A 72,089-nucleotide genomic window follows, 5' to 3' on the forward strand; every position below is an offset into this window, starting at 1 on the left:
CCCCGTTGGGCAGACGGCAGACTCTGGCCGTCTGAGGCGCACCGCAGGCCTGGTGCGTGGTGCCGGAACTGGAGGTACCGGGCTGAGGACACGCATCTCAGGGCTAGTGCGGGGAGAAGCAACAGGGCATGCTTGGCCCTGGGGACGCACCGTAGGCCTGATGCGTGGTGCCGGAACTGGAGGTACCGGGCTGAGGACACGCATCTCAGGACTAGTGCGGGGAGAAGCAACAGGGCATGCTTGGCCCTGGGGACGCACATAAGGCCTAGTGCGGAGAGCAGCAACAGGGCATGCTGGACCCTGGGGACGCACATAAGGCCTAGTGCGGAGAGCAGGAACAGGCCGGGCTGGGCTGGCGAAGCGCACCGTATCCCTGGTGCGTGGAGTAGGAACAGGCCGGGCTGAGCTGGCGACGCGCACCGTATCCCTGGTGCGAGTGGCCGGAACAGGCCGGGCCGGGCTGGCGAAGCGCACCCTATCCCTGGTGCGTGGAGCAGGAACAGGCCGGGCTGGGCTGGCGACGCGCACCGCATCCCTGGTGCGAGTGGCCGGAACAGGCCGGGCCGGGCTGGCGAAGCGCACCCTATCCCTGGTGCGTGGAGCAGGAACAGGCCGGGCTGGGCTGGCGACGCACACCGCATCCCTGGTGCGAGTGGCCGGAACAGGCCGGGCCGGGCTGGCGTAGCACACCGTGGACCTGGTGCTTGGAGTAGGAACAGGCCGGTCCGTACCGGGAACACACACCACTGGCCTCAACCGAGGATCAGGAACGGGCCGGACCGGACTGGCAACACACATCAGTCTTTCACGCCGTGCCACACACACTTCCCTCCCTCTACTCGCCAATGGCTCCCGTACTCCGTTAGCCTTCTCTCCTTTTCTCCCTGTGGCAGCCTCCTGCTGCCCAGCCGCCCAAGCCATGTGCCCCCCCCCCAAAAATTTTTTTGGGGTTGCCTCCCGTCCTTCCGACGATGGCCCTGCCGATGCCGTTGCTCCTCTCGCCGTCGCCTCTCCACCGTCTCGTTCCATGGTCGGCGATCCATACCATCCAGGATCTCCTCCCAAGTCCAGGACCCTTTACCGTCCAACAGTTCCTCCCATGTCCAGACCCTTTGCTCCTGGACGCGCTGCTTGGTCCTTTTATGGTGGGTTTTTCTGTCACGATCGTCTGAGGAAACGGACCAATACGCAGCGCGTGGAGTGAACATGATGACTTTATTATAAAGAAACCACGATCAAAACAACAAACCAAATATGACGAAAGTGAAGTTCAATACTGATAAAGACTAACAGCAAAACAAAAACCCACAAAACCAAGGTGAAACCACACAGTATAAATATGGCTCCCAATCAGAGATAACGAGCCGACAGCTGACACTCGTTACCTCCGATTGGGAGTCATATGACTAAATCAACATCAAAACCAAACATAGAAATGAAACAACTAGATCCCACATAGAACTACACCCAAATGAAAATGACAACCCTGGCTCACTACTAAGAGTCCCGGAGCCAGAACGTCACACACACCCTGATCTGTTTCACCTGTCTTTGTGATTGTCTCCACCCCCCTCCAGGTGTCGCCCATCTTCCCCATTATCCCCAGTGTATTTATACCGATGTTCTCTGTTTGTCTGTTGCCAGTTCGTTTTGTTTCGTCAAGCCTACCAGGGGTTTTTCACTTGCGCCTGTCTTTCTCAAGTTCCTGTTTTCCCGGTTTTGACCATTCTGCCTGCCCTGACCCTGAGCCTGCCTGCCGTTCTGTACCTTGTCACACCACCCTAGATTATTGACCTCTGCTTGCCCTGACCCTGAGACTGCCTGCCATTCTGTACCTTTTGGACTCTGATCTGGATTACTGCCCTCTGCCTGCCCTTGACCTGTCGTTTGCCTGCCCCCTGTTTTTGTAATAAACGTTTGTTACTTTGACACTGTCTGCATCTGGGTCTTCTCCTGAAACTTGATAAGATCACGCATCCACATGTCTTTAGTCATACCCTGTCATCAGATCACGCATCCAAACTACATCTCCTTTTTGGGGGGTTTGCATTGTTTTTGGAGGGGTTTGTTGTGTATGAGATGCATACAGTATTTTACATTGATATTCTACTGATGTTGTGATCTTCTGTTTTAATGGTCAATAAGGGTTTACCTGAGATTTCTGTCGTCATCACTGAAAACCAAGAAACCATGGTAACACGGTCAAACATAAACATGATTTACAGAGCAATAGGTTTTGAAAACCCCTCCCTGTACATGTTCACAAGTAAAAGCTAAACCCATATACCTAATGGTAATAAGACATTCCTAGGCTTGATGTGTTTCCATGGTTTCAAAGACCATGTTGACAATCAACATACATTGTGTAGGAGACTGTTTGTTTGATTCTTTATCTTGAGCTCTCTACAGATGTTTCTTGTTTCATTGCTTTTCATTTAGTGTGGGTTCCAGATTTTAAACAAGTCGGGTGCTCTCTCTCTCTGTGGCAATCAAACTCTAAAGCAACAGCATGAAAATAGGAATTCATTTGTGTGGCTGATTGAACTTGAATTCAATTCCTCCAAAGACAGCACAGCCGAAGCCTGCCTCCCTCTCTCATCAAGCCAGTTTGATCAACTTTTTCATGTGATGTTGTGAGCATTTCAATATTTGCCCAATAGCTGTTCTTCTTTCTTCTCCAGCTCTACGGCACAGTTCCACATTCTCTCCAAAATGTAATTGGTTCAGAAATCAAAGAAAGCACGTGTGAAGACGGAAAAAAAGAGATTCACACAGTAGTTGAGAACCTTCTAAGAATTTAGACTATGATCCTACACTTGTAATTGTATTCGACTTTTAGCTGAGAATCTGAGGAGGTGCCCTTAGTTCAATTACGCTTGTCAGAGTGTGAGAGGGGGCGGCAGTTCTGCACTTTTCAAGGCAGTCTTTCAGTCTCTCTCCATCGCTCTCTCTTTCTCTCTCCCTCTCTCTATCTCTCAAACCCTCTCCTCTCTCTCCTCTCTCTCCTCTCTCACTCTCTTTCACTCCTCTGTCTCTCTCTCCCTCTTTATCTCTCTCTCTCTCTTTCTCAATCATTCTCTCTCTCTCTCTTTCTCTCACGCACACACTTTTAATTTGATTCTGCATATTATTCTGACTCCTGGGGCTGTTGTTGTGCTTCATTTGAGGTGAGGATATACAAACATCTCCCCCTCTCTCCCTCTCTCCCCTCCTTCCTCTCCCTCTCTCTCCCCCTCCCTCTCTCTCTCCTTCAATTTCTCCACATCGCTGTCTCTCTTTCACTCTCTCCTTCCCCTCTCTTTTTCAGTAATTATCAATGGAATGTAAGTCCACTCGCAGTACTGTAGTCTGTGATCTACCTCTCAGAAATAATGAAAAATACCATCATCGATCTCTCCACTCATAGTATGTACAGAACAGTAAGTTGTCCACCTGTCCCATTATAGGAAGAGCTGCTACGATCACACACATACATCACAGGACAGACATGAAGGGTGATTAGTGGTGTTTGTTAAATCATTCCCATGAGTCTTTAGGGGAGGTTGATGAGGCTGTGAGAGGAAAGGGAAGGTGATGCTTCACTGTGTCTCTGGCTCCCCCAGGGCAACAAAACAACTGAACCCAGTGTCATCACTCTTAAAAAATGCTTTATAAATGCTAAGTGTATCTATGAAATGTATATTTAGGCAGAATTCATACATAGAAACAGAAAGGAATATTAGACGGTTTTAAACTTTTAAACGGTTTCTTTCTTGCGTTGATACAGTATATTGTACACTGGCCTGGCCGTCTTCCTTCCCTCTCTGTAAGGTGCTTTTCAGCAGCGTAACCGGTGGTGTGGGAGGTATTTGGGCCACTCACAGGCAGCTTTGGAATGATCCCGACCGGAGGAGCAGGATTCAGAGGATCATCCTGGATGTGGAAGGTGACTATCCGAGATGAGCCCTTACAAACTCCCGGCCTCAGCTCAGAAATACTCACACAAACAAGCACTGATACACACACACACAAACACACACACACACAGATGCACACACACACCCCTACAGTACCCTACACCAGGCACGTGCACAGATGGGTCTCTACAGGTGCTGGAGCACCTGTCCTTTTGTCCCCTTGTGAAAAAGAACCCTTCTGATTGGTGGTATTTTCTTTAATAACTTTTTATTTTCAGACTCGTTTCTCTATTGTAGCTTTAAATGTAAATACGGTAAATTACTTTGGAGTTGCTAGCATGTGTCAGGGACAGGATAGGGGCATGTGTAGTTCAACTGTTTTTCTGCAGCAGAACGAATTCAAATAAATTAAAGACTAGTAATCTAGCTGTTTCATGTAGCTAGCTAGGTACATTCACGATTATCAGTTTATAGCTACCACTGTAGTGGTAACATTAGCTTGCTTAGCCTACAATGTGTGATCAGTGAGTGTGACTTTGCAGAAAATAAATTAAGGCCTATGCCCCCAAAAAAATTATAATGGGGAATTTTGCTACAGGAGGAGCAGACAACCATGAGCACCTGCCCCATAAAGGCCTTTGCACAGCCCTGACCTACACAGCACACCACAAACCTAATCACACGCATAGCTACATCAGCCAGTTCACTGAAGGTCACAGAAGTTCAGTGAATTTCAGCACAGGCATCCTTGACATTCCCCCTTTCAAGGCAGTAAAGGTGTAAACCTTAGTGACTGTAGTGGGGGTAAAACATATTTCTCTATGAAAGCCTTTATCTCTGTCTGCTCCACAAGAGAAAGCTGTTATTCTGGGTGATACATGTATGCAGAGCACCAGACTCCTGTGACAAGGCCTGCGATATGGTAAGGCTTTTACACTGTCTCAGTGTTAGTGTGTGTTTGTGAGAGAGATAGTGGAAGAGAAAGAGAGGGGACATAGATAGAAAGAGAGAGAGAAAGAAAGAAAGAAAGAAAGAAAGAGAGGCAGAGATAAAGAGAAATTTTGAATGTCCATGAACATGTTTCCAGTTTTGTCTCTTCACTCCAACCTCTACCCAACACTACAGAGATTGACTGGACTGGTGACTCCTGTTCGCTTTAATAAGACTCAAACTCAGTCCAACAATGGCCATTAAGATGTCAGACACACAACAGGCCGCTCTCACAAGGGACCAACACAAAGACGTCTAGGGGGGCAGTGAAGCTACAGTAATGCTACAGGACAGAACAGGGGACAGAAAACACAGCTTGACCACCAGAGAGGGAGATGGAGGGGGTGGGTAGAGATGTTTTCTGTGTCTACATCTGTGTGTGTGTGTGTGTTTGTGTGTGTGTGCATGTGTGCGTGTGCGTGTGCGTGTGTGTGTATGTGTGTGTGTGTGTGCTCCTGAGGACCCAGCTACAATAACATACACCTGTATATCCAGAATGGAATCAATGCAAACAAATCACCTATGGGTGTAGGGGCGGTCTGAACCCGGTCGGACCGTGGCCAGTGGGGAGCTGAGCCAATAGATCACAACGCCAAGAGAGAGTAGCCAGGGGAGAATGTGGAACCAATAACCCCAACAACCCCAATTACCCCAACAACCCCAATAACTCCAATAACCCCAATAACCTCAACTACCCCAATAAACTCATACATTCCAATAACCCCAATAACCCCAATAACCCCAACAACCCAATAACCCCAATAACCCCAACAACCCCAATAACCCAACAATCCCAACAACCCCAACAACCACAGCAACTCCAGCAACCCCAATAACCCAAACAACCCCAATATCCCCCTTTAACCCCATTAACCCCAACAACTCCAACAACCTCAATAACACCAACAACCCCTATAACCCAACAACACCAACAACCCCAATAATCAAAACAACCCCAATAACCCCAATAAACCCAACAACACCAACAACCCCAACAACCCCAATGAACCCATCAACCCTAATAACCCCAACAACCCCATTAACCCCAACAACCCCAATAAACCCAACAACCCCAACCACCCCAACAACCCCAAATATCCCAACAACCCCCATTAACCCCAACAACCCCCATTAACCCCATTAAACCCAACAACCCAAACAACCTGAACAACCCCAATAAGCCCAACAACCCCAACCATCCCAGCAACCTCAATAAACCCAACAACCCCAACAACCCCAACAACCCCAATAACCCCAATAATCCCAACAACACCAACAACCTTGATAACCCCAAAAAGCCCAACAACCCCCATTAACCCCATTAATCCCAACAACTCCAACAGCCCCAATAACACCAACAACCAAAATAACCCCAATAACCCCAATTACCCAACAACCGCAACAACCCCAATAAACCCAACAACCCTAACAACCCCAACAACCCCCAACAACCCCAATAATCCCAAAAACCACAATACCCCCAATAATCCCAACAACCCCAACAACCCCAATAATCCCAACAACACTAACAACCCCAATAACCCAACAACCCCAACAACCCCAACAACCCCAACAACCCCAATAACCCCAACAACCCCATTTACCCCAACAACCCCAATAACCCCAATAACCACAACAACCCCAACAAACCCAACAACCCCAATAATCCCAACAACCCCCATTAACCCCAATAACCCCAATAAACCCAACAACCCCAATAATCCCAACAACCCCAATAACACCAATAACACTAACAACTCCAATAATCCCGACAACACCGACAACCCCGATAAACCCAGCAACCCCAAAAACCCCAGCAACCCCAAAAACCCCAATAACCCCAGTAACCCCAACAACCCCAATAATCCCAACAACCCCAACAACCCCAACAACCCCAACAGCCCCAATAGCCCCAATAACTCCAAACATCCCAAAAACCCCAACAACCCCAATACCCCAATACTTAGTATCTCTACCACCAGGAGACCAACACGGAGGAGGGAGCACACACACACACACACACACACACACACACACACACACACACACACACACACACACACACACACACACACACACACACACACACACACACACATACATACACACACACACATAAATACAGATACAGGTAGCGGCAGGTGGCTTAGTGGTTAAGAGCGTTGTGCCAGTAACCGAAAGGTCGCTGGTTCTAATCCACGAGCCGTCTAGGTGAAAAATCTGTCGATGTGCCCTTGAGCAAGGCACTTAACCCTAATTGCTCCTGTAAGTCGCTCTGGATAAGAGCATCTGCTAAATGACAAAACATTGTTTAAAGTAAAATAAAAAGGTATCCCCTACACACATACAGAAAAGCCCACATACACACTTACAGTTCAAGTCGGAAGTTAACATACACTTATGTTGGAGTCATTAAAACTCGTTTTTCAAACACTCCACAAATTTTTTGTTAACAAACTATAGTTTTGGCAAGTAAAAACTATAGTTTGTGCATGACACAAGTAGTTTTTCCAACAATTGTTTACAGACAGATTATTTCACTTATAATTCACTGTATCACAATTCCAGTGGGTCAGAAGTTTACATACACTAAGTTGACTGTGCCTTTAAACAGCTTGGAAAATTCCAGAAAATGATGTCATGGCTTTAGAAGCTTCTGATAGGCTAATTGACATCATTTGAGTCAATTGGAGGTGTACCTGTGGATGTATTTCAAGGCCTACCTTCAAACTCAGTGCCTCTTTCCTTGACATCATGGGAAAATCAAAAGAAATCAGCCAAGACCTCAGAAAATAAATTGTAGACCTCCACAAGTCTGGTTCATCATTGGGAGCAATTTCCAGATGCCTGAAGGTACCACGTTCATCTGTACAAACAATAGTCTGCAAGTATAAACACCATGGGACCACGCAGCCGTCATACCGCTCAGGAAGGAGATGCTTTCTGTCTCCTAGAGATTAACGTACTTTGGTGTGATCAATCCCAGAACAACAACAAAGGACCTTGTGAAGATGCTGGAGGAAACAGGTACAAAAGTATCTATATCCACAGTAAAACGAGACCTATATCAACATAACCTGAAAGGCCGCTCAGCAAGGAAGAAGCCACTGCTCCAAAACCGCCATAAAAAAGCCAGACTACGGTTTGCAACTGCACATGGGGACAAAATCGTACTTTTTGGAGAAATGTCCTCTGGTCTGATGAAACAAAAATAGAACTGTTTGGCCATAATAACCATCGTTATGTTTGGAGGAAAAAGGGGGTTGCTTGCAAGCCGAAGAACACCATCCCAACCGTGAAGCACGGGGGTGGCAGCTACAGGAGGGACTGGTGCACTTCACAAAATAGATGGCATCATGAGGAAGGAAAATTATGTTTATATATTGAAGCAACATCTCAAGACATCAGTCAAGAAGTTAAAGCTTGGTCGCAAATGGGTCTTCCAAATGGACAATGACCACAAGCATACTTCCAAAGTTGTGGCAAAATGGCTTAAGGACAACAAAGTCAAGGTATTGGAGTGGCCATCACAAAGCCCAGACCTCAATCCTATAGAACATTTGTGGGCAGAACTGAAAAAGTGTGTGCGAGCAAGGAGGCCTACAAACCTGATTCAGTTACACCAGCTCTGTCAGGAGGAATGGGCCAAAATTCACCCAACTTATTGTGGGAAGCTTGTGAAAGGCTACCCGAAACATTTGACCCAAGTTAAACAATTTAAAGGCAATGCTACCAAATACTAATTGAGTGTATGTAAACTTCTGAGGCACTGGGAATGTGATGAAAGAAATAAAAGCTGAAATAAATCAATCTCTCTACTATTATTCTTACATATCACATTCTTAAAATAAAGTGGTGATCCTAAGACAGGGCATTTTTACTAGGATTAAATGTCAGGAATTGTGAAAAACTGATTTTAAATGTATTTGGCTAAGGTGTATGTAAACTTCCGACTTCAACTGTAAATAATCACACTATATAGCAGCAGAGTGAATATCCACCATATGCCACACTTCATCATTTAGAGGCCATCCTCATTCCCATTTTCCCTTTATTATTGTGTTACACAGGACAGATGCTGGCATCACAAATCAATGGTGAGAATGAGCTTTCTATATAGCATGTCAGGAAGTTCTCTAAGAACTTTAAATACAATTACCCCCGAGATCAATTTCACATTGCCTCTGTTTTAGTCTTCAGAAAAACTCTGTGTGGGTTTCAATGTGCGCGCGTGTGTGTGTGCATGCGTGCAGATTTTTTTGCAGAAAATATACTTTTAGCACAACTTCTCATACGGCGGTTTTTAATTCACACATTGACTGCCAATGCGTGCAGTATCCACTGGGATTGTATTGGCTTTCATGTTTAAAACTCCCACTTATTATTGGCTCATGCTTTCATCAAGTTGCCTTGATGGTTGCAAGGAGTTGATGGGTTCTATGGCAACAGTTGCTGTCTGTGATGTCATGGTGAGACACAATGAAGACAAACCGTAACTTTGAATGATCCCGATCCTAGTTGATCATATTGGAATGGTGTACAGAAGTGCACTGTTTTCTATGGCTTTCTATGGACTGGAATAACCCAGGTCTAAAATGGCCTTTATAAAAACAGCAAGCACCCTTTAAAGAGAGTGGGAAGCCTGGGAGTGAACAGGCGCACGCACACACATACACACACATTCAAGCACACACACATTCAAGCACGCACTCACACACACACACACAATGGGGAACACACTCTGGCCTGTAATAGAAGGTAGCCTGAGCCTAAACCACGCTGACATGTCAAAACAGGCCAAGTCTGTAGGTCAGTGTGTGTGTGTGTGTGTGTGTGTGCGTGTGTGTGTGTGTGTGTGTGTGTGTGTGTGTGTGTGTGTGTGTGTGTGTGTGTGTGTGTGTGTGTGTGTGTGTGTGTGTGTGTGTGTGTGTGTGTGTGTGTGTGTGTGTGTGTGTGTGTGTGTGTGTGTGCGTGTGTGTATGTGTGTGTGTTCCTGCTTGTGTCCATGTGTGCACGTTCAGTCATGTTTTCGTGGAGGTCGTTCAGATCCTAGTTAAGTCATTGCATGTGCCTTTTATTTTATTTTTAGTGTTTAGTCATTGAAAACAGAATGATTTCACTATAGCATTACCAGTCTGCCAGTCTTTGCCAGATGAGCTGGACTGTGGAACCTGCCTGCATTGTATGTCGTGCTTCTGAATCAGATCCTCTCCTCTCATCTCTTCTCTTCTCCTCTCCTCTCTTCTCTTCTCCTCTGTTCTCTCCTCTACTCCTCTCTTCTCCTCTCTTCTCCTCTCTTCTCCTCTCTTGTCCTCTCTTCTCTTCTCTTCTCTGCTCCTCTCCTCTTCTCCTCTCTTCTCCTCTCTTGTCCTCTCCTCTCTTCTCTTCTCTTCTCTTCTCTTCTCTGCTCCTCTCCTCTCCTCTTCTCTCCTCTTCTCCTCTCTTCTCCTCTCTTGTCCTCTCTTCTACTCTCTTCTCTTCTCTGCTCCTCTCATCTTCTCCTCTCTTCTCTTCTCTTCTCTTCTCTCCTTTCCTATCTCCTCTCTTTCAAAAAAATTAAATAAAATTGTATTTGTCACATGCTTCGTAAACAACAGGTGTATACTAACAGTGAAATGCTTACTCACGGGCCCTTCCCAACAATGCAGAAATAATAGAATAGTTCAACAGGTAATAATAAAAGTAATAATAAATACACAATGAGTAATGATAATAACTTGGCTATATACACGGGGTACCAGTACCGAGTCGATGTGCAGGGGTACGAGTTAATTGAGGTAGATATGTACATATAACTAGTAATAAAGTGACAGATAATAAACAGTAGCAGCAGCGTGTGTGATGAGTCAAAAAAGTTTGTGTAAAAAGGGTCAATGCAGATAGTCTGGGTAGCTATTTGGTTAACTATTTAACTAACTATTTAGCAGTCTTATGGCTTGGGGGTAGAAACTGTTCAGGGTCCTGTTGGTTCCAGACTTGCTGTGCGGTAGCAGAGAGAACAGTCTATGACTTGGGCTGGAGTCTTTGACCATTTTTAGGGCCTTCCTCTGGCACCGCCTGGTATAGAGGTGCTGGATGGCAGGGAGCTCGGCCCTAGTGATGTACTAGGCAGTACGCACTACCCTCTGTTGCGCCTAGCAGTCGGATGCCAAGCAGTTGCCATACCAGGCGGTGATGCAGCCAGTCAAGATGCTCTCAATGGTGCAGCTGTAGAACTTTTTGAGGATCTGAGGGCCCATGCCAAATCTTTTCAGCCTCCTGAGGGGGAAGAGGCGTTGTCGTGCCCTCTTCATGACTGTGTTGGTGTGTGTGCACCATGATAGATCCTTAGTGATGTGGACACCGAGGAACTTGAAGCTCTCGACCTGCTCCACTACAGCCCCGTCAATGTGAGTCCCGTCGATGACACAGTGTACAAGGATAGAATGGCCCACATCCACCCTGCTTGACAGATCCTCTAATTATAATATTATCTCCTCTCCTCATCTCCTTTCCTCTCTCCTTTCCTCTCTCTCCTGTCCCTTCCTCCCCTCTCCCCTCTCCTCTCTTCTCCTCTCCTCTCCTCTCCTTCCGTCAAAGGAGCAACACTATGGCAACCGTGAATCATCCTCTAGAACACAGCCAGCCAATGTCTTATAAAAAAAAAATCACCTCTTTTGCCAGGCAACAACCAGTGGTGTTCCAGAACTTAATTAACATCAGGAAGTACCTGCAGCTCCACACAGGGTAGCCACATGGTAATGCCATGACAGGGTAGCCACATGGTAATGCCACAGAACGAGGGCATTTCAGATGATGTGAATGTGTGTGCTGTTACCACCAATGCCCTTAAATGCGCTCCACAGACCTTTTAACTGCAGGCTGTCTGACTGGCACAATGCACGTGACGTAATGATTCCTTTAGTTTCATACACTAGAGCAGAAGTACAGTAAGCTGTAGAATATTACAGTCTTTTATTGTACTCTGAAACTGAGAGTGAATTGGCGTTATATCAGAACATGAACTACAGTCACGGTGTTCTGATTAAAGCTTTATGACAATGCATTTTGTTCATAGTGCCTGGTAGTGTGTGTGGGCGTGTTAGTGTCTGTGTGTCTTCATGCATTCATGATTTACCTATAAAGTGACCTGAGGCCAGCCGCCCAGTCCTCTGTTATAATTAGAGGATCTTTCAAGCAGGGTGGATGTGGGCTGTTCTCTTCTTGTACACTGTGAGTTCACTGCTAGTCAGGTGAATCACAACGACAGTCACTCTGTCAGCCACAGTGACAGTAAAACACTGCAGGCCTTTTCCTTTAACCCCCGAACCCCTCCTCATACACGCACACACACACATGCAGTCACACACACACACACACACACACACACACACACACACACACACACACATGCAAGCATGCATGGAACGGTATATAAACAGCATTACTGTAAAAACATCTGTAACCTCCCATCACAACACACACAAGCACAGGTCTATAACTTTAACCTCCCCTCACACAGAGAGAGGAATCCGGCACACAGAATCCCTCTGATAGAGCTTCTAAAAAACCTATACCCCCCCCACATTCTGTCCTCTGACCCCACAGTAACCAGGTCACTTCCTGTTAGAGATCACCTACAGTACTGTATGTCTCAACCCTCTGGCATTCCAGCTATGAATGACTCTCTGTTTGTTTTGGTCTTCTCTCTATTCTTTCTTTCTCTCTCTCTCTTTCTCTCTAGTTCTTTCTCTCTCTCTCTCTCTCTCTCTCTTTCCATATCCTGTCGGCAGCCCACTGCCCCCTCCCCCCTCTCTCTGTCTGTTAGGACAGTGGCCAGAAGGCATGTTAGATCAGCCTGCCCACCACAGAGGGTCTCTTTAATGCTCTGGGTTTCACTGTGGTCTCATTGGCACTGTTGTACAGTGGTTGCTACAGTATGTGTGGCCTGTTGTCCACACTGTGGTTTGTTTCATACATATCACTTTATATCATCCACTTAAAGGGATAGTTTGCCCAAATTGCAAAATTACATATTGGTGTCCTTACCCTGTTAGCAGTCTACTATGGATAAGGTATGGCAGCAATCCATGCTTTGGTTTTGTTTACCTGGCTACTGTTTCAAATACTAACTTTTTGGCATTAAGGGCACACATCCAATGCAAGTCAATAGTTTGATTGGTTCACTTCATGTCCAAATCATCTATAAGTAACTTAATTGAGTTACACAATCAATTTTTTAGATACTTTAGGAGTCCATAGACTGCTTACAGGGTAAGGAAACCAACATGTAATTTTGTAATTTGGGTGAACTAGCCCTTTAATGAAAAAGGAGAGAGGAATCCATTTTGTTTGTATTGAGAAACCTACAATTGTAGTTCTTGGATAGTAACATCAACATTCCAAAGAAGTAGGTAATCCAATAGGACAGGGTCATGGTTTCAACCAGAAGGAACAACGTTTACATTCCTTATTCCTCCCTACAACAGAGACAGGTGCAGATGGGCTGTATGGATAGAGTTTAGTCCCTCATATTACCAACAAACTCCCCCACAGTCATAGGACAAAACTGTTACATTGCACTATATCGCCCCCTTGTGTCATTTTAATAAACTGCAGGGGAAGAGGTGCGATGCAGTCAGCAGACATTGAAAAAGAAAGAGAGAACGAGAGTGTGTGTGTGTGTGTGTGTGTGCGTGCATGTGTGTGTGTGCGTGTGTGTGTTGCTCAGCAGAAGGAAAGGTCAGACAGACTCTGAGACCATGCTGAGCAGCATACAGAAGAGAGGGAGAGGATGAGAGGAGGAGGGGGAGGAGCAGGAGGAGGAGGAGGAGGAGGAGGAAGAAGAAACTCAGCCCAGAATCTTAAAGTAGAAGATATGGGGAGGGGGGGGGGGAATAGGAGATATAGACTAGCCAACGGGAGGGACATTTGAAGTGAATTAAGTCAGTTTATGTGTCAACATGATCTAGCCATATGTTTCTGGGCTGGTGCAACTTCTCAATGTAATGCACGATATGCAAGTAAGTGCTTAGCGAGATGGGAATACACACACACACTCTCTCTCTGTCTCTGTCTCTGTCTCTCTCTCTGTCTCTCTCTCTGTCTCTCTCTCTCTCTCTCTCTCTCTCTCTCTCTCTCTCTCTCTGTTGGGCAGCGTTCCTGGTCCTGTGCAGTAGCAGTGGGATGCTCTCGTTCTGTCTATAGTCTAGGCTGCTAGCCAGGACCCTGGCAGTGTGCTCACTCACATGTATGTGTGAGAGTATTAGCCTCTGGTAAACAGCCAATATCCTGGCAACAGCGTGTGTGTGTTTGTCTCAATGGAAAGGGTGTCTGTTGGCTTCACAGCTTGAATAACCCTGGTGTGAATCATCTGTGGTAATAGAGATATTCTGCCCAGTGCATTTGAGCCTTAAATTATGCCAGTGCACATGCAAACAAACACACAGAGAGAGAGAGAGAGAGAGAGAGAGAGAGAGAGAGAGAGAGAGAGAGAGAGAGAGAGAGAGAGAGAGAGAGAAATAGATTCTGCACATGGGGAGGAAACCGTTTTAGACACAACAAACGCCTCTTAAGGTTGCCATCTTCACCAAGTGAAAATAAGATCCTGTATCCCTTGTATTATACAAATAGTCGTATTCATGATACAGAAGTAGTGTCTCTGATTGAAAAAATCAATTTTTATTGTTCTTTTAAATCAGATATCAGGTTCTCCAGGGCATCATTTCTAAACAGTCACTTGTCCTGAACACACATGTTAAAAAATATATAAAATATACAACTTTATCACATGAATGTTGGTTGTCTTGTGTTTAAGGACATCATGTTTCACAGGCATCTGTAGATTGAGTATGTTTACTGTTCTGATAGTGCTTACCTACTATGTGAAGGGAGGGCTTGTCTAACTCAGACTATACAACACACATCAATTAACAATCACTGATCTGTCTTCATTTCCTACAATATAGAAATAACTACAGGTAGCCTTAGGCTTAATTTATGTGTGTTGTGTTGTCTGATCCTGAATGATCTGGTGAAAATTGAGTATCCAGTGTTGTCTGAGGTGTAGCAGACAGTGACTATGGCTAATGCTAGCTGTGATTGTGGCTAATGCTAGCTGTAAAAATGACTAACGCTAGCTGTGATTGTGGCAAATGCTAGCTGTGATTGTGGCTAATGCTAGCTGTGATTGGGGCTAAAGCTAGCAGTGATTGTGGCTAACGCTAGCTAAGACTGTGGCTAACGCTAGCTGTGATTGTGGCTAACGCTAGCTGTGATAGTGGCTAACGCTAGCTGTGATTGTGGCTAATGCTAGCTGTAACAATGACTAAAGCTAGATGTGATTGCAACCAAAGATAGTTATACTCCTAGCTTACAGGGATTCCCTGGCTCTGCCGCATCTCATCAACAATAAAAGCTGTTGCATTTCTAAGAGGCTGGGCTCCCACTGCAGACTGGAGCCAGAGGGTAGTGGTTACAGAGATGGATTACCTGCAAATCTCACACAGGGAGACAAACACACACACAGCCACACACATAGCCACAGCCTCACCTCCCTGCCTGCCTGGCCACTCCATTTCAAATGCTTGAGTGAGGAGAGAGGAGCAAGTATTCAGGCGGTTTGAATTGGTAATGTGAAATGTGAGAGCAGAGCAGAGCAGGGCTAAGCCTGCCTAGATAAGGCCAGCAGGATGGGAGAGTCATAATAATTTATTCTATGAAACGATGCAATAGAGGCCATCGGTGTGGGGATATGGTGTGAAGGAGTGTCAGTGTTCTGCTGGGATCACCTCCAGGATGATCTGGACAGATCTGTTGAAGGAATCTGGAGACAGAATAAAATACATAGAAAAACTATTATGATACCATTTTACAGTGCCCTCCATAATTATTGGGAAATTTAAGCATTTTTTCTACTTTTGGCTCTATACTTCATAACTTTGGATTTGAACTCAAACAATGACTATGAGGTTAAAGTGAAGACTGTGAGCTTTAATTTGAAGTTTTTTCATCCATATTGGGTGAACCGTTTAGAAATTACAGCACTTTTTGTACATTGTCCTCCCCCACCATTTTAGGGGCGCAAAAGTATTGGGACAAATTCACTTATATGTGTATTAAATTAGTAAAACGTTAAGTATTTTGTCCCATATTCATAGCACGCAAAGACTACATCAAGCTTGTGACTCTACACATTTGTTGGATGCATTTGCTGTTTGTTTTGGTTGTGTTCAGATTTGTGCCCAATAGAAATAAATAGTAAATAATGTATTGTGCAATTTGAGTCACTTTTATTGTAAATATGAATAGAATATGTTTCTAAACACTTCTACATGAATGTGGATGTTACCATGATTACGTATAATCCTGAATGAATCGTGAATAATTATGAGTGAGAAAGTTATAGATGCACAAATATCAAGTTAATTTGTCCCCTTTACTTTTGCTCCCCTAAAATGGTGGACTATGTACAGAAGGTGCTGTACTTTCTAAACAGTTCACCCGATATGGATTAAAATACCCTCAAATTAAGATGACAGTCTACACTTTAACTTCATAGTTATTGTTTGATTTCAAATCCAAACTTTTGGAGTATAGAGCCAAAAGAAGATAAAATGCTTCACTGTCCCAATAATTACGGAGGGTTAGGTCACATTATTGGGATTTATGCAGCAATTATGATAGGATGCCATGCTGAAAATGGATTGGAAATTGATTGTATGTGGTAAACTATGCGTGTATAGTTTCATGGTCCACTGACACACCGATTAATCCCTTGAGTTGAACATTTGCTTTATTAAGATTCATCAATGCTGTCCATATGCCAGTAGTATGTATGATTTTCACAGTGATGTCTAGTAAATGCATTTAATGCCTTCTAAGTGTAGGTAGTGTGTTACCTAAACCATTCTGTAGCCACTTGGGTCTGCGGTCAAACACAATGAAAATATAGTAGGCTGGGATTCCTGTTAGGGAGATGGCTAATCCTATCCCTGTGTTGACGGGGTCAGAGTAGAGAGAGAGGAACACCATGAAGAAACAGGTGAAGGAGAAAATGGCTGGAATGAAAAGAGGAACCTGGAAAGAAAGACAAAGAAGTACAAAGGAGTCAAGGATCTACAATTTTAAGCATTCAGTAGTTCGAGTTATTTTGAATAAGACAGCCATTAGACAGACTCATACTCTGTTTGTCCATGTGTGCAAGATGCTTGAATATCTGCGGCTCGTGCATTGGCCTCCAGAGCCACATGAAGTGGCACCGAAGGAGCGATGTCATAATCGACTTTGATATGTCTATATGCATCTGTGACTGTGTGTATGTGTGTGTATCTGTGTGTATCTGTGTGTCCGTGTGCATAAGCACTTTGTGACAACTGGCGATGTAAAAAGGGCTTTATAAATACATTTGATAATTTGATGGTTGATGAGTCACGTGGGTTAGACCGACCTTGAAAGGGCGTGGCATGTCAGGCCGTGTGTATCTCATGTAGATGAGGCCCAGCACAGCCACGCCAATGAAGAGCCAGCGGAGGAAGCTCATGAAGTTCAACAGGCTGTAGATATCTCCCACAAACAGCTGAAACACCGTCATAGGGTACTGGAGACATAAACACAGAGAAAGAACGCACACTCCGACACACCGACACACACACACACACACACACACCCACACACCCACACACAGAGACAGAGAGAGAACACACACATGGATCCAATGAAGAAGTGGCAGAGATGCTCACAGGTACCCACAAAGCATGTTAACAGTTAAAACATGTAAACGATGAATGCAGGAAGGAATGCAAAGTTTTAATTGTGGAACATGTAGAGCAGGTCCTCATAAAGACAGTAAAGAGTGACATGTGTGTATGAAAAAATATATATATTCATCTGACCAGAACGAGGACGGCTGCCAAAGGTGTGTGTCTGCGGACGTGGATCATGGACAGAACCTCAGGGAGATGGCCCTCGCGTGACGCCACATAGAACATTCTAGAATCACCAACACAATCACACACAATCTTCAGGATTAAATTAGAAATACCTTCAACAACAAATCAAATCAAATTGTATTTGTCACACGCGCAGAATACAACAGGTGTAGACCTTACAGTGAAATGCTTACTTTCAAGCCCTCAACCAACAATGCAATTCTAAGAAAGAATACCAAAATAATAATAAACATGAAATATCAAAATAATAAGACATTTAAACAACAAATAATTAAAGAGCAGCAGTAAAATAACAATAGCCAGGCTATATACAAGGGGTACCGGTCCAGAGTCAATGTTAGTGGCTAGTCGAGGTAATTGAGGTAATATGTGTATGTAGGTAGATTTAATAAAGTGACTATGCATAGATAATAAACAGAGAGTAGCAGCAACGTAAAAGGGGGGACACACACAATGCAAATAGTCTGGTAGCCATTTGATTAGATGTTCAGGAGTCTTATGGCTTGGGGGTAGAAGCTGTTTAGAAGCCTCATGGACCTAGACTTGGCGCTCCGGTACCGTGAGAACAGTCTATGACTAGGGTGGCTGGAGTCTTTGACAATTTTTAGGGCCTTCCTCTGACACCGCCTGGTATAGAGGTCCTGGATGGCAGGAAGTTTGGCCCCAGTGATGTACTGGGCCATACGCACTACCCTCTGTAGTGCCTTGCGGTCGGAGGCTGAGCAGTTGCCATACCAAGCAGTGATGAAACCAGTCAGGATGCTCTCGATGGTGCAGCTGTAGAACCTTTTGAAGATCTGTGGACCCATACCAAATATTTTCAGTCTCCATAGGTTTTGTCGTGCCCTCTTCACGACTGTCTTGGTGTGCTTGGACCATGTTAGTTTGTTGGTGATGTGGACACCAAGGAACTTGAAGCTCTCAACCTGCTCCACTACAGCCCTCTTCTTTTTCCTGTAGTCCACAATCATCTTTGTCTTGATCACGTTGTGGGAGATGTTGTTGTCCTGGCACCACACGGCCAGTTCTCTGACCTCCTCCCTATAGGCTATCTCATCGTTGTCGGTGATCTGGCCTACCACTGTTGTGTCATCGGCAAACTTAATGATGGTGTTGGAGTCGTGCCTGGCCATGCAGTCATGAGTGAACAGGGAGTAAATGAGGGGACTGAGCACGCACCCCTGAGGGGCCCCCGTGTTGAGGATCAGCGTGGCGGATGTGTTGTTACCTACCCTTACCACCTGGGGGCGGCCTGTCAGTAAGTCCAGGATCCAGTTGCAGAGGGAGGTGTTTAGTCCCAGGGTCCTTAGCTTATTGATGAGCTTTGAGGGCACTATGGTGTTGAACGCTGAGCTGTAGTCAATGAATAGCATTTTCACATAGGTGTTCGTTTTGTCCAGGTGTGAAAGGGCAGTGCGGAGCGCAATAGAGATTGCATCATCTGTGGATCTGTTGGGGCGGTATGCAAATTGGAGTGGTTCTAGGGTTTCTGGGATAATGGTGTTGATGTGAGCCATGACCAGCCTTTCAAAGCACTTCATGGATACAGACGTGAGTGCTACAGGTCGGTAGTCATATAGGCAGGTTACCTTAGTGTTCCTGGGCACAGGGACTATGGTGGTCTGCTTGAAACATGTTGGTATTACAGACTTAGACAGGGAGAGGTTGAAGATGTCAGTGAAGACACTTGCCAGTTGGTCAGCGCATGCTCGGAGTACAAGTCCTGGTAATCCGTCTGGCCCTGCGGCCTTGTGAATGTTGACCTGTTTAATGGTCTTACTCACATCGGCTACGGAGAGCGTGATCACACAGTCGTCCGGAACAGCTGATGCTCTCATGCATGTTTCAGTGTTGCTTGCCTCGAAGCGAGCATAGAAGTAATTTAGCTCGTCTGGTAGGCTTGTGTCAATGGGCAGCTCGCGAATGTGCTTCCCTTTGTAGTCTGTAATAGTTTGCAAGCCCTGCCACATCCAACGAGCGCCAGAGCCGGTGTAGTACGATTCGATCTTAGTCTTGTATTGACGCTTTGCCTGTTTGATGGTTCGTCAGAGGGCATAGCGGGATTTCTTATAAGCTTCCGGGTTAGAGTCCCGCTCCTTGAAAGCGGCAGCTCTACCCTTTAGCTCAGTGCGGATGTTGCCTGTAATCCATGGCTTCTGGTTGGGGTATGTACGTACAGTCACTGTGGGGACGACGTCATCGATGCACTTATTGATGAAGCCAGTGACTGATGTGGTGTACTCCTCAATTCCATTGGAAGAATCCTAGAACATATTCCAGTCTGTGCTAGCAAAATAGTCCTGTAGCTTAGCATCTGCTTAATCTGACCACTTTTTTATTGACTGAGTCACTGGTGCTTCCTGCTTTAGTTTTTGCTTGTAAGCAGGAATCAGGAGGATAGAATTATGGTCCGATTTGTGTAAGCAGTGTCTAACAAAATCCAATATATGAAAACAACTGACAGTCATAACTGACCTTCACACAGTAAAGCAATGTCAGTTGTTGTGTTTTCACTATACCGCTATACCACACATTTAAACTTCTGCTTAACAGGTTTTAGCAGTAAAAAATATATATGATTAGATTCCTCTCACACAGTCCTCAAACATTGTGTCGGGAAGGGAAGGCAGGAAAAGGCAGGAGAAGCTAGCGAAGGCTGCGGTTTGACGCCTGAGTTCACGCAGCCCACCTTGAGAAAGCGAACAAGCAGCCATTCATCGAACCAAAGCACGACAAGGCTACAAATACCGGCACCGCCACCGAAAAGTTCCCCATCATCTTCTCTGCAAACGTCTGCAGGCAAAACAGACGAGACGAGAGAGAGAGAGAGAGAGAGAGAGAGAGAGAGAGAGAGAGAGAGAGAGAGAGAGAGAGAGAGAGAGAGAGAGAGAGAGAGAGAGAGAGAGAGAGAGAGAGAAAATAGAGAGAGAGAGAGAGAGAAAATAGAGAGAGAGAGAGAGAGAGAGAGAGAGAGAGAGAGAGAGAGAGAGAGAGAGAGTATGAACTAAACAGGGACAAAGAGATACAGAGAAAGATTCTCAATTCAATGATCATCTATTTAACGAACATAGACGTAGCTCCAATGGTCTCACACTTTCCTTAAGAGCAACATCACAGACCTGTAAAACTTTAATAAAACTAACACCATTAGAAAAATCTGATCAGATCAGAGCCCTTTTAGTGAATAACCTTCCCCCTACTCCAAACAGGTCTGAGATCAGTATACAGTCTCTGTCTATGGCTATGTCATTAAGACTGCAGCATGATTTAATTATCATTGAGAGGGATGGACTGTGTAGAATCACATAAGGCCATACTGGGAAGCAGAGGTGTTGGGCTTGGAGGTCTACTAATGACGAAACGCTAAGAGCAGTTTATAGTGCAGGAAAACTATACCACAGATCAATCACTCCTCAGTGCTGGATGGAATCAGGCCCTGATGAAGCACTGATGAACGAGGTGTGTGACTGCAGTCAATAAGCTTCAAATGTATCAATACATCACACACAGAAATCCATAGGACTCCTATGTTAACGCTAGCCAATAGTGGTGGTTGTAGGATCAGTGTCGATCAAATCGGCCAATAGACAGAGAGCTTGTTGGATGCCTTACCACAGCGACGGCTTGCGATGCCAACAGCTCCTCTGCTGACATCACAGTGTAGTACGCCACGTTGGTCAACACGTAGCACGAAGTGACTATCGCCATGGAGATCGAGATGGCCAATGGGACAGTCCTGAGATTGAGACCAACAACGCAATCAAAATATAATTCGATCTCACCTTACAATCAGGCAAACCTATGTAAACGAGATATGGAATGAGGAGGATGAACTCACTTTTCTGGATTCTCTACTTCCTCAGTCACAAAGTTCAGGTAAAACCTGCAGGCAAAAAGTTGGAGCTTTATAACAATATTACATTTGGCAATACTGTCCATTACAAGAGCTCATACATGCTCATGCCAAGTAATAATGTATTATACTAGTTGGCTTCATGAAAAGTGTAGAATTCGATATAAAAGCTAGTTATGCTATAAGAAGTCCATACCCACCACCCAGCATAGGCGTACATCCCAGAGTAGAAGGCCAGAGGAAGGCCTGTGAGCTTGATATTACTGACCTCAAACGCATTCTCAAAGTTCTTAGTCTCCCCTGCACACACACACACATACACAAAGAAGGAATGACACATTCACCAAATAATATCAATACTTGTTGAGTGTTTGACAAGGTATATTTAAACATCTTTCTAGTTAGTTTAGCATGAGTACTGTGATGTCACGAGAGGCTACACAGCTTTCAGCGGGATTGCTCAAGTAGTGCAAGGAGACCAGGTTCAACCAAAACAAGGATTTTATTAAAGGTCTTGGGAAACTAACGAAAGTATAACACAATTCTGTTCTCTGGTGGCTCTTTAAGGGTTAACAGTTCAGGGATGTCTCTTCCACATCCAAAATCATAACTCTCCCTCGCTCAAATAACTTTTCCCCAGTCTTACTGTATTCCACGTTGCAGCTAGTGGCCAACCCAGCAAAACGTCCTTCCAAATGTCCCACACGTATTTCCACAGGTGCATATATCCAAAGGTGAGTATTTCCCAAAGGTAAGTATCTCCAAATCCTTATATTCCTCATGGAAGTGGACGTGCAGCACTCTTGTCCTCCAGAGAGCCCAGCTTGGAGACCGTGTCTCTTCCCTTCAACAAACCTTCAGCTCATCAGCTCCTGATTGGTTTCAGCTGCGTGGGAAGATTGGCCATAGAGGGTTGGAGTTCCCGACCATACCAGCAGATGGAGCCATAGCTGTCTGGGTTTGCAGCCATCTCAGGGGGATGTAACGTCCCTCCAGGACACAGCCTCTCGTGACATCACACATCCCCCTCCTCGGGACCGACGTCCTCGTCGGGGTAAAGGCAGCGAAGAAGGCATCACGCCGGGAGAGGGCGTCCGCATTGCCGTGGTGCTTGCCAGCCCTGTGGACAACAGAAAAGTTAAACGGTTGCAAGCTCAAAAACCATCTGGTTACTCTACTGTTTGATTCCTTGTTCTTGGCCATCCACTGCAGAGGGCCGTGATCAGATACCACCATGAAACGTCGGCCCAGGAGATAGAACCGAAGGGACTCCAGGGCCCAGACTACAGCCAGACATTCTTTCTCCACCGTTGAATAGTTCTTCTCTCTTGGAAGTAACTTTCTGCTTAGGTAGAGAATGGGATGTTCTTCACCGTCATGTGCCTGGGTGAGGACAGCACCCAGACCCACCTCCGAAGCATCCGCTTGGACAATGAATTCCTTCTTGAAGTCTGGTGCCACCAGGATCGGACTGGAGCAGAGTGCTCGCTTCAGGTTGAGGAAAGCCGCCTCCGCCGCAGGGTTCCACTTCACCATTCGTGAGTGGCGTTTGGTCGTCAGCTCCGTCAACGGTGCAGCTATGGTAGCAAAATCTGCAATAAAGCGTCTATAGTAGCCAGCGAGGCCCAAAAATGACCTTACTTGCTTCTTGTTGATGGGCTGCGGCCAGTCCTGTATGGCCCGCAGTTTGGCTTCCTGTGGTTTGACCAACCCCCGCCCAATGGTGTACCCCAGGTAGTTTGTCTCACTGAAGGCCACCTTGCACTTCTTCGGGTTTGCCGTGAGCCCTGCTTCCCTGAGCGAATCCAGCACCGCTTGTACCCGGGGTAGGTGGCTGGCCCAATCCTGACTTTGTATAACAACATCATCCAAATAAGCCGCTGCGTGCACTCTTGTGGGGCGCAAGGACTCGATCCATCAGGCGTTGGAACGTGGCAGGTGCCCCGTGGAGACCAAACGGAAGTCGGGTATACTGGTAGAGCCCCTCCCGGGGTGGCAAAGGCTGTCTTCTCCTTAGACGCCGGGGTCAAGGGCACCTGCCAGTAGCCTTTTGTGAGATCAAGAGTGGTTAGGAAACGAGCATGCCCCAAGGAGTCTATTAAATCATCGACACGAGGCATTGGGTATGCATCAAATTCAGACACTTCATTCAACTTTCGATAGTCATTACAAAATCGTACTGAACCGTCTGGCTTGGGAACTAGTACGATGGGACTTGCCCAGGCACTGTGGGACTCTTCGATTACTCCCAACTCCCGCATCTTCCTTACCTCCTTCTGTATAACCACTTTACGAGCCTCTGGCACGCGGTGCACGGCGCTGGTTTACCGTTCGGCCAGGCATGGTGCGGATCTCATGTTGGACCACCTCTGTGTGACCGGGAAGGGAGGAGAAGACATCCTGGTTCTGCTCCACGAGTTCCAGGGCCATCTGTCGTTGATGTGGGGACAGATTTGGACCCAGCTGAACCTCTTCTCGCGCCGGTTCCTGGGTCTCTGTGGGGGTAGAGAGCTGAACAGCGCCTCTCTGGCGTGCCACTTCTTTAAAAGGTTAACATGATAAATCTGCTCAGTTTTCCTTTTATCTGGTTGCCTCACCTTGTAGTTTACTTCTCCCATGCGTTCAATGACCTCATATGGTCCTTGCCAGGTTGCCAGGAATTTGCACTCAACGGTTGGCACCAGGACCAGCACTCTGTCCCCCGGCTTAAACTCCCTGGGTTGAGCAGATCTGTTGTAGGAGGCTTGCTGTTGCCGCTGACTGGCCTCCAGGTGTTCCCGCATCATGGGATAGATGGCCTTCATTCTCTCCCTCATAGCCCCTACATGGTCGATCAGTGTCCGCTGTTGGCATGGCTGCTCCTCCCAGGCCTCCTTGGCGATGTCGAGCAGTCCTCTGGGTCTGTAGGAAAGCAAGAGCTCAAAGGGTGAAAAACCAGTAGAAGACTGAGGTACCTCTCTCACCGCAAATAATATGTATGGTAACAGCTGATCCCAGTTGCGCCCATCTTCCCCTACCGCTTTCCGCAGCATGGATTTTAGTGTTTTGTTAAAACGTTCGACTAGGCCATCTGTCTGGGGGTGGTAGACCGAGGTTCTCAGCTGTTTGATTTTCAGTAAAGCACAGAGTTCTTTCATCACCCTGGACATGAATGGAGTCCCTTGGTCCGTCAATATCTCTTTTGGGATTCCCAGACTAGTTGAGAGACGGAACAGCTCCTTGGCGATTTGTCTGGATGTAGCCTTCCTCAGCGGAATGGCCTCCGGGTACCGGGACGCATAGTCCAGAATGACCAGAATGTATTGATGTCCCCTGGCACTTTTCGGTAAGGGCCCGACTATGTCTAATCCAATCCTCTCAAAAGGAGTTTCGATAATGGGCAAGGGAATGAGCGGGTTTCTATATGTGGGCTTTGGCGCAACCTGCTGACACTCAGGGCAACTACGGCAGTAGTTCTCTATCTCTTTGTGTACTCCTGGCCAAAAGAAACGTTGCATGATTCTTTCCTTAGTCTTCTCTACCCCCAAGTGGGCCCCTAGCGGGTGTGTGTGGGCTAGGTTGAGTACTGTGGCCCGATAGGGCTGTGGCACGAGGAGCTGTTCATGCACTTCCTCATTTTTCTTGACTATCTGATATACTAACCCCCGGTTTACTGCGAAATGGGGGTGAGTAGGGGTTGTCTTATCACCTAACACTACACCTTCTAATACCTGCACATTTCTTAAGGCATTTGCAAGAGTAGGATCTTGTAATTGAGCCGTACCATACTGGCCTGTGAGAGGGGGAAGCTCTTGGGTGCCTGGGACGTCTTCTTCACTGGAGAACGGAGCCCTTTCCTGGGCTGCGTTCTCTTCTCCCGTATCCGGACCAGTCTCGGTGTCGGTCTGGGCACCTGCCATCCCTATCAGAGCCCGGGCGGGAGTGAGTAACTCGGAGGATTGCACCGGAGCCTTCCCAGGATGAGTCTTGCCTCTCCGTTTCCGAGGTACTCGGGTTATCCTCTCCTGAGACTCTCTCCAGAGTGGGTAAAAGGCTGGGCAGTCTCGTCCAATTAGGACAGGGACGGGGAGGGAATCAACCACCCCCGCCGTCGTGTGTATGGTTCCCCGTGTGCTGGTCATTGTAAGTTCAGTAATGGGGTATTCTCTGGTGTCCCCATGGACACAGGAAACTGGGAGGACTTTCCCGGGGTCAGACACGTTGGGCCCACCAAATCCTTACGCACCAGGGTGGCCCGGCTACCAGAATCCAGTAAGGCCTCCACATCATGGTGATTCACAGTTACCGGGCAGGTGGGGGGTCGATCTGGGCCGCCATCTACGACTCCCAAGAGCGAGGCAAAACGGTGTGTGGGTGCTGAGCTGGAGGACTCCGCAGTGGGCATAGGTTCATCGGCTGGTTTCCCACACTGCCAGGAGATATGTCCCATCTCCCCACACCGGTAACACTGTCGAGTTTCCCCCCTCCTGGTGTACTCTTCTTGGACCCGCCTGGTTTCTGGCTCCCCCTGGAGCCGGGATAAGTCCTGACGTGGCTGGGTTCGAGACATTGGGGGTCCTTTGGACGGGTTCTTCCCATTTGTGGTGGGGCCGCCCTCCTGGGGTCTTTTCGGAAGCATTCAGCATCTCCGCTGTGGCCTGGTACTTTTCCACAGCTTCCACGGTCAGATCAGCCGTGGTCAAGGCCTGTTGACTGATGAACCGTTTTGCCTCATAAGGCAGGGCGCGTAGGTAACGATCCACCACAACGGCCTCCACCACCGCCGCTGCTGTATTCCTCTGCGGATCCAGCCATTTCCTTGCGATTCGGACAAGTTCATGCATCTGCGCCCGAGGAGGTTGGTCTGGTTGGAAGGTCCAGCCGTGAAAGCGCTGGGCCATACCAAACTTTGTGAGTCCATATCTGCTGAGGATCTCAGACTTCAGGGCATCATAGTCAGTAACCTGGTCAGGGCCCAGGTCCCGGACAGCATTCAGCGATTCCCCGGTTAGAAAGGGGGCTAACAGACCAACCCACTGTTGCTTGGGCCAGGCTTCCCTAGTGGCCGTGGCCTCAAATGCATGCAGGTATGCCTCAATGTCATCGGTAGCTCCCATCTTAGATATAAAGTCACTTGCCTTTATTGGGCGGGTATTTTGGACCACCCTCTGTCTCTGCAACTGCAATTCCTCTGCCTTCAGAAGGTTGGCTTTCTTTTGCTCCTCCAAGAGAGCCACGTTTGCTTGCATCTGGGCTTGCTGGCCAGCAACAAGGGCTTTCAATATGTCCTCCATTTCAGTCGGGCGGGAGCCTACGGCCAACTTGGAAAACTGGGTGATCAAACCTTCGGTATCCTCCTCTGACATGCACTATTAACGCTTGAGCGTGCCCGTATTCTCCACCATCTGTGATGTCACGAGAGGCTACACAGCTTTCAGCGGGATTGCTCAAGTAGTGCAAGGAGACCAGGTTCAACCAAAACAAGGATTTTATTAAAGGTCTTGGGAAACTAACGAAAGTATAACACAATTCTGTTCTCTGGTGGCTCTTTAAGGGTTAACAGTTCAGGGATGTCTCTTCCACATCCAAAATCATAACTCTCCCTCGCTCAAATAACTTTTCCCCAGTCTTACTGTATTCCACGTTGCAGCTAGTGGCCAACCCAGCAAAACGTCCTTCCAAATGTCCCACACGTATTTCCACAGGTGCATATATCCAAAGGTGAGTATTTCCCAAAGGTAAGTATCTCCAAATCCTTATATTCCTCATGGAAGTGGACGTGCAGCACTCTTGTCCTCCAGAGAGCCCAGCTTGGAGACCGTGTCTCTTCCCTTCAACAAACCTTCAGCTCATCAGCTCCTGATTGGTTTCAGCTGCGTGGGAAGATTGGCCATAGAGGGTTGGAGTTCCCGACCATACCAGCAGATGGAGCCATAGCTGTCTGGGTTTGCAGCCATCTCAGGGGGATGTAACGTCCCTCCAGGACACAGCCTCTCGTGACATCACAGTACATATAAGAATGCACCCGTAAGAGCATTCCAGTACAACACACACATAGTGTATGTAGTGTATTCCTCTCTATTGGAACACACTTGCAAAGGGGCAGATAATAACCCTCTAAAAGCTGAAATGACTGACGTTCAATGAACATTGGTATGGTAGAACACCAAGCATCTCCCGAGTGGCGCAGTGGTCTAAGGCAGTCTGCTAAATGACTAGAAATGTAAAAAATGTAAAGTATGTTAGCTGTGTATAGGCCTACAGCCACTTTGTAGCTATTATGTACCAAGCCTGTAATGTGTCATGTTGATAGTACAGCTACTCTGTAGCCAATAAACACCAAGTATGTTAAAGTATAGCTATTCTGGTCAAGTGGTGGGATCTGTAGAATGTCCCTGTAACAAACAAACAAATATAACCCTATGTACCACAAACATTTTCAAGCTTTCAATAATTTCAACGTTTTTGAGGAGTCATGAAAGAGTGAGGGATTCAATGTGATGTAAGAATTAGCATGCCATTTTTGTGGTTTTAATCCAGTGTAACATATGTGACTCGTTTCAGGAAACTAGGCTTTTGTCACGTCACTACTTCACAGGAGAGCCATTTTAAAGTAAACATTTATTTTCTATCAAAATACATTTTTGGCAGAAATGTCTTCTGGAACATGTGAACTTTCATGTGCTTTAATAACAAACTTGTAGTCCATTCGTCAATACGAATAGAATTGTAAAATTACGAGCCTAGTTGGTTTAGCCACGGAAAAAGACAGGAACCTTCCCGCTAGCCACAATTGGCTGAGATAATGGATGGGCTGGACATGCCGGGAGATGAGTTTGGATTGGTCTGCCATGTAGCATGCTTATGTCTATAACATGAGCTGCTCAGTATTTGTTGATAGTCCTTTCTATGGTGCCATTTTTAAAGATATGAACATTAGCCATCGAGAACTACAAAAGTTTTGCTACTTTTCTCAACAACATTGATGCCCTGAATTTAGCAGGTGCTATCGACAGATCAGTTGGAAAAAGTGATGGGCTACTTTCTGCACATGCCACGATCAGTGTGAACCAGAGTGACTTGACACAACGCTGGCCAAACAAGGTGTAGCTACAAACAAAACTGAGTTAAATGCCTGTGATATGTGGTTGTCCCACCTAGCTATCTTAAGATGAATGCACTAACTGTAAGTCGCTCTGGATAAGAGCGTCTACTAAATGACTAAAATGTAAAATGTAAAAATGACAATGTTTGTGTTGGTAGTAGTCTGAGTTGGGATTATGACGGTTCATTGTTTAGCTAGCTAGCTACTTCGCCAGATGATTACATGACCCATCAAGTTAGCCAGGTGTGTCTGGGGGTGATTACGGCCATCTATTGTATTTGTCTAGACAATAGTGACCCATCCACTTAGCTAGATGTGGCTGGTGGGTGGTTATAGCATTTCCTTCACATGACCCATCAATTTAGACAAGTATGTCGGGTAAGCATCATCTAATAATGATAAAATATGTATACAATATTTGTATCTGGACACTTACTGTTTGTGATATTGCTACTATGCAAGTAACCATTTCACTGTACCATTTACACCTTCTGTATCCTGTGCGTTTGAAAAATAAACTTCGATTTTATTTGCTATAGTGTGTGTTTACCAGAGACGGTAATGTGAAGAACAACATGACCTGCACCAAAGTCAGATTAGGATATAGGCCAAGGACTACAGTATATAAAGTGTATTTTTACCTGGAGTTTTTCCTTATTGTAGGCTACTACTTTTACCACTTTTAGTCTTGAAATCTTTGGTTGTTTACTAAATTACTCACTTTGTTTAGCACATGGCCTCACATGTGTTTCCTTAATGAGATGGATGGGGCTGAGGCTTAAGAGGGTGTGAACGATGCTGAATGGGTGTAGACAAAGAAGAGCTCTCCAGTAGGTGTACCAAAACATTCAAGGGACATTTTCTCAAAAGTGGGGTTACAAGTTTATCAACTTTCAAAGCAGAACGACTTTTCCATTGTTCCTCAACTGCAAGGTATGATATACAATTTTCTAGGTCTGAGTCTCTACTTTTATCAAATGTAAAAACTACAATTTCAAATTTTGCTACATAAGAACGAATCGAGGCGGTCGGTCACATATGGTGATGATGGTGATGATGACGATGATGAGGATAATGATGATGGTGATGATGATAACGATGATGATAATGATGAAGGCTTACCTTTGAAGAGCATATAGAGGCCAGGTACAATGATGATGACGATGGCCAGCAGCTTGCTAAAGGTGAGGAAGATCTGAATCCTGTTTGTCCAGCTCGTACTCATACTGTTGAGATACATCACTGACGCTGTGGAGCAGGAATATACACAAACACGCACACACACAAACACACACTTTATGTGAGACTGACTGGTATCTTACATTCACTTGAATCATCTCACTGACAAGCACAAAAATCCTATGTTCCAAAGTTTGTTCAATTCAATATACTGTAATGCTGTAGCATCAATCTTAGACATACTTATTCCTATAGAGGTGGCCAGTTTAATAGCAATCTCGGGCACTCCACAGGGCATGAATATGGGCTCCAGTATATATTGTCCGAAGGCCAGGGATATCACTGCCAACCCTGCAGGTCTAGAACAGACAACACACACAGACCCCAAAACACTGACCCCAAAATACATGTGCAGCAAACACAATGACCGGAAACACTGACCCACAATGCTGTGAGATCTGGGACATTATTCACTGTTCAGAGTGTTGGGGAGCATGTGACCTCCTATTGACATGAACCTGTCTTACCCAACCTCACACTTGTTTATTAGCTTCCCTTGACACTAACAGTCTATAACAGACAAATAACTATAGTTACTGATATTCAGTGGTTACTAACTCAAATATGTCTGCTAGGTTCATTTGAAGCAATAACAGTAAAATATCCAGGGGATACTTAAGCAATAATGCCAGAGGGGGTGTGGTATATGGCCAATATACCACGGCTAAAGGCTGTGTGACGAGTACTGACGATACGAAGAGGCAGGACGCAGACGCAGGAATCAACAATGTAAAGGTTTACTTAACACTGAGCAAGAGAACAACAAAGAGCGAGTACACGACATGACACTAACAATCACACACAACAATGACTGAACAGTCCAGGGCTTTATAGTGGTGGTGATGAGATGATGAGGTGCAGGTGTTTTCTTGCATGTGATTAGGGAGCGTTGGGTTTCCATTCCGGTGTTGCCGAGATGGTGCGCTCAGACCGGTGGCTCAGTAGACCGGCGAATCAGAGCGCCGGAGGGGAGCAACGGGAGGAGACGTGACAGGCTGTTCATATACACGACACAACGCGGAGTGCCTTGATACAGCCCTTAGCTGTGGTATATGGGCCATTTACCACCAACCCCGAGGTGTTAGGCCTACTGCTGCTAGGTAGCTCTCTCTCTGCTCTCTCCCTCCCCTCTGTCTGTCCTTGATTGCAGGAGTGAAGTCTGGTGTGCGGGAGTCAGGGTTCCAGCTGCAGCTCATTCACCATATCACCTCAGCCTTTAAGACCCGGTCAAACTTACCACTCATCGTCAGATCATAGTCAAGACGACCATATATTTGGAACCTGACTCCTGCCTCCGCTTCACTCCTGCCACCACCATCCTGCTCTCCACTACCGGACCTCTCTTTTGGACTCACCACGGACACTAGGACATTACGGTACCACACCTGCCCTGACCTGGATCTGTTACCCTCCCTGTAACCTGGACTTGCTCTTCCCCTATTATTGGAAACCTGGACTATTGAACATTTTAAATAAACCTGTTAAACCTTCTCTGGCTTGGTGTACTTGTCTGCATTTGGGTTCTAATACTGGTAAATCATAACAGTATGATCTGACCCTCATGAACCCAGCAGACAGTAGCTTGGATACCACCCCAGAGTGCACTCAAATTTGGACTGCCATAGCCAATCAGGGCATTTTACTTGGCCAACATGATACCCTGTTTAAGACGATTGCTGAGGACAGTCAGGTGCTGCTTAATCAGGTTCAATTACTCACCAATCAAGTGTCTGCCCTTACTACCCCTTCAGCCCAGATCAGAGAGCCTTTTGTTCCTGCTCCAGAGCGCTATGACGGGAACATGGGAACCTGTGGCGATTTTTTGACTCAATGCTCGTTAGTGTTTGAACAACAGCCCCTCACCTACGCCTCAGAAAGAGCCCGTATTGCCTACCTTATCAACTCTACTAGCGGTTCCGCTCGTGCCTGGGGATCCGCGGTCTGGGAGAGTCAGTCGGACATTTGCAACGCTTACGTTGCCTTCACCACTGAGATGAGGAAGGTTTTTGACCACCCCGTCACGAGGCAAGGAGGCTGAGAAAGCGGTTGTTTTCTCTTCGGCAGGGGGCTCGCAGTGTGGCGGAGATGGCAGTGGAGTTTCGGACTTTAGCAGCAGTGAGTGGTTGGAATGACGAGGCATTACAAGGAGTGTTCATCAATGCTTTGTCTGAGACTTTAAAAGATGAATTGGTGTCATATGATGAATCGCCTACGCTGGATAATCTTATTTCACTCACCATCAGGTTGGATAATCGGATTCGGGAGCGCCGCCGGGAGAGGAGTGTTAGTTCCAAGCAACCTGTCTGTCATCAACAAACTCCTCCCCGCATCTTCCCTACGGAGAAAGCCGTGTCTTCCCGAGTCGATACGAGGAGCACTGAACCCGAAGCCATGGAGGTGGGTCGTGCACGGTTGTCCTCAGAGGAGCGTGCACGTCGCATTCAGGCTCGGGTCTGCCTGTATTGTGGAGAAGCTGGTCATTTCGTTCCTTCCTGCCCAGTTCGTCCGGGGAAAAGGGCCGGCTCATCATTAATGGGAGAAGTTTTGGTGAGCCGAGCAGCGGATTCTTCCTCTTCTCCCCGCATTCTGCTCCAGGCATCCCTCCAGTGGCAGTTCCAGAATCTCTCTGTTAGTGCGCTGATTGACTCTGGTGCAGACGAAAGCTTTTGGATAGAGAGTGGGCTCAACAAATGGATTTGGAGACTGTTCCTATGGACTGTCCGCTGCAGGCTAAGGGTCTGAATGGACAATTGTTGACCCATATTACCCATCAGACTGTTCCTGTTTGTCTTAGAGTGTCGGGAAATCATCAGGAGAACATTCAATTCCATATTATCGACTGCCCACAGACCCCTCTGGTCCTTGGTATCCCCTGGCTCATAAGACACAATCCACACATTGATTGGGTGACAGGTAGAATTGTTTCATGGAGCACATTTTGTCATGTGAATTGTTTGTGTTCTGCTCTGACTCCTGCCAGTACTGTGCCTCGACCTCCACTGGAGTCCATGGATCTTTCTAATGTTCCTGACGTGTATCATGACCTGGCATCCGTTTTCTGCAAACACAGAGCTACTTCTCTTCCTCCTCACCGGCCTTACGACTGTGCCATTGACCTCCAGCCAGGAGCCCCGCTCCCCAGCAGTCGCCTGTACAATCTCTCCCGGCCGGAGACGGAGGCTATGGAGAACTACATTCGGGACTCCTTGGCGGCAGGTATTATGCGTCCTTCCTCGTCACCTGTAGGAGCGGGATTTTTTTTGTTGCTAAGAAGGATAAGACCCTCAGACCCTGTATTGATTACCGTGGACTTAACAACATCACCATTAAGAACAAGTATTCTCTGCCTTTGATTAATTCTGCTTTTCCCCTCCTTCATGGTGCTACCATCTTTACGAAACTGGATCTACGAAATGCGTATCACCTGGTGCGCATTCGTAAAGGTGATGAATGGAAGACTGCCTTCAACACACCCTTGGGACATTTTGAGTATCTGGTTATGCCTTTTGGGTTGTCTAATGCCCCTGCTGTTTTTCAGGCACTAGTCAATGATGTCCTTCGGGACATGTTGAATCGGTTTGTTTTTGTCTATCTGGATGATATCTTGATTTTCTCAGAGTCCTCCCAGGAACATGAACTGCATGTGCGCCAGGTGTTGCAAAGGTTGTTGGAGAACAAACTGTTTGTGAAGATGGAGAAATGTGAATTTCATGTGTCTGAGACCTCTTTTTTGGGTTACATCATCGCTCAGGGGGAGTTGCGGATGGACCCAGCTAAGATCTCTGCTGTCACGGACTGGCCAGCCCCCTCTACCCGCAAACAACTTCAACGATTTCTGGGGTTTGCGAACTTCTATAGGAGGTTCATCAAGGACTACAGCCGCATTGCGGCGCCACTCACCGCTCTCACCTCCATCTCACGACCGTTCGCTTGGAATGAAGGGGCCGAATCAGCGTTCGAAGAACTGAAACATCGCTTCGCCTCGGCTCCCATTCTGATGCAGCCGGACCCCGACCGCCAGTTTGTCGTGGAGGTGGATGCATCCGACACTGGGGTAGGTGCGGTGTTGTCACAGCGTTCTCCTGAAGATAACAAACTGCATCCCTGTGCTTTTCTCTCAAGGAAACTTTCTCAGGCAGAGAGGAATTATGATGTTGGCAATCGTGAACTGCTCGCCGTTAAGCTGGCTCTCGAGGAGTGGCGACATTGGTTGGAGGGGGCGGAACAACCCTTCATCGTTTGGACGGATCATAAGAATCTGGCTTACCTCCAGTCAGCGAAGCAGCTCAACCCCCGTCCAAGCCAGGTGGGCACTATTTTTTGGGAGATTCAATTTTTCTCTGTCTTACCGTCCTGGGTCACGCAACGTCAAGCCTGACGCCCTGTCTCGTGTTCATTCGGCTGTTGATACTGGTAGTAACCCTGAACCCATTTTGCCTCCTACCTGCAGTATTGCGGTCGTCACATGTGACATCGAGGGGATTGTTAGACAGGCTCAACATCATCAAGCTGACCCTGGGAGGGGTCCTCCTAACCGGATGTTTGTCCCTGAGTCTGCTCGCTCCCAGGTACTTCAGTGGGCTCACTCGTCTCCCCTTACCTGTCACCCTGGAGTTTCGCGGACCCTTGACTTTGTGCGACGGAAGTTCTGGTGGGCCACGATGGAGGCGGACACTCGAGCCTTCATTGCTGCTTGTACGGTATGTGCACGAAGTAAGAACTCCACCCAGGCCAGCGCTGGTCATCTACGACCTCTACCTATACCCAGCCGGCCCTGGTCGCATATCGCTATGGATTTTGTCACTGGACTTCCCCCTCGTCTGGAAAGACTGTAATTCTTACGGTGATTGATCGTTTTTCTAAGTTCGCTCATTTTTTGGCCCTACCTAAACTGCCCACTGCCAGAGAGACGGCTGATATTTTGGTTGAACATGTGTTCCGCTCTCATGGTCTACCCACGGGTATTGTCTCTGACAGGGGTCCCCAGTTTGTCTCCCAGGTGTGGAAAGCTTTCTGTAAAGCTTTGGGCATTACATCCAGCCTGTCCTCTGGATATCACCCCCAGACCAACGGGCAAGCCGAGAGAGCGAACCAGGAGATGGAGACCGCTCTTCGCTGTGTCACAGGGTCTAACCCTGGGTCATGGAGCTCCATGCTCCCCTGGGTGGAATATGCTCATAACACCTTGACTAATGCTTCCTCTGGTTTGTCTCCTTTTCTGTGTGCTCTGGGTTATCAACCTCCCCTGTTCCCTTCTCAAGAGAGGGAACTGGCGGTACCCTCGGTGCAGTCCCACATGCGCCGCTGCTTCAAGGTCTGGAGGAAGGCCAGGGTAGCTCTGTCCCGAGCTTCGGGCGTACATGCAGAGGCAAGCCAACCGTCACCGGTCCCAGGCTCCCGGTTACTCTCCTGGTCAAGAGGTATGGCTGAAGTCACGGGACCTTCCATTGAAGGTGGAGTCTAAGAAGATGGCGCCTCGTTTTATAGGACCGTTCAAGATACTGTCTATTGTTAACCCCTGCGCGGTTAAGCTACAGCTTCCTGCCTCCCTACGGGTTCATTCCACCTTTCATGTTTCCCAGATTAAGCCTGTGTCGGTTAGCCCTCTGTGCCCGCCCTCTCGTCCCCCTCCTCCGCCCAGGATCGTGGGTGGGGGTCCGGTCTACACTGTCCGGCGACTTCTGGATGTTCGCCGCCGGGGTCGTGGTTTCCAGTACCTGGTGGATTGGGAGGGTTATGGTCCTGAGGAACGTTCCTGGGTGCCCAGGAGCTTCATTGTGGATCCTGCTCTGGTCCGAGAGTTTCATAGGTTACATCCCGATAAACCCCGTCGGCCGCCAGGTGGCGTCCGTAGAGGGGGGTACTGTTAGGCCTACTGCTGCTAGGTAGCTCTCTCTCTGCTCTCTCCCTCCCCTCTGTCTGTCCTTGATTGCAGGAGTGAAGTCTGGTGTGCGGGAGTCAGGGTTCCAGCTGCAGCTCATTCACCATATCACCTCAGCCTTTAAGACCCGGTCAAACTTACCACTCATCGTCAGATCATAGTCAAGACGACCATATATTTGGAACCTGACTCCTGCCTCCGCTTCACTCCTGCCACCACCATCCTGCTCTCCACTACCGGACCTCTCTTTTGGACTCACCACGGACACTAGGACATTACGGTACCACACCTGCCCTGACCTGGATCTGTTACCCTCCCTGTAACCTGGACTTGCTCTTCCCCTATTATTGGAAACCTGGACTATTGAACATTTTAAATAAACCTGTTAAACCTTCTCTGGCTTGGTGTACTTGTCTGCATTTGGGTTCTAATACTGGTAAATCATAACACGAGGTTCCTTATTGCAATTATAAACTGCCTACCAACGTAATTAGAGTAGTAAAAATAAATGTTTTGTCATACGGTCTGATATACCACGGCTGTCAGCCAATCAGCATTCAGGGCTCAAATCCCCCAGTTTATAATATAGAGATAAACATAAAGTACAGTATATTGAGTACATACATACAGTGAGGGAAAAAAGTATTTGCCCACTTACAAAGGCATGATCAGTCTATAATTTTAATGGTAGGTTTATTTGAACAGTGAGAGACAGAATAACAACAAAAAAATCCAGAAAAACGCATGTCAAAAATGTTATAAATTGAATTGCATTTTAATGAGGGAAATAAGTATTTGACCCCTCTGCAAAACATGACTTAGTACTTGGTGGCAAAACCCTTGTTGGCAATCACAGAGGTCAGACGTTCCTTGTAGTTGGCCACCAGGTATGCACACATCTCAGGAGGGATTTTGTTCCACTCCTCTTTGCAGATATTCTCCAAGTCATTAAGGTTTCAAGGCTGACGTTTGGCAACTCGAACCTTCAGCTCCCTCCACAGATTATCTATGGGATTAAGGTCTGGAGACTGGCTAGGCCACTCCAGGACCTTAATGTGCTTCTTCTTGAGCCACTCCTTTGTTGCCTTGGCCGTGTGTTTTGGGTCATTGTCATGCTGGAATACCCATCCACAACCCATTTTCAATGCCCTTGCTGAGGGAAGGAGGTTCTCACCCAAAATTTGACGGTACATGGCCCCGTCCATCGTCCCTTTGATGCGGTGAAGTTGTCCTGTCCCCTTAGCAGAAAAACACCCCCAAAGCATAATATTTCCACCTCCATGTTTGACGGTGGGGATGGTGTTCTTGGGGTCATAGGCAGCATTCCTCCTCCTCCAAACACGGCGAGTTGAGTTGATGCCAAAGAGCTCAATTTTGGTCTCATCTGACCACAACACTTTTACCCAGTTCTCCTCTGAATCATTCAGATGTTCATTGGCAAACTTCAGACGGCCCTGTATATGTGCTTTCTTGAGCAGTGGGACCTTGCGGGCGCTGCAGGATTTCAGTCCTTCACGGCGTAGTGTGTTACCAATTGTTTTCTTGGTGACTATGGTCCCAGCTGCCTTGAGATCATTGACAAGATCCTCCCGTGTAGTTCTGGGCTGATTCCTCACCGTTCTCATGATCATTGCAACTCCACGAGGTGAGATCTTGCATGGAGCCCCAGGCCGAGGGTGTTCTTTTGTGTTTCTTCCATTTGCGAATAATCGCACCAACTGTTGTCACCTTCTCACCAAGCTCCTTGGCGATGGTCTTGTAGCCCATTCCAGCCTTGTGTAGGTCTACAATCTTGTCCCTGACATCCTTGGAGAGCTCTTTGGTCTTGGCCATGGTGGAGAGTTTGGAATCTGATTGATTGATTGCTTCTGTGGACAGGTGTCTTTTATACAGGTAACAAGCTGAGATTAGGAGCACTCCCTTTAAGAGTGTGCTCCTTATCTCAGCTCATTACCTGTATAAAATACACCTGGGAGCCAGAAATCTTTCTGATTGAGAGGGGGTCAAATACTTATTTCCCTCATTAAAATGCAAATCAATTTATAACATTTTTGACATGCGTTTTTCTGGATTTTTTGTTGTTATTCTGTCTCTCACTGTTCAAATAAACCTACCATTAAAATTATAGACTCATCATTTCTTTGTCAGTGGGCAAACGTACAAAATCAGCAGGGGATCAAATACTTTTTTCCCTCACTGTACGAGTAAATGAACTCAGGGTCCAGAATGAAATGGCAAATGTATTCAATATATCTGAAAGAAAAGCTGATAAGACATGTACCAACTAATAACAAACCAACTTAATTCTCAGAACACTGACACATTATTACAGTGTGTAGTAGGTAGGTTGGCCTACACACTAAGTATCTAAATTAAACACATACACATAAAACTTGACATCTACCACATGTGGAGGTGAACCAATTCCAGTGTCTTCTATTGCTCTAATAAGAATCTAATAACTGTTGCACAGTCTGTGGGCTCATCCCCAGATCGCTGTTCATTTCCCATTGACCCAAAACAATACATCCCCCCCCTGGCCTGGGTTAACCTGCAGTACAGCATAGTATAGCAGGTTTGTTTACACTGCTCTGCTACCATGTGTATCAACGGACCAGGATGGGATCCGAGAGGCTTTGCTATCTTTACAATGGTGAGATACACGCTTGGCCCATCCCCTTCTCTCTCTAACACACAGACAGTATAGAGTGATATACACACACCTTATTGCATGTATCTACCCCCCCCTTCCTGCTGCTATCTCTGTCGCACACACACACACACACACACACACACCTACCTGATGGCGATGAGGTCAGCCCAGAGGCGTATGAAGGCCATCTGTGGTCCAAAGGCCTCCAGGATATAGGTATAATGTCCTCCAGATTTCTGAATGCTGGTTCCCAGCTCTGCATAGGACAGGGCCCCTGGGATAGGAGAGAGGGAAAGGTTTAGGACAGGGGAGTGGCTAGCCACCTGTGAAACAGTGGCAGCATCAGCAACAGTAGATAACTGTCTATAAGAGGAAAATGTGATTAATTGTATTCATAATCATGTGTGTGTGGGGGGAGATCGAGAGAGAGAGAGCGAGAGAGAGAGAGAGAGAGAGAGAGAGAGAGAGAGAGAAAGGGAATATAGACATAGAGGTTAGCGTAAAGAGTAATTGCTGTTTCAGCAGTTTGATGGTTAGTTAGAAGGCAGTAGCTACAGTAAGGCTTCTGTAATTACAGTAATATAATGAAATAATGCAAGAGTAGAGGCGGAAGCTTTTCCATAGCAGCAGACAGTTACAAAGTTCATCCACCCCCCTAAGCTTTCATTCACACTCATCATCTCAAGAAAAGCTGTTTTACACGTTTTGCACTTTGTTTTAGGATACGTCAACTCTAGGTTCTTCAGGGAAGGGGAAGCAGGGGAGTCGTAACCCAATAGACTGAACAGCAATAAAAACACAAAAACTCCATCCTGATAGCTTCAGTTCGCACGCATCATAAAACCACTCTGTACACCTTTACTTAGGTCTGTCTCCTCCCTCCTGGCGACAACTACGTGTGACTCACCGAACAGGGACAGCACTCCGCAGGCGATCCACACCACCAGAGACATTCCAACACTCCCAGAGTTCTTCAGGATTCCCTTGGGAGAGATGAAGATTCCCGCTCCGATGATGGTACCGATGATGATGGAGATTCCCCGAAGCAGTGTCACCTTCTTCCTCAGCTCTACCTTTCCGTTGGGAGCGTCAGGGTCCTCTTTTGGGACAAGGGTATCCCCAGGGTGTCCCCCATTTTGAGGGGTGTTGTTCACCCCAGTCCCCTCACCATTGACTGACCCCCTGGTCATCCTTGTACGCTCTCACACCCACACACACACACACACACACACACTCACACTCTCCAACACACAATGTGTCACACACACCCCTCACACTTCCTTCTGGCACTCTGGATCCCAAAACAACTGTAATGTTTTTTCAGTCCGTCTGCAGTGACCTGCTGTTGCGACTACAGAACAGCAAGTTACTCTGACAAAGCAGGCTGCTACTGGTCCTGCTGTGCAAATAACTTATACTACTGGGAGTTAGACCAAACCTCTGGGGAATGGCCTCTCCCACTCTCTCCCTCTCTCTCTTAGACACACAGACACACTCACACGCACAGACACACACACACACACACACACACACACACTCTAATCTCGTTCTAAAGCCCCGCTCATTCAGTTGCTCTCTCTCTCTTTTACTCTCCCACTTGCTGCCTCTAACACTTTTTTCTCTCCCCCCTCTTTTGTTTTTCTCTCTCTCCAGCATTCCCGCTCTCCAAACCTCTTATTATCTGGCTGGTCCCTGTGCCTCACTGCAGAACCAGTCTGGTAGTGTTGTCTGATAGTGTTGTGAGAGGTGTTGCATTGAGCGCCCTCTAACTCAGGATGTCAATGATATATCTGAATAATCACTTGAGAGTTCCCAACACAGTTCTCCCAAAACAAAAGGGGGACCAGAAACTGGTGGAACTGATGCAATCGATGCCAAACGGCTCTGATGTCACATGACACGTGATCAGCATCAACGCCTACAGTCTGGACTTGTCATTGACCACAAGCTACCACAACTAGCCTTGTGAACACACATATAGCTTCCAGTAAGATCATACTCATTACCACACTCAGAAAACGCTACCAACCAAACAATGAGAAAAGCAAACAACTTTTTTTCCCCAATCTTTAGTCAAGCATAGTTTAAAAGTTGTGGGGGAGTGTCATTATTTTTCAAACACTCTATATAAGCTCCCAGTAATTTATTGGGTAAACCACCAACGTTTCGGCATCACTGTGCCTTCTTCAATGTGAAATGTTAGCCAATCAATCATACTGGTACAGCAACTGTATCTCCTCCTGATAAGCTGCCAGACAAACTGGTTTAGAAGCCTTGATTTGAGATAAAGACCTTGGAGTTCTAGGGCAAGGTGCCATATTCCAGTCGCCTTCCAGTGAGTCAACCAAGAACACCTGGAGAGAGAAACTGTGTCGTATGCTCGTATGCTCACAGTTCCCGCTCAGCCCAGTCAAAGTTATTTGCTGCTCTGGCACCCCAATGGTGGAACAAGCTCCCCCACGACGCCAGGACAGCGGAGTCACTGACCACCTTCCGGAGACACTTGAAACCCTACCGCTTTAAGGAATACCTGGAATAGTATAAAGTAATCCTTCTACCACCCCCCCATAAAAAAAAATAAAAAAAAAGTGGTTGTCCCACTGGCTATCATAAGTTGAATGCACCAATTTGTAAGTCGCTCTGGATAAGAGCATCTGCTAAATGATGTAAATGTAAATGTAGGCCTAAGTATTGGGAAGGTGTAGCGGGAAAACTATGCAACTTTACAGCTGCCTGCCACAGGTGATACACGGTTACAAAACCTCTCTACGCTACTCAGTTGCAGTGAGACTATTAAGTTTCAATGTTACTTTAGTCCCGGTGTACTACTTGTACTCAAATCGAAAGAACAGTCAGTGATTTGTTTCCTCTTGGTCCAAAATAACTTTCCCTTATCTAAAAGTTGCAGCTTTTTGGAATGAATAGACATTCTAAGAATTAAAAGATTCTCATAAAATCAAATGTTATGAAAAGCATTTCATCATAATCCTATTGCTTACCACTCCAACGGTGTCCAACGGTTCCAAGTTCCTGTAACCATGACGGTGACAATTCTTCTGAGAATTCTGGGTAGTATGATGTTGCCTAGTCACTGCCTCAGTCACCATGACGATGACACAATGTCAGTCTCACGTTTGAAGCAGCCTCTCTAAACTGCCATCACACAAAAACACCCTTACCCCCGTTGGTGACAAACAACAGAAGGACAGAAACGACAGAGGGTTTTCTGTTCCCTCTGTGTGGTGAGAAAATCTCTTTGCAGATTCGATACGCTCCCCCTCAGGCAAGCTATCCTTGCCAGGGCAACTGTTTGAGGGGAACTAAAGAAAGAGAGTGAGAGGGAGAGAAAGGGAGAAAGTGTGTGTCTTTCTAACGTCTTGAAATATTCCACTCCCCTCGCTCGCCCAATGACGTACACACATATAAGCAGCGTACTGGTCCCATAAAAATACTATCCTTCAAACTATTCAACTTCAACTATGAAATAAAAATGGTTTTGTAATGAGGCCAGCTGACTCTGAGGCCTTCTGCCTGACAACATGTAACTGTATCTGGCCCACAATATTGATTACAGTTTCTGTGGTCTCACAGCTTGACTGTTGGTCAATATCCACCATGAATCCAGTGATGATGATAAATATGATACACCACAGCATGATGTCAGTGACCTGAATAAGAGCTGGGTTATGGATTCTGACAGTAGAGACACTTGGAATTGAGGGTGGGGGTGGGGGGGTGGGGGGGGCAAGGGTGACTGGGCGTGGGAGTGAAGGAGGACAGGACAGAGCACGGCCCCATGGTAAGCGGAGGGTCCTCACTCTCTCTATTGGATCAAACACTAAGAGAAGAAAGAGAAAATGGACAAAACCTTTCTGCTTTTCCCATGTGCTCTCCTCTGAAGCGTTCCAAAACCCTGGGATGCTAGAGGGTGAGGAGAGAGGCTTATTGGAAATACTCCCTAATCTGTGTGTGTGTGTGTGTGTGTGTATGTGTGTGTGTGTGTGTGTGTATGTGTGTGTGCTCAGCACTGGTTTTTAAAACAGAAGCTCAGACAGTTTGTTTAGCTGAGCCGCAGCAGTGATAATAATGTCAGAGCTGGTTAACCTGGGCCATAACACACACACACACTTTGTGTGAATCTCCAAAACATTTCTAGTGTTGATTCAGGAGTTGGATTAACACTGTAAAAGTTAAATTAACACTCAGTTGTATAAAATAACCCCACTGTTGGTCTTAATAACCACCGTTGAGTGTGAGAGTGTGATTGTGTCAGAGTAAACCATTCCCATCAACACCACAGCCATAATTTTCATGTATATTGATTGATTCATTAATCTTATGCAACACAAAGATAAATAACATACATTTTTCCATACTAATCCAATCACATAGTTTGATTTATTGCACCCATTACTGAAATGGTTGTTCCAGTTTAATTGGTTTAGGAAGTCTCCTTTATCAATGTTCCTAAACCTGACAGTCATTGTGAATGGAGGTTGTCGGTGAATAAAAATTCCAACTGTTGGATATCCTAACTCTGGCTGGATTCTAATAGGAATTAGACGTCACTTTGCAACATAATGTGACTTGCAGACCTGATATCGCCTGTAAGCCAGGAGTTTCAGGCCACTGTGTTAGGGTAAAACTAGGCCTTCAAAGTAAGGCCATATTATATATGTTTAAGCTAATCTCTATATGTGTCTGTGAATGTCTATATAAACTGTGTTGATACACTGAGTGGACAAAACATTAGGAACACCTTCTCTTTCAATGACATAGACTGCCCAGGTGAATCCAGGTTAAAGCTATGATCCCTTATTGATGTCACTTGTTAAATCCACTTCAATCAGTGTATATGAAGGAGAGGAGACGGGTTAAAGAAGGATTTTTAAACCTTGAGACAATTGAGACATGGATTGTGTGTGTGCCATTCAGAGTGCCTTTGAACGGGTTATGGTAGTAGGTGCCAGAGGCACCGGTTTGAGTGTGTCAAGAACTGCAACGCTGCTGGGTTTTTCACGCTCAACAGTTTCCCATGTGTATCAAGAATGGGCCACCACCCAAAGGACATACAGACAACTTGAAACAACTGTGGGAAGCATTGGTGTCAACATGGGCCAGCATCCATGTGGAATGCTTCAGACACCTTGTATAGAGTCCATGCCCCAACAAATTGAGGCTGTTCTGAGTGCAAAAAGGGGTGCAACTCAATATTAGGAAAGTGTTCCTAATGTTTTAGAAACTCAGTGTATGTAATGTATTGTCAAAATTTTAGTGATAATATTCGCCTAGGATCTCACTTGGTGAAGGCCACAGGACAGAAAATGAACGGATTCAATAACCATGTCTCTCTCACTAAGAAATGCAGTCATGGGTGGTACCTTTACATTTCACTCAAAAAGGAAAGGCACTGTGACATATGCAAATTAGGTTTTACACCATATAGTGTTAAAACAACACCCAAAATCGAGTTACTGTATCGAGTTAGCTGTTCATTTCCTTACACTGAGAAAGCGTAACAGCGTCAGCACTAAGCAAAGTGTTAATTTAACACTGGAAAACGTGGCCCCGTATAGACACTGGAACAGTGTTAAATGTAACACTCTCAGTGTTAATTCAACACTGGATAATTTGCTGTGGAGCATCCAAACACATTTTAACCTGATACTGGAAGCCCCTCTAGAGCTGAAGAATATGTAGAGGCAGTGTTCTTAATAAAAACAATTAGCACAGCGATTCATAATGCAACAAAACGCTGAGTGGGCCAACACTTCCGGCAGAGGCAGGCAGATGTGGGAAGGAAAGAGAGAACACAGTAGAATGGTGCCATGCTGCTGTTGGCCCTGTGGCTAAAGGCTGCTGTTCTGTTTGGCTCCTGTTGTGCTCCTGTTTGTTTAATTATTAAGACCCTCCTCCTTGCAACCTGGGAGGAGACATGCTGGCATTTCCCAGGGCGGGAGTTGCCGATGGCAACAGTGTTCCACCCAATTCAGCGAATCCCAATGAAACATAGATCAGACGTCAGGGGTGGGATCTGTTGGGTTGGAGGGGGCACAGTGGGGTGTTGGGGCGGCAGAGAGAGAGAGAGAGAGAGAGAGAGGGAGGAGCAGAGCAGTATTGGTTAGAGAAGCGGAAGTTGTTTGTTCATAGAGTTTGTTTATCTGGGCCTGTCATGACTAAGGTCAAGGGATAACCTCCCACAGTGTGGTTATGTAGTCGTGTATGACTGCATTGTCAAGTGTCACAAGATAATGTACATACCCTTACTGATATGAGATACATAATAACATCAGGAGTAACGCATGGCAGATTTCCCCTATATAGAGGCGAAAGAAACGCACACCTATTTAGGCGAGGTGCTGGCTAACAGAGTAGAACACTTGCAAAAGAAAAGGAGAGCTGCACACTCTAGGAGCTCAGATGCAATCATTTAATAACCTAATAACCAACGTTTCGACAGACAAGCTGTCTTCATCAGGGTATAATGACAAACACTGCGGGTCACTAGTTTATATAGTGTCAAAGGACACACATACAGGTGTCTGTAATCATGGCCGGGTGTGGCCTGATGTCATTAGTTAATTCACAGATAAACAGAACATACAAAAAACATGAATAGATAGCATACGATCATAGATACAACTTGGCTACATAGGCCCAAAAACATTTACAATGAATAGCAAAATCACAACAATCACAAGAATGGCTTCAAATCAAAGTCTACGTTGAGACCGAAGGGAGCAAGGGTCTTTAAATTAAAGATCCAGGCAGCCTCTCGTTTTAACAATAAGTTATCGAGGTCACCCCCTCACCTAGGGAGGGTGACCTGTTCGATGCCGATATAACATAGGGACGAGGCTGCCTCCCCTCCTTGTTCAGGCAGGCTTCGGCGTTCGTCGTCACCAGGTGGCCCTATTCTTCACCCGGTTTGATTTTACACTGTCATACATTCTGGGTACGAACAACGTGAAGGCAGACGCACTGTCTCGGCTGTATGATACAGAGGAGAGGCCCAGAGACACCACCATACTCCCGGCCTCCTGCATTGTGGCGCCGGTAGTATGGGCGATGGACGCGGATATAGAGCAGGCATTACGCACAGATCCATCTCCACCTTAGTGTCCAGCTGGGCTGCGGTACATGCCTGCTCTTATCCGTGATTGGCTGATCTTCTGGGCACACACGCCACCCTCCTCTGGTCACCCAGGTATCGGTCATACAGTGCGCTGCCTGATCGGAAAGTACTGGTGGCCTACCTTGGCTAAGGACATGAGGGTGTACGTCTCCTCCTGCTCGGTGTGCGCCCAGAATAAGGCACCTAGGCACCTCCCAGTGGGTAAGTTACAACCTTGACCAGTTCCACAACGACCATGGTCTCACCTTAGTGTTGATTTCTTGACTGATCTTCCCCTCTCCCAAGGTAACACCACCATCCTGGTCGTTGTGGACCGCTTTTCCAAGTCCTGCCGCCTCCTTCCTCTGCCCGGTCTCCCCACGGCCCTGCAGACTGCGGAGGCCCTGTTTACTCACGTCTTCCGGTACTACGGGGTGCCAGAGGATATAGTGTCCGACCGAGGTCCCCAGTTCACGTCCAAGGTTTGGAAGGCGTTCATGGAACGTCTGGGGGTCTCGGTCAGCCTGACCTCTGGGTTCCACCCCGAGTCAAATGGGCAGGTGGAACGGGTAAATCAGGATCTGGGTAGGTTCCTGCAGTCCTACTGCCAGGACCGGCCGTGGGAGTGGTCGGTATTCTTGCCATGGGCAGAGTATGCCCAGAACTCTCTCCGCCACTCCTCTACTAACCTAACGCCATTCCAATGTGTTTTAGGTTACCAACCGGTTCTGGCACTGTGGAACCAGAGCCAGACAGAGGCTCCTGCTGTGGATGACTGGTTTCGGCGTGCTGAGGAGACGTGGGATCTCTCTCTCTCTCTCTCTCTTGCTTCTCCAACTATTCTCTTTCTTTCTCTTTGAGTCAACTACTCACCACATTTAATGCACTGCAGTTCTAGTTAACTGTAACTTATGCTTTCAGTACTAGATTTCAGTACTAGATTTATTCTCTGATCCTTTGATTGGGTGGACAACATATCAGTTCATGCTGCATGAGCTCTGATAGGTTGGAGGACGTTCTCCGTAAGTTTCCATAATTACTGTGTAAGTCTATGGAAGTGGGTGAGAACCACGAGCCTCCTAGGTTTTGTATTGAAGTCAATATACACAGAGGAGGACGGAAACTAGCTGTCCTCCGGTTCCACAATGGTGCTACCCTACAGAGTGCTTTTGAGGCTACTGTAGGCCTTCATTGCAAAACAATGTGTTTTAATCAATTATTTGGTGATGTGAATATATTTAGTATAGTTTTATCTAAAAGGGATAACATTTTTAATGTTTCACTATTTTTATTTTTAATGAAATTCACTGATGAGGATGGTCCTCCCCTTCCTCCTCTGAGGAGCCTACACTGACACATACACACACATTATAGAAGTCCTCTAAAACTACCCCAAATCCCTCCGACAGGGCCTGACCAGGGATACTTGAAGAAATGACGAGATGGGAATTTCAACTACCAATGAATGGAGGAACATATAACTCCCCGCCCAGCAGACTGTCAATCAATCGTGTTCACGTTATCATGCTGTGTCAGGCAGTTGCTAAGCTAATTGTCACGCAATCCCTTCTAAAAGGGTATGAGTCGAAAAACATGACTATTTTCCTTGAAAGCTATACGATATTACAGAGAACAAGTTAATTATCTAACATCTTGGAAAATATTTGTAATGTTGTGCTTCTTGTTCACGTAATTCATGCTAATGTTGGGTTTTTGAGCTAGCACCCAATTGACTCCCATTCACTCCTTGAAGGATAGCACTCCTTGTCCCAGAATCACCCAGAATGCACCGCGTGGCCCATTGATAATGTACGGGCAACGTACACAATGGGCATTAATACGAATCCAATACAGTTTCCCTACTCCTAATTTCCCTGGCCTGACCTTTCCAAAGATCTCTTCCCCATTGTTCCAAGAAGGTCAGTACAGTAACAGATCCAGTGTGTTTGTGTGTGTGTGTGTGTTAATGCATCCCATCTCGAGTTGGAGCCTGTCTGAATTGACATGCTGCGGATGCATTAACACAGTAAATGCCCTGATCCCCCTGACAAGCCAGCTCATAAAAACAGGCCCAATGTGAGGGCTTTAGGCTATTATGCTTCTCACGTAATGCTACCGCACGTTCTGTGGCAGAGACAGTGGCGAGAGGAAACGACGCGGGAGCTGTGAGTCACACCAGACCTAATCCAGAGAAAAGCTGACTGACAACGCAGTCCTGAATCCACTTTAATTGAAGGCCTTGTTTTATTTATTTAATATTTGTTTCAGATGGGAATAGTGGCTGGGTGACGACAGTAGTAATAGTTATTGTGCTACGTACATCCCTCTTGTGTTGGAATGGCTGCATCGGGCTGGGAGGATTAACGGAGAGAGAGAGAGAGAGAGAGAGGGAGAGAGAGAGAGAGAGAGAGAGAGAGAGAGATTTCATCGTAAATTGTGAAAATGTGCTAAAACACCCACGCCAACATTGTGACTTATAAACCTTGAACTAGACTTGAAAATGTGTGATTAGTGTGATTTTGCATGTGATTTACAATATTGTTACAATGCTATGTGATATGCAATATTGTTACGATGCCACATATCTTCCTACAGGCATACATGAATCCCAAATAAGTTGGTGTTTGTAAGGCAGTCTTTTGTCTTCTTATAGAGGAGTTGAATTGGCAGTGCAGGTCTACATTTCAAACCTTAGCCTTGTAACCATAGGACGGATGTGTTGTCTGAGGCAGACTCTGGATATTCTACTGTCTGTTCGCTGTTCCATGTGTCCTTCAACACTTTGCCCTAAGAATAATATTTCCTCAACATCAAACCGGTCTGTTGGGACATGAGTAATAAATAATACAGTAGAAGCTTGGTAGGCTATTTGGTTAGAGAAGAAAACCAAAGGCTCACAAAACATGTGATACTTCAATAACAGTAGAGCATATCCACACATGCCTAATCAGTTATTTTCCTCATATTGCCATACACCGTAATGGCAGAATCTAATCCACAGTTGTATTTTTACATGACAATAAGATGTGTAGCCGTCTAGCATTGTTAGGCTTTCTGAAAGTGTTTTATTTCTCAGGGAAGATTTCCTAATTCCCTCCTCAATGAGTCAGAGCACTCTGGGATTCCAATAAGCTGCAAAGCCTCTGCGAAATGTCAAGATAATGACAAATTCTAATAAACACTGCCGAAAAAGTCAATATGCTGTTTGAGGAACAGAGGGGGGAAAAGAAAGGAATCACAACACATTAACATCCAGGTCATTTATTATGCCTATGGCTGGGAAGCACTGGCTACAAATTCATTGGAAACTGGAAATCTAATTTCCAACGCATCTCATATGTGGAGAGGTTCTCTGCCCCTCCATCATTTTCAGTTGATTCCCCCCATCCTCTTTCTCTCTTTCTTTCTCTCTCCCTCTCTCCCTCCCTCTCTCCCTCCCTCTCTCACTAGTTATTTTTCCTTTTTCTAATTGCCCTCCAGTCCTGTCGGTAGTATATTAGGACATCATCTGAAGTTCCTCAGCATGTTCATGTATTTATTTCTACCGCACTCGTCCTTGCTGAGGGGAATAGGGAAAGCAGGGAAGAGCAGAGAGCTATTTAGATGTGTGGCAATTGAGGGGAAGAGGAGGGGTTTGAGGGCAGAATCTCAGTGTGTCTGTGTGTGTTTACAGAATGTGTTTATCAAACAAGCCTTGAGATGTTGGACATTTCCCCCTCTGGAACACCTGTGAGTGAGACGCCATGTTTTTCCCTTTGCTCTTTACTTCCTGTTATCTTTAGGTCTCAGCTGAGAGTTCCACTCTTACTGTAAACACACACACACATCGTGTTTGCGCGCGTGCATGTTTGTAGGTGTGTGGAGGGTGGGGGGATCAGACAGTCGGCGTGAGGGAAGGAGAGGAGAGGGGGCTGGTACAAAGTCAAGAAAAATATGCTCCCGTGCTCTTTTCCCTTTCGTCTCGCTGCACAAATTTACATATTGATAGAATTATATATTTCCAAAGATAAAATGCATAAAATGAATCTAATACCATGAATATCAAACATCCATTTAATAAAAGAAAACAGAGAAGAAACATGTCTCAGTGAGACAGCAGATTTATCAAGTCAAAACATACAGTTAAACTTTTCTGTGCTGACTTTTTTCAGAATTGTTTCTCTATTGTGTCTCCCCATTAGTCTCCCAGACAGACAGTCTCCCAGAGCAGTGTTATTGTGTGAGACTCACCTCGATTAGGAGCCCAGGACCAGACTGATATGGATGCATTTACATCTTGTTATTATTCAGAATAGCATCTCTCTCTCTCTCTCTCTACCAAACACAAGTGGTCAGGAGAAAAAAATTGCCTTGGGCTTAGGTTGAACACACACAAGTACACACACACATACACGCGCGCGCACACACACAAGTACACACACACGTATGCACACACACTCAACACATACACAGTTCTTTCTCGCTCCTTCTCTCTATATTGAAGCAAATTGACGCCAGTATAATTGGTGAAGCAGGGATTTTTGATACTGATTCTATTCCTCATGCTATTATTCACAATTAAAGAGGAGAGTTTTTAATATTTCAATAAGAGTTTAGAGCGTATGTTCCGTGCTATGTGCATACCAATGCCATCAGGGAGCAATCTGCCTCCCACGCTCTCTACTACCAGTCAATAAAGCATGAGTACAGTCGTGGTCAAAAGTTTTGAGAATGACACAAGTATTGGTCTTCACAAAGTTCGCTGCTTCAGTGTTATGAGATATTTTTGTCAGATGTTACTATGGGATACTGAAGTATAATTACAAGCATTCCATAAGTGTCAAAGGCTTTTATTGACAATTACATTAAGTTTATGCAAAGAGTCAATATTTGCAGTGTTGACCCTTCTTTTTCAAGACCTCTGCAATCCGCCCTGGCATGCTGTCAATTAACTTCTGGGCCACATCCTGACTGATGGCAGCCCATTCTTGCATAATCAATGCTTGGAGTTTGTCAGAATTTGTGGGTTTTTGTTTGTCCACCCGCCTCTTGAGGATTGACCACAAGTTCTCAATGGGATTAAGGTCTGGGGAGTTTCCTGGCCATGGACCCAAAATGTCAATGTTTTGTTCCCCGAGCCACTTAGTTATCACTTTTGCCTTATGGCAAGGTGCTCCATCATCAAAAGGCATGATCGTCACCAAACTGTTCTTGAATGGTTGGGAGAAGTTTCTCTCATAGGATGTGTTGGTACCATTCTTTATTCATGGCTGTGTTCTTAGGCAAAAATGTGAGTGAGCCCACTCCCTTGACTGAGAAGCAACCCCACACGTGAATGGTCTCAGGATGCTTTACTGTTGGCATGACACAGGACTGATGGTAGCGCTCACCTTGTCTTCTCCGGACAAGGTATTTTCCGGATGCCCCAAACAATCGGAAAGGGGATTCATCAGAGAAAATGACTTTACCCCAGTCCTCAGCAGTCCAATCCCTGTACCTTTTGCAGAATATCAGTCTGTCCCTGATGTTTTTCCTGGAGAGAAGTGGCTTCTTTGCTGCCCATCTTGACACCAGGCCATCCTCCAAAATCTTCGCCTCACTGTGCGTGCAGATGCACTCACACCTGCCTGCTGCCATTCCTGAGCAAGCTCTGCACTGGTGGTGCCCCGATCCCGCAGCTGAATCAACTTTAGGAGACAGTCCTGGTGCTTGCTGGACTTTCTTGGGCGCCCTGACGCCTTCTTCACAACAATTGAACCTCTCTCCTTTAAGTTCTTGATGATCCGATAAATGGTTGATTTAGGTACAATCTTACTAGCAGCAATATCCTTGCCTGTGAAGCCCTTTTTGTGCAAAGCAATGATGACAGCACGTGTTTCCTTGCAGGTAAACATGGTTAACAGAGGAAGAACAATGATTTCAAGCACCATCCTACTTTTAAAGCTTCCAGTCTGTTATTCTAACTCAATCAGCATGACAGAGTGATCTCCAGCCTTGTCCTCGTCAACACTCTCACCTGTGTTAACGAGAGAATCACTGACATGATGGCAGCTGGTCCTTTTGTGGCAGGGCTGAAATGCAGTAGAAATGTTTTTTGGGGATTAAGTTCATTTTCATGGCAAAGAGGGACTTTGCAATTAATTGCAATTCATCTGATCACTCTTCATGACATTCTGGAGTATATGCAAATTGCCATCATCAAAACTGAGGCAGCAGACTTTGTGAAAATTAGTATTTGTGTCATTCTCAAAACCTTTGACCACGACTGCAGACTGAGACAGCTGAGACAGGAAGAACCACTAGAGAACATTACAAGGACATTCACTTCGAAAAAACACAGGCCTGGATCAATATTGTAGAGAAATTGAGTGGGTGAAAAATGCAAATATGAGACCATGATGTAGTTGGTGTTGTTGCTCAATGGGAAAAATTCAATGTCATATTCCCGAATACACCCCACTGTGTCCTGTGCACATGCCAAATAGACATTGATTTTGATATCATAATATGGATGGAATATGAGGTGTTGTGCTCTAACCAGCACAACACCTCATGCTAATGTCGCCGTCCTATGACTAGATGACCCATAGTCCACCAATATGTCATGCAGATGAGACATTGTTTACTTGACTGACCACGCTGGATATTTATTCAGTCATTCTGGTGGGTAGTTAACAAAAGGTAGGAACACTATACATCCAAGTATATCTGACCAAATTATGAAAGACAAACATTGTAATTTTGAATTCCGTAAAGTAAGTGTGGAAGAGGTGAAAATGACAAGCCACCGGGGTCTGACAACTTGGATGGAAAATTACTGAGGATAATAGCAGACGATATTGCCACTCCTATTTGCCATATCTTCAATTTAAGCCTACTAGACAATGTGTGCCCTCAGGCCTGGAGGGAAGCAAACGTTATTCACCTACCTAAGAATAGTAAAGCCCCGTTAACTGGCTCAAATTGCCGACCAATCAGCCTGTTACCAACCCTTAGTAAACTTTGGAAAAAATGGTGTTTGACCAGATAAAATGCAATTTTACAGGAAACAAATTGACAACAGACTTTCAGCACGCTTATAGGGAAGGACATTCAACAAACACAGCACTTACACAAATAACTGATTATTGGCTGAGAGAAATTGATGATAAAAGGATGGTGGGGCCTGTTTTATTAGACTTCAGTGCGGCTTTTGACATTATTGATCCCAGTCTGTTGCTGGAAAAACGTATGTGTTATGGCTTTACACACCCTGCTATATTGCGGAGTTATATATAAAGAGTTACCTGTCTAACAGAACACAGAGGGTGTTCTTTAATGGAAGCCTCTCCAACAAAATCCAGGTAAAATCAGGAATTCCCCAGGGCAGCTGTCTAGGCCCCTTACTTTTTAAAATCTTTACTATTGACATGCCACTGGTTTTGAGTAAAGCCAATGTGTCTATGTATGCGGATGACTCAACACTATACACATCAGCTACCACAGTGACTGAAATGACAGCAACACTTAACAAAGAGCTGCAGTTCGTTTCAGAATGGGTGGCAAGGAATAAATATTTCAAAAACTAAAAACATTGTATTTGGGACAAATAATTTACTAAACCCTAAACCTCAACTGAATCGTGTAATGAATAATGTGGAAATTGAGCAAGTTGAGGAGACTACATTGCTTGGCGTAACCCTGGATTGTAAACTGTCAAGTTCACAACATATTGATACAACAGTAGCTAGGATGGGGAGAAGTCTGTCTATAATGAAGCGCTGCTCTGCATTCTTAACAGCACTATCAACAAGGTAGGTCCTATAGGCCCTAGTATTGTCGCAACTGGACTCGTGTTCAGTCATGTGGTAAGGTGCCACAAAGAGCGACTTAGGAAAATTGCAATTGGCTCAGATCAGGGCAGCACGGCTGGCCCTTGGATGTACACAGAGAGCTAACATTCATAATATGCTTGTCAATCTCTCCTGGCTCAAAGTGGAGGAGAGATTGACTTCATCACTACTTGTATTTGTGAGAGGTATTGACATGTTGAATGCGCCGAGCTGTCTGTTTGAACTACTGGCACACAGCTCAGACACCCATGCATACCCCACAAGACATGCCACCAGAGTTCTCTTCATAGTCCCCAAGTCAAGAACAGACTATGGGAGGCGCACAGTACTACATAGAGCCATGATTACATGGAACTCTATTCCACATCAAGTAACTCATGCCAGCAGTAAAATTTAATTTAAAAAAACAGATAAAAATACACCTTATGGAACAGCGGGGAGTGTGAAGCAACACAAACATAGACACGTATACAAACACACAATAACATACCCACTATACACACATGTACACATGGATTTTGTGTTATAGATATGTGGTAGTAGAGTAGAGGCCTGAGGGCACACACCTAATATGTTGTGAAATCTGTTATTAATGTTTTGTAATGTTTTTAAAATGTATAACTGCCTTAATTTTGCTGGACCCCAGGAAGAGTAGCTGCTGCCAAGGCAAGGAATAAGTTAGTCCTAAATATTTCAAACACTAAAAGCATTGTATTTGGGACAAATCATTTACTGAACCCTAAACCTCAACTAAATTGTGTAAGGAATAATGTGGAAATTGAGCAAGTTGAGGAGACTAAATTGTTTGGAGTAACCCTGGATTGTAAACTGTCAAGTTCACAACATATTGATACAACAGTAGCTAGGATGGGGAGAAGTCTGTCTATAATAAAGCGCTGCTCTGCATTCTTAACAGCACTATCAACAAGGTAGGTCCTACAGGCCCTAGTATTGTCGCACCTGGACTCCTGTTCAGTCGTGTGGTCAGGTGCCACAAAGAGTGATTTAGGAAAATTGCAATTGGCTCAGATCAGGGCAGCACGGCTGGCCCTTGGATGTACATAGAGAGCTAACATTAATAATATGCTTGTCAATCTCTCCTGGCTCAAAGTGGAGGAGAGATTGACTTCATCACTACTTGTATTTGTGAGAGATATAGACATGTTGAATGCACCGAACTGCCTGTTTGAACAACTGGCACACAGCTCAGACACCCATGCTACCCCACAAGACATGCCACCAGAGGTCTCTTCACAGTCCCCAAGTCAAGAACAGACTATGGGAGGCGCACAGTACTACATAGAGCCATGAATACATTGAACTCAATTCCACATCAAGTAACTCATGCCAGCAGTAAAATTAGATTTTTTTTAAAATGCTGAATTTCCAAAATTACCTAAAATGCATAGTTCTGTATCCAATCTTCAAGGAAAATAGATTAAAAGGGAAACGTGTGGCACTTGTGGTCGATAAACTATATATTGAAAACCAAATGTTCAGAGACACAAAGACTACTCCATGGCTATTCTAAAAGTTGTAATAGAGGAGTTGAATAATGGAACACCCAATACTAGCAATGATAGGGATTGGAATATTAAATAACATTTATAGTAAGTATAGTATTTAAAAAAGGATAAAACTATATAACTAGAAAGTATAACAAGCCGAATAATACATCTTCAAATACAACTAATTAGAACATGGCTTTTTTGGCGGGCAATTGTTGTTTTGGCGGACGGTTGTTGGGGTTGGTCCTGTGTTCTCCCTGGCGTCCTTTCCCCCTTGCGGAAGGTGTGGGAAGTGGGTGCGTTTGCACGCTCGGCCCATTTCCTCCGCAGTCAACCATGTGGTGTGCATTTTTGTGTTTGGAAAGGTGTAGTGTTAATTGAGTGAGAGGGGAAATGGTTGCATATCCTAGAGCCGACGGGTGTCTATGAGCAGGGGTAGTGAGAGAGAGCTTTCAATTTTGTGTAGATGAGGGATATACATTTTTAAATATAGTATAAAGTATCTAATTTAAATTTTTATTGTCCTATCATGATGGAAAGATCCCCAACCCTATATCCTGGACACCCACCTGAGTGACCCATACACCAAAGAGATGTTCCCATCTCTTTTATGGACCTGCTGTGAGTATACAGCCTAAACAGAGAATTAAATGCGGTCAGTGACCTACTTGAGCAGCACCGCCCCCTCAAGATTCTGAGCCTGCCTGGCAGGGTTGGTCCTACAAAGCCAGAGCCCCCTGATGGGAGAGCATTATATACAAGGAAATTCTCAAAGCTGCTAATGAGAACCTTGACGACCTTTTACCTAGCCGGTGGGGATTCCAGTGGGGTACCCCCACCCAGGTAGTGGCAGTGCTGGCAACACTGGCTGCAGTAACCCATGGGGAGGGGGTCACACTCGGACAATCAGAGAGGGGGTTTATCATTGTGGCCCAGGTGGCACAAAATAATCAAAGGTCTGACTGCATGGAGATGCTTGGGGAAAATGGTTACAACGGGGGACCAGAGTGTTTGTGTCTCAGGTGAAGAGGGTGGATCTGATCTCCATCACCTAGGACTTGACATAGATTAAGTAGATTAATCAAATCTGACATTGTTGTCAATTTCTGTTCAATCTTGCATGCTTTCTCAATCAGCTGTAACTGTATGTGCACTCGTAAATCAGGTCCTTTCTTGAGTTGGGCTCTGGGATATAACAACCGTTGAGTATCTGATTTTATGGTGGATTGTGGAAGGGGGGGATGAGTGTGTTGGAGTATGTGAGTATGTGCGTGTGTGTTTGTCCGGCATCTGTTGTGGGGGGGTGGGGATGTTGGGGGGTGGGGTATGGGATGGACCACGGTAATTATTTGCTAGGATAATAATTGCTTGTCAATAAATTAAATGTAATACAATGGCAATCCGGGTTATATGTTAAAATCCTACGTATGAACTGCCGACATTATTACGCATATTAATTGATAATGATGGAAAATAACATATGCAAGATATTTGAATAGATATATATTTTTTAATAGTTATATATAGAGGTGACAGCATTGGAAATGCTTTTGGCGGTTAATCTGCTTCTGTTTTGTGCGTGGCACTGTGTGCTGTTTTCAATGGATGGGTCCTGGCCTCTCGGGGCCCTAGGGATCGGGAGGGATGTGGGTGGGATGCCGATCACTGGGATGACGGCTCAACTTGGGATGGGGAGGGGCTTTAGCGGGGGAATTAGTGGAGAACAATTGAAGGGATACTTAGTAACAATGCAAATATCATGGTACAGCTATATGGACACTCAATCATTACGGGTTTTTTTTATGGTACATTTACAAACATATATAATGATAAATAGACTTGAAACTTGTATCTCATTATTGTGTATGGTGAAATAAGTATAGCCAGTTATAATTGTAATGGCTTAGCTGATAATAACAAAAGAAGAACAATATTTACATGGCTCAAAGAGAAGGAAAATAATATCTATTGTTTACAGGAAACTCATTCAACAATTCTAGATGAAGTTGCGTGGAAAAAGGAATGGGGGGGGGGCGAAATATACTTCTCCCATGGGCAAAGAAATTCAAAATGGGTGATGATATTAACTAATAGTAATTTCGATCCGAATGTGCAAATTGTCCAAATAGATATGCAAGGTAGATGGATTATTTTAAATATGTTATTGGACACTAAACCGATATGGCTCATTAACATTTTATGGACCAAATAATGATGATCCACACTTCTTTGACAATATATCTAATAAATTATCAACCCTGCAAGCAATTCAAGACAATATTATTATAGTGGGGGATTATAATACTGTTTTAAATAGCTCAATGGACGGTAAAGGGAATCACACCACAAACAATCACCCACATGCTCTTAAGGAAATCGTGAATGTCATGGATACATTAGAACTAGTAGATATATGGAGGCTTAAATATCCTGATCTAGTGAGATATACATGGCGGAGGCTCAATCAAGCTAGTTGTCTTGACTACTTTCTTAAGTCCTTCTCGCTGGCACCAAAAGTTTAAAAAGTGTTGATGGGGACAGAATGCGGTCGGACCATCAAATAATTAGCATATACATTACTCTTACTGAATTTCCACGTGGGCGAGGATATTGGAAATGTAATCAAAGCCTATTGGATGATAATATATTTTTAACTAGGACAAAGGAATTTATAACTGACTTTTTCCGACATAACATCCGGCAAATCCCCTTATTGTGTGGGACACCTTTAAATGTGCCTTTAGAGGCAATGCAATTCAGTACACATCTCGAAAACAAAAGCAATTTAGGTCAAAAGAGTTTATACTAACAAAGGAAATAGAAAATCTAACAGAACAGATAGATGGCAATAAAAACTGTAACATAGAGACTCAGATTAAATTAGAGGAAAAGCAAAAAGAAATGGAGAAACCTATTCAAGAAAGATCAAGTGTAATATATTATAGAAATAAAGCAAACTGGATGGAATATGGGGAAAATATTGCACCAAATTCTTTTTTAATCTTCAACATAGGAATGCTACCAAAAATAATTTAATGAAACTGGTTACAATTGATGGAGTAACCCATGATTCACCAAATTATATTTTGAAGGAGGAAACAAGGTACTTTAAGCATATGTTTTCGTTTCAGTCGCCTCCATCTCCTCTAACTGAAGCTAATTATAGAGATTTTTTTCTATTGAAAATGTAAAATTAACAGCCAAACAGAAAGACTCATGTGAAGGTGAAATTACAGAGGAGGAACTTCTGGATGCAATTAAAGACTTTAAGTCTGGGAAAACTCCAGGGTTGGATGGCATACCAGTCGAAGTATACCAAACCTTTTTTGATATACTAAGAGGACCGCTATTAGCATGTTTTAACCACTCCTATGTAAATGGTAGATTATCTGACACTCAAGAAGAAGGTCTGATCTCATTATTACTGAAACAGGATACAAGTGGAAAATATAAAGATCCAGTCCATTAAAAAAATTGGAGGCCCCTTACACTTCAGTGTTGTGATGCAAAAATTCTAGCAAAATGTATAGCGCATAGAATTAAAAAGGTATTGTCGGATATTATTCATTCTAATCAGACAGGTTTTTTACATGGAAGATACATTGTAGATAATATAAGGCAAGTATTGGAAACAATAGAACATTATGGAAAATCTGAGAAACCAAGTCATAGCAGACTTCGAAAAGGCATTTGATAAAGTACGACTGGGGTTTATATATAAATGCCTGGAGCATTTCAATTTTGGTGAATCTCTTATAAAATGGGTCAAAATCATGTATAGTAACCCTAGGTGTAAAATAGTAAATAATGGCTATTTCTCAGAAAGTTTTAAACTGTCAAGAGGAGTGAAACAAGGTTGTCCACTATCGGCATATCTATTTATTGTGGCCATCGAGATGTTAGCTATTAAAATCAGATCCAACAATAATATCAGGGGATTAGAAATCCAGGGCTTAAAAACAAAGGTGTCATTGTACGCTGATGATTCATGTTTTCTTTTAAATCCACAACTAGAATCACTCCACAGCCTCATAGAGGATCTAGATACATTTTCTAACCACTCTGGATTACAACCAAATTATGACAAATGTACTATATTACGTATTGGATCAATAAAAAATAAAACTTTTACATTGTCATGTAGTTTACCAATAAAATGGTCTGATGGTGATGTGGATATACTCGGAATACATATCCCAAAGGAAATAAATGATCTCACTTCAATAAATTAGAATAGAATGTTAGCAACAATAGATAAGATCTTGCTACCATGGAAAGGTGGGTGCCTGTCAATTTGTGGAAAAATCACCCTGATTAACTCTTTAGTATTATCCCAGTTTACCTATTTGCTTACGGTCTTGCCTACGCCTAGCGAACAGTTTTTTAAATTATATGAGAAAAAAATATTCAATTTTATTTGCAACGGCAAGCCAGACAAAATTAAACGGGCCTATTTATATAATGAATATGAATATGGAGGACAGAAATTATTAAATATTAAAGCATTAGACCTATCACTAAAAGCTTCAGTCATACAAAAGTTATACTTAAATCCGAACTGGTTCTCTAGCAAATTAGTAAGATTGTCTCACCCAATGTTCAAGAATGGCCTTTTTCCCTTTATTCAGATTACAACCACTCACTTTCAGTTGTTTGAAAAGGAAATCATCTCCCAGATGTCACTATTTCTAAAACAAGCCATAGAAAGTTGGTTGCAATTTCAATTTAATCCTCCAGAAACGACAGAACAAATAATGCAACAAATATTGTGGTTAAACTCAAATATACTAATTGACAAAAAACCTTTTTTTTGACAAAAAAAAAAAAAGGTATAATCTTTGTAAATGATATCATCGGTAGGACTGGTGGAGTTATGTCGCACATGCAGCTAACAAAAACATATGGAAATGCCTGCTCTACCCAAAATTTCAACCAAATAATTGCAGCCTTACTGCAAAAATTGAAGAGGAAAGTGGAAGGAGGAGAAAGTAAGGAACTTGTCTGTCGGCCTTGCATTAAAGAACATCATTGGTTAAGGAAAATAGTGATAAATAAAAAGGTATATCAGTTTCATTTAAGGACCAAAGGATTGACAGCCGTCCCATGTAGATTGCAAAATAGTTGGGAAGAGATTTTTGACGTACCGATCCCATGGCATAGTGTTTATGAACTGATACGCAAAACGACACCGGATTCAAAACTTTGAATCTTTCAATTTAAATTATTATATAAAATTCTTGCTACCAATAGAATGTTATTTATATGGGGGAAACAATCTTCCCAGCTCTGCAGATTTTGCTGCGAAGAGACAGAATCATTAGATCATTTGTTTTGGTACTGACCATTTGTAGCTTGTTTCTGCACACAGGTACAGGAATGGCTAAAGGATTGCAATATTTACCTGGAGCTAACCCTGCAGATAGCACTACTGGGTGATCTGAAAAGTCATAGTCAATCGATCAATAACATAATAATACTATTAGCAAAAATGTTTATTTTCAATTCACAATCTGTAGAAACAATGAGAATAGAAAGGTTCAGAACTTTTGTAAGACATCACAGTACAGTTAAAATATATATGGCAAATATAAATCCTATATGGATGGTGTTAAAAGATAGATGGGAGGTGTTGAATGGAATTGAAGGATGGGACTAATAACAACTAACAACAAACAATAACAAGATAACTAATAATGTAGGCACGCTGTGTCCATAATAAGTGTATGGGTTGTAGGTTGGGAGCTTTTGTGAAGGAGCACAGTTAGAAAGATAAGGCATATAGAAGCAAACCGGATGGACATCATGAAAATGATCGGAGAGGTTGAGAGTAGAAGAAGTTCAGGAGAAAGAACAAACAAAATGTAATTACTGTAAAATTGACTGTGTCCATAAAATGTAGATAGTGGGTATGGGCTGGAAGTAGAGGCCTAGGCGTTGTTGTTCACTAGTTTACTCCAAGTGGGGAAAGGGTGGCGGGGTTGGAAAGTAATAAAGGGTATGTATGTGTATGTATGTATGTATGTATGTATGTGTGTATGTGTGTATATATGTATATATATATGTATATATATAAAATATGGGGGATTGGAAGTGATGCAGACAATTACATTGATGGAAGTTACAATCTATCTGCAATATTAAGCTGATCTAACCCCCCCCCAAAAAAAAGAAAAAAAAAAAAAACTTTCCCAGATATCGAACTAGTAATCAAATGTGAATGAACTACAGGTGTCAGTGTCTTGTCATTAATTTCACCTGACTGTCACGGTTTACTAAGCCAGAACCCAGAAGCAGACCAGGACAAGGTACGTTGAGACAAAGATGAGTGTTTATTTAATAGATTCCCGAGTGAGGTTGAATAATCCAGGGAACAGAGCGGGTGGCGTGGATGGGTTGTTGAGGGTGCAGTGGTTGGTCCGGTAATGGCTCGGCAGCCGCCGACCATCAGGCAGAGGTTGGGAGAAGGTTCCGGGTGAGAGACTGTAGATAGAAACAAACGGAGGTAAGTACACGGCAAGCCAACAAGGTGCAAAACAACAAAACTAACACTAGTAGCTCAGAGGCTGATACGCTGACAAACATACTGTTCATGGCTAACGATCCGGCAGGAACTGGATGTTAGGCCAGAGCCTAAGAAGGGTGATGATCAGGACCAGGTGTGCAGATTGCTGATGGGATGCAGGTGCGGAAATCAAGAGCGCTCCCGGAGCGTTCCCGAACCCTCGGGAAACTGGAGATCACGAACAGAAACACTAGTCACCAGACAGGACCCGACTCAGACTGCCGGGATCGTTACAGTACCCCCCTCCGACGAACGCCACCGGGCGGACTCCCGGAGCGCCAGGATGGAGGCGGTAGAAGTCACTGATGAGGTCCGCATCTAGGACCTGTCGCCGCGGAATCCAACTCCTCTCTTCAGGGCCATACCCCTCCCAGTCCACGAGATACTGGAAACCCCGGCCCCGCCGTCTGGAATCCATGATGCGACGCACCGTGTAGGCAGGACCACCTCCGATCATCCGAGGAGGAGGAGGAGGAGGCGGAGGAGGCAACAGAGGACTGAGGAAGACAGGCTTGAGGCAGGAGACATGAAAGGTGGGATGGACTCTGAGCGTCCTCGGTAGTTTGAGTCGAACTGCCACTGGATTGATCACCTTCTCCACCACAAACGGACCAATGAACTTCGGTAACAACTTCCTAGACTCAGTCCGTAACGGAAGATCCCGTGTGGCCAACCAAACCCTATCTCCGATGGTATAGGTGGGAGCGGGGATCCGGCGACGATTCGCCTGGAGCTGATACCGGTCCGAACCTCTAAGGAGTACCTTTCTGGCCCGATGCCAGGTCCGGTGGCAACGACGAATATGGGCCTGAACAGAAGGCACTGAGAGCTCCTTCTCCTGAGAAGGGAACAGGGGAGGTTGGTAGCCATACAGGCACTGGAAGGAGACATCCCAGTGGCAGATGTAGGGAGAGTATTGTGGGCATACTCAACCCAAGGCAACTGAGAGACCCAGGAGGTGGGGTTGGAAGAGACCAGACAGCGTAGCGTGGATTCCATCTTCTGGTTGGCTCTCTCCGCCTGACCATTGGATTGGGGGTGAAAACCAGATGTGAGACTGACTGTAGCTCCAATGGCCAAACAGAAGGACTTCCAGACAGCAGAGGTAAACTGAGGGCCACGGTCGGAAACGATCACACTGGGCAAACCGTGGACCCTGAAAACCTCCCTAACCAGGATCTCGGACGTCTCCGAGGCAGAGGGAAGCTTGGCAATTGGCACAAAGTGGGCGAACTTGCTGAATCTGTCCACGATAGTCAGAACGACCGTGTTCCCCTCAGAAGCGGGCAACCCAGTGACGAAGTCCAGGGCCAGATGCGACCATGGTCGCGGGGAATAGGAAGGGGGGTGAAGTAGTCCAGAGCTGGGCCGATTGGTACTCTTATTCTGCGCACACACTGGACAGGCAGCAACAAAACCCCGAGTATCCTCGGCCATGGCAGGCCACCAAAAAGCGTCTGCGAAGAAACGCCATTGTCCGAGCCACGCCAGGGTGACAAGCCATCTTGCTGGCGTGGGACCATTTGAGGACAGCAGGACGAACCGACTCAGGCACAAACAACCGACCGGGTGGACCGTTACCGGGACCGGGCTGAGTCCGAAGGGCCGCCAGCACCTCCTCCTCAATCTTCCACATAACTGCTCCCACGACGCAGTTCCGGGGGGAGAATAGTCTCGGTCTTGGACCCACTCTCCTCCGTCTTGGAGAACATCCGGGACAAGGCGTCCGCCTTGCCGTTCTTAGATCCAGGTCGGAACGTCAGGGAAAACTTGAATCGTCCGAAAAACAACGCCCACCTGGCCTGGCCGGGAGTTGAGACGTTTAGCCGATTGCACGTAAGCAAGATTCTTGTGGTCAGTCCAGACAGTAAACGGTTGCTCCGCCCCTCCAACCAGTGGCGCCACTCCTCCAAGGCAAGTTTCACCGCGAGAAGCTCCCGGTTACCCACATCGTAATTCCTCTCCGCAGGCGAAAGGCGACGAGTAGTAGGCGCAGGGATGGAGTTTACTGTCCGTGGAGCATCGCTGCGACAGGATGGCGCCAACTCCCACATCAGACGCGTCCACTTCAACGACGAACTGACGGGCCGTGTCCGGTTGAGAGAGAATCGGTGCGTTGGTGAATCGCCTCTTCAAATCCAGAAACGCTCGATCCGCCTCCGGATTCCACTTGAAGGTCCTGATACTGGAAGTCAAGGCAGTTAACGGAGCGGCCACACGGCTGTAATCCCGGATGAATCTGCGGTAGAAATTCGCAAACCCCAAAAATCTCTGGAGCTGCAATCTCGTACCGGGCTGGGCCCATTCCAGAACCGCTCTAACCTTCTCCTGGTCCATCCTAATCTCTCCCCTGGAGATGATGTACCCGAGAAAGGATGTCGTGTGGGCGTGAAACTCGCACTTCTCGGCCTTCACGAACAGGCGATTCTCCAACAATCGCTGCAGAACCTGCCGGACATGCTGGACGTGGTCGGAAGGTTCCTTCGAGAAGATCAGAATGTCATCCAGGTAAACAAACACAAAGAGACCGATCATATCTCTCAGGACGTCGTTCACCATACTCTGGAATACCGCTGGAGCATTGGTCAGTCCAAACGGCATCACCTGATACTCGAAGTGACCCATCGGTGTATTGAAACCCGTCAACCACTCGTCCCCCTCTCTGATCCGGACCATGTGATACGCATTGCGTAGGTCTAGCTTGGTGAATACCGTAGCACCCTGTAAGGAGTCGAAGGCAGAACTCATCAAGGGCAGGGGATACTTGTTCTTGACCGTGATGGCATTCAACCCCCGATAATCAATACACGGTCGAAGAGAGCCATCCTTCTTACCCACAAAGAAGAATCCTGCCCCCAGGGGTGATGACGAGGGACGAACGAGACCAGCCGCTAGGGACTCCTTGATGTAGGTCTCCAACGCCTCACGTTCAGGTCGGGAGATACTGTATAACCTTCCCTTGGGGTAGACAGCTCCCGGGAACAGGTTGATGGCACAATCATATGGTCGGTGGGGAGGGAGTGACAGAGCCTTCTGCTTACTGAAAACTTCCCCCAAATCGTGATATGTCTCGGGAACCAGGGACAAATCTGGGGGGTTTAGCCTCAATCACCTGACTGGGAACCGAGTGGGGGCAGGCAGTCTTGAGACAGTTAGCATGACAATCAAGGCTCCAACTTCGTTACCTTGCCCGTCACCCAATCGAACGTGGGATTGTGTTCCTTCAGCCAGGGGTATCCAAGGACCAGAGGAACATGGGAAGACGGCAGAATGAAGAATGAAATCATCTCAGAATGATTCCCCGACAACCGCATCTTAACCGGTTCAGTCCTCATCGTGATACGTGCCAGACTACTGCCGTTCAGAGTGGTCGCTTCAATGGCTTCCGGCAATTGCTCCTTGGAAAGCCCCAGCTGTTCCACCAACTCGGCATCAAGAAAGCTTCCATCGGCACCTGAATCGATAAAAGCGTTAATCGCTAAGCTTTGATTCCTGTTCACAAGGGTAGCCGGGAAACGGGGTCTGACAGAGGTACTGAGAGGTTGAAACTGGCTCGCTAAAAGTCCTCCCAACTTTAGCGAGCCGGGCAGTTTGACGACCGCCGGGAACAAGTGGAGATGTAATGTCCCGAGCGACCACAGTAGAGGCAGCAGTTGGTCTTACGTCTATGTTGACGCTCCTCCTTGGTTAACCCGTGCCGCCCCCACTTGCATGGGTTCAGAATCGGGAGAGAGGTCCTCTCCACTAATCCTTTGTGGTGGAGAATGATCGACGTGTTCTGGTCCACCACCCGACCCGACTGGGAACTGAGAAGCTGATCGATTGGACGGACCCCATTGCTTCTCCCTCCTTCGCTCTCGGACTCGATTATCCACCCGAATAGACAAGGCTACCAAGCTGTCCAGGTCACTAGGCTCCGGATAGGAGATCAACTCATCCTTGAGCTGCTCCGACAGACCCTGGTAAAAGGCCGCTTGCAGAGACTCCTCGTTCCACCCACTCTCCACAGCCAACGTCTTGAACTCGATCACGAAGTCGGCCCACGCTGCGAGTTCCTTGGTGAAGAGAAAACAGGCGCCTAGCTGCGTCCCTCCCTCGGACGGAATGGTCGAAGAGCTTCCTCATCTCGGCCGTGAACCCCTGGTATGAAGCCATGCAGGGATCCTGTCGTTCCCAAACGGCTGAAGCCCACTCCAGCGCTCGCCCACGCAGCAACTCAATCACAAAGGCTATCCTAGCCTTGTCTGTGGCATAAGAGTAGGGCTGTAGATCGAACACTAATCCACACTGCATAAGGAAGGAACGGCATCTTCCCAGCTCCCCTCATATTTATCCGGCGTCGGAACCTTGGGCTCACGGAGGGACACAACTTCAGAAGCGGCAGGCGAGATGGGTGAAACCGGTAGTGGATCCTCCACCGGACACTTGCGTTGGTTCTGGACCTCCGTCAGACCGGTAGAAAGGTTCCGAACTGACAACGCGATCTCCTGTAGTACCGTGCTATGATGGCCCAACATCTTCTCCTGCTGGGTAATGGCATGGCGAACAGAGTCCAGGTCCGCTGGGTTCATTACTGGCCGGATCGTTCTGTCACGGTTTACTAAGCCAGAACCCAGAAGCAGACCAGGACAAGGTACGTTGAGACAAAGATGAGTGTTTATTTAATAGATTCCCGAGTGAGGTTGAATAATCCAGGGAACAGAGCGGGTGGCGTGGATGGGTTGTTGAGGGTGCAGTGGTTGGTCCGGTAATGGCTCGGCAGCCGCCGACCATCAGGCAGAGGTTGGGAGAAGGTTCCGGGTGAGAGACTGTAGATAGAAACAAACGGAGGTAAGTACACGGCAAGCCAACAAGGTGCAAAACAACAAAACTAACACTAGTAGCTCAGAGGCTGATACGCTGACAAACATACTGTTCATGGCTAACGATCCGGCAGGAACTGGATGTTAGGCCAGAGCCTAAGAAGGGTGATGATCAGGACCAGGTGTGCAGATTGCTGATGGGATGCAGGTGCGGAAATCAAGAGCGCTCCCCGGAGCGTTCCCGAACCCTCGGGAAACTGGAGATCACGAACAGAAACACTAGTCACCAGACAGGACCCGACTCAGACTGCCGGGATCGTTACACTGACCCCAGTTTTACCCTGGGTTTAATAAGCACAGGAAGCTGAGAAAGTAGACACACTCACACATGCACACACATACGCACACACGGACACACACAAACACACCTGCATCAGCACCAGGAACAGCCGTCAGAACACAATGCATGACCAGAGGCCTTCCGTCTGCGAGATTACAAAAGCAACATTCAATTCCACTGAGGAGAGAGTGAGAGAGACAGAAAGAGAAAGAGGGACGTAGGGGGGGAAAGAGAGGGGAGGTGTAATTCCTTTGGAAAGATTAGAAAACGCTATTCCAATCCTCTCACATAAATAACGTACAGTGAGAGAGAAAAAATATGAGAAAGGAGGGAGAAAGAGACAGAATATGAGAAAGAAGGGAGAGAGAGACAGAATATGAGAAAGAAAGGAGAGACCAAGGTTTGAAAACAGGAGGAAATCAAGGAGGATATGGTTCTGTTGTCTGGTTGGCTACTTAAGCCAGAAACACGGAGAAGACAACCAAAATGAACATGTTTAGCTCATCTCAGACAAGGAGTATTTATCATAGCCTTTTTGTGGGCTGCATTCTTTCACTGACTGTAAAGTACCACCACCACCGAGAGTTAGAAAGAGAGAGAGAGAGAGAGAGAGAGAGAGAGAGAGAGAGAGAGAGAGAGAGAGAGAGAGAGAGAGAGAGGCAGAGAGAGAGAGCGAGAGAAAGAGAGAGAGAGAGAGAGAGGGAGAGAGAGAGAGGGGGGGGCACGTATTCACCCTGCACACCCTTGTTGACAAACAAACAAATCAAAACAAAGCAAAGTCTTCTCATGCTTTGCTGATGTCAAAAAAGCTTTTGACTAAATTTGGCATGAGGGTCTGCTATACAAATCAATGGAAAGCGCAGATGGGGGAAAAAAATACGACATTATAAAATCCAGGTAAACAAACAACAAGTGTGCGGTTAAAACAGGGCCGTGGAGTGAGACAGGGATGCAGCTTGAGCCCCACACTCTTCAACATATATATATATATACCCCACAACGACAAAGCGAAAACAGGTTTTTAGAAATGTTTGCAAATGTATTAAAAATAAAAAACTGACGTATTCAGACCCTTTGCTATGAGGCTTGAAATTGTGCTCAGGTGCATCCTGTTTCCATTGATCATCCTTGAGATGTTTCTAACACTTGATTGGAGTCCACCTGTGGTAAATTCAATTGATTGGACATGATTTGGAAAGAAAAACACCTGTCAATATAAGGTCCCACAGTTGACAGTGCATGTCAGAGCAAAAACCAAGCCATGAGGTCGAAGAAAATTGTCCGTAGGATTGTGTTGAGGCACATATCTGGGGAAGGGTACCAAAAAAATGTCTGCAGCATTGAAGGTCCCCAAGAACACAGTGGCCTCCATCATACTAAAATGGAAGAAGTTTGGAACCACCAAGACTCTTCCTAGAGCTGGCCGCCCGGCCAAACTGAGCAATCTGGGGAGAAGGGCCTTGGTCAGGGAGGGGACCAAGAACCCAATGGTCACTCTGACTGAGCTCCAGAGTTCCTCTCTGGAGATGGGAGAACCTTCCAGAAGGACAACCATCTCTGCAGCACTCAACCAATCAGGCCTTTATGATAGATTGGCCAGACGGAAGCCACTCCTCAGTAAAAGGCTCATGACAGTCCGCTTGGAGTTTGCCAAAAGTCACCTAAAGACTCTCATACCATGAGAGTCTGATGAAACCAAAATTGAACTCTTTGGCCTGAATGCCAAGCGTCACGTCTGGAGGAAACCTGGCACCATCCCTACAGTGCAGCATAGTGGTGGCAGCATCATGCTGTGGGGAGTTTTTTCAGCGGCAGGGACTTGGAGTCAGGATCAAGGGAAAGATGAACGGAGAAAAGTACAGAGAGATCCTTGATGAAAACCTGCTCCAGAGCGCTCAGGACCTCAGACTGGGGCGAAGGTTCACCTTCCAACAAGACAACGACCCTAAGCACACAGCCAAGATAACGCAGGAGTGGCTTCGGGACAAGTCTCTGAATGTCCTTGAGTGGCCCAGCCAGAGCCAGGACTTCAACCCAATCTAACATCTCTGGAGAGACCTGAAAATAGACCATCCAACCTGACAGAGCTTGAGAGGATCAGCAGAGAAGAATGGGAGAAACTCTCCAAATACAGGTGTGCCAAGCTTGTAGCGTAATACCCAAGAAGACTCTAGGCTGTAATCACTGCCAAAGGTACTTCAACAAAGTACTGAGTAAAGGGTCTGAATACTTATGTAAATGTGATATTTCCTTATTTTATTTTTAATACATTTGCAAACATTTCTGGGGTATTGTATTGTTTGTAGATTGATGAGGGGGGAAAACTGTGTAATCCATTTTAGAATAAGGCTGTAACGTAACAAAATGTGGAAGAAGTCAAGGTGTCTGAATACTTTCGAAAGCACTGTATATCAACGAATTGGAGAGGGCACTAGAGCAGTCTGCAGCACCCGACCTCACCCTTCTAGAATCTGAATTCAAATGTCCACTGTTTGCTGATGATCTGGTGCTTCTGTCCCCAACCAAGGAGGGCCTACAGCAGCACCTAGATCTTCTGCCTGGGCCCTGACAGTAAATCTCAGTAAGACCAACATAATGGTGTTCCAAAAAAGATCCAGTTGCCAGCACGACAAATACAAATTCCATCTAGACACCATTGCCCTAGAGCACACAAAAAACTATACATACCTTGGCCTAAACATCAGTGCCACAGGTAACTTCCACAGAGCTGTGAACGATCTGAGAGACAAGGCAATAAGAGCCTTCTATGACATCAAAAGGAACATCAAATTTGACATACCAATTAGGATCTGGCTAAAAATACTTGAATCAGTTACAGAAACCCTTCATGGTTGTGAGGTCTGGGGTCCGCTCACCAACCAAGAATTCACAAAATGGGACAAACACCAAATTGAGACTCGTTACATTTTACAACCACCTAAAAGGAAGTGATTCCCAAACCTTCCATAACAAAGCCATCACCTACAGAGAGCTGAACCTGTAGAAGAGTCCCCTAAGCAAGCTGGTCCCACCAACACAAGCAGAGCCCCAGGACAGCAACACAATTAGACCCAACCAAATCATGAGAAAACAAAAAGATAAGGACTTGACACATTGGAAAGAATTGAGAAAAGAACAGAGTGAACTAGAATGCTATTTGACCCTTAACAGAGAGTACACAGTGGCAGAATACCTGACCACTCTGACTAACCCAAAATTAAGGAAAGCTTTGAATATGTACAGAATCAGTGAGCGTAGCCTTGCTATTGAGAGAGGCCACAGTAGGCAGACCTGGCTCTCAAGAGAAGACAGGCTATGTGCACACTTTCCACAAAATGAGGTGGAAACTGAGCTGCACTTACTAACCTCTTGCCAAATGTATGACCATATTAGATACACATATTTCCCTCAGATTACACAGACCCACAAAGAATTCGAAAACAAATCCAATTTTGATAAACTCCCATATCTTTTGGGTGAAATACCACAGTGTGCCATCACAGCAGCAATATTTGTGACCTGTTGCCACAAGAAAAGGGCAACCAGTGAAGAACAAACACCATTGTAAATACAACCCATATTTATGTTTATTTATTTTCCCATTTGTACTTTAACTATTTGCACATTGTTACAACACTGTATATATTCATTATATGACATTTGAAATGTCTTTATTATTTTGGAACTTTTGTGAGTGTAATGTTTACTGTTCATTTTTTATTGTTTATTTCACTTTTGTTTATTATCTATTTCACTTACTTTGGCAATGTAAACATATGTTTCCCATGCCAATAAAGCCCTTTGAAATGAATTGAGAGGCAGAGAGAGAGAGAAAGAGGCAGAGAGAGAGAGAGAGAGAGAGAGCGTGTGACAGAGCGGGAGAAAGAGAGTGTGTATGCAAGAGAGAAAGAGAGAGAGAGAGAGAGAGAGAGAGAGAGAGAGAGAGAGAGAGACAGAGAGACAGAGAGAGAGAGAGAGAGCGAGAGAGAGAGAGAGCGAGAGAGTGAGCGAGGCCATTAATAAAACATCCCATCCAGCTTGACTGGCAGAGAACGTGCAGCAGGCTAACAGTGAGTAAGCCAAATTGTTATTCACAGGCAGAGGCTCTCTCATTCTCTCTCCCTCTCTCTCAGTCATAGATCTGTCTAATTTGCATTATGACACATCCTGGTGAAAACCCATAGGTATCAGACACAGACAAATGCACTATTGGCTCTTTTACATTAGGCTGGTGAACGTCACTGATAATAGAAAACTAGACCTTCTCTCGCAGACTAAACCCTCTTTCTCTCTTGCTCACTCTCTATCTCATTCACAGACTCTTCCCTAAAGAGGACAACAGAAGCCGTAGGCCGTGTCAACCGCAGCAGCAAGGGTAAGATGGATTTGAGATCTCCCTGTTTCTCTCTCCTCCCTGGCTTTTTAATTGCAGGTGGTCCAAGGAGAGCCGGCGTACTGACAGGTCAAGATTGCTCCAAAATGGCCGCAGGTGGCGAGGGACGGGGATCAGAGTGGATGTGAGTGATAATAAAACTCCCAGCGTCCCCAAGGAGCTTAGGCTGCCTCTATCTCTCCCCACCTGTCTCTCTCTCTCTTTCTCCAACCTCTTTCGCTTTCTCTCTTTCTTGCTCAGTCTCTCTCTCTCTCTCTCTCTCTCTCTCTCTCTCTCTCTCTCTCTCTCTCTCTCTCTCTCTCTCTCTCTCTCTCTCTCTCTCTCTCATCCCTCTCCATGTATCACTTTCCTTTGCTGATTTTTTTTCTGTCTGTCCATCACACTTTCTAACTCCTCTTTTTCTGTCTGTCCATCACGCTTTCTAACTCCTCTTTTCCATGTTATGATATTAGAGTGTATAGGAGTCGGCTGCTGGTGCTCGCCTGCTGTTTAACACAGATACTGAAAGTGCTCAGGTGTTTAACTGTAATACCTAACACCAAAACAGACCCACTGTCCACATTGACAGCTGACTGTGTGTGTGTCTTTCTGTCTCTCTGTCTTTCTGTCTGTCTGTGTGTCTGTCTTGATGTCTGTCTATCTATCCATCTGTCTGTCTGTGTATACACAATCATCACCAGTTTAGAGGTGAGCTGGGCTCCATTTTTTGCTGCTGATCTGAACTATCAATGGCTTAGTCAGCGATGGGCTTTGGAGTGCTTTAAACACCCACCTTTAAGGATGGAGCAATTCCAAGGTCTGTTAAGTGTTCTCTCTCCCACCACTTACTCCCACATTACACACACACACACACACACACACACACACACACACACACACACACACACACACACACACACACACAGAGAGAGACACACACGGACACACATACAGAGACACACACACAAAGACACACACACAGAGACACACACGGACACACATACAGAGACACACACACAAAGACACACACACAGAGACACACACAGAGACACACA

At 45.7% G+C, this 72,089-nt stretch overlaps 1 protein-coding gene across 1 annotated transcript; it reads right to left on the bottom strand.

The window, feature by feature from the left end:
* Positions 1-14,555: 14,555 nt before the first annotated feature.
* On the bottom strand, positions 14,556-40,969 carry LOC121531702 (cystine/glutamate transporter). Its single transcript, XM_041837087.1, has 12 exons — positions 39,433-40,969; positions 38,673-38,799; positions 30,175-30,290; positions 29,875-30,000; positions 21,869-21,968; positions 21,654-21,698; positions 21,428-21,551; positions 20,505-20,608; positions 17,759-17,855; positions 17,314-17,463; positions 16,766-16,943; positions 14,556-15,690 (listed from the first exon to the last, which is right to left on the bottom strand). Exons 1-12 carry the CDS (start codon positions 39,713-39,715, stop codon positions 15,635-15,637), a joined length of 1,506 nt encoding a protein of 501 aa, XP_041693021.1. The 5' UTR covers positions 39,716-40,969; the 3' UTR covers positions 14,556-15,634.
* Positions 40,970-72,089: the final 31,120 nt, after the last annotated feature.

The sequence above is a fragment of the Coregonus clupeaformis genome, chromosome 2 (assembly GCF_020615455.1).
Source record: "Coregonus clupeaformis isolate EN_2021a chromosome 2, ASM2061545v1, whole genome shotgun sequence".
Taxonomy (NCBI): Eukaryota; Metazoa; Chordata; class Actinopteri; order Salmoniformes; family Salmonidae; genus Coregonus; species Coregonus clupeaformis.

Excerpts from the sequence above, each read along its gene's own strand:
- LOC121531702 (XM_041837087.1), bottom strand. The coding sequence starts at position 39,715 with ATGACCAGGGGGTCAGTCAATGGTGAGGGGACTGGGGTGAACAACACC. Across the intron at positions 30,291-38,672 it reads GCTGACCTCATCGCCATCAG|ACCTGCAGGGTTGGCAGTGA; the intron begins GTAGGTGTGTGT and ends TGTCTGTTCTAG. Across the intron at positions 16,944-17,313 it reads ACATGCCACGCCCTTTCAAG|GTTCCTCTTTTCATTCCAGC; the intron begins GTCGGTCTAACC and ends CTTTCTTTCCAG.